General features: G+C 40.5%; 2 protein-coding genes across 2 annotated transcripts; one reads left to right on the plus strand and one right to left on the minus strand.

Annotated features, from left to right (window-relative positions):
* Positions 1-1,022: 1,022 nt before the first annotated feature.
* On the plus strand, positions 1,023-25,448 carry WDR63 (WD repeat domain 63). Its single transcript, XM_009884882.1, is given in 22 exon segments — positions 1,023-1,077; positions 2,366-2,497; positions 3,868-3,906; positions 8,168-8,349; positions 8,918-9,022; positions 9,892-10,056; positions 11,510-11,709; positions 11,990-12,106; positions 12,779-12,969; positions 13,883-14,007; positions 14,110-14,199; positions 14,645-14,782; positions 15,444-15,572; positions 17,259-17,332; positions 18,727-18,874; positions 19,640-19,727; positions 20,718-20,848; positions 21,675-21,734; positions 22,177-22,290; positions 22,950-23,154; positions 23,864-23,955; positions 25,269-25,448. Coding segments are annotated over 22 exon segments (2,760 nt in total).
* A 7,680-nt stretch (positions 25,449-33,128) lies between these two features.
* Positions 33,129-59,754, minus strand: SYDE2 (synapse defective 1, Rho GTPase, homolog 2 (C. elegans)). The gene is made up of 8 exons (XM_009884883.1): positions 59,691-59,754; positions 58,184-58,933; positions 49,409-49,498; positions 48,011-49,110; positions 45,410-45,536; positions 39,476-39,657; positions 38,333-38,564; positions 33,129-33,631 (listed from the first exon to the last, which is right to left on the minus strand). The coding sequence occupies exons 1-8, from the start codon at positions 59,752-59,754 to the stop codon at positions 33,129-33,131; spliced, it is 3,048 nt and encodes a 1,015-aa protein (XP_009883185.1).
* Between the last annotated feature and the right edge of the window lie 2,997 nt (positions 59,755-62,751).

Genomic DNA, 62,751 nt, shown 5'->3' on the forward strand with positions numbered 1-62,751 from the left:
TGAAATTGCTACAATTCTTCAGATGGAATAATGAATGGGCCTGTATTTGCCATAATGATCAAACAACAGAGAAATGCACTAAAAAGCCATGGATGTAGCTTGTCCCCTGTGATCTGCAAGATCCAGTATGATACAGAAAAGAACCTAAGGATTTATAGAGTATATTTTTCTATTTTGACTGGTGGGAAAAAGAAAAATGCAACACTGTAACAGGAGAGTGTCAGACTATACTCCTTAATAGGAGCACAGTCTGTACGTGCTGACTGATGAGCAGCGTGGGGTGTGCTGATTGACGAGAAGCTCAGCATGAGCCAGCAATGTGCGATCACAGCCCAGAAGGCCAACCATATCCTGGGCTGCATCAGAAGAATGGTGGCCCATAGGTCAAGGGGGGTGATTCTGCCCTTCTGCTCTGCTCTCGTGAGACCCCATCTGGAGTACTGCATCCAGCTCTGGAGTCCCCAACATGAGGACATAGACCTGTTGGAGCATGTCCAGAGGAAGGCCATGAGGATGATCTGAAGGGCTGAAGCACCTCTCCTATGAGGAAAGGCTGAGAGAGTTGGAGTGGTGCAGCCTGGAGAAGAGAAGGCTCTGGGGAGATCTTATTGCGGCCTTCCAGTACCTAAAGGGGGCCTACAGGAGAGCTGGGGAAGGACTTTTTGCGAGGGCATGTAGTGACAGGACGAGGGGGAATGGCTTTAAACTGGAAGAAGGCAGGTTTAGATTAAACATTAGGAAGAAATTTTTCACTTTAAGGGTGGTGAGACACTGGAACAGGTTGCCCAGAGAGGTTGTTGAGACCCCATCCCTGGAGGTGTTTAAAGCGAGGCTGGACGTGGCCTTGGGCAACCTGGTCTACTGCTCTGTCTATGGCAGGGGGGGTGGAACTCGATGATCTTCAGGGTCCTTTCCAACCTAAACCATTCTATGATTATATGATTCAACAGCAAAATTTACCTTGAATTCATGGGAAGTCAACATAGATCCCAAACCCAGGCTATACCACCAGGCTATAATCCATGACCTATATCTTGCCATCAGTGGCCATCTCCAAACTAAAATTCATATTGGAAGGTAAAACGATATTGCTTGCTTCTGGAGTATTTGAGAACTGTGTTACAAAACAGAAAAACAGTGTTTCTCACTCTGGGAATGAAAGACCATCCCAAAGCCAGGATGCCCACTGAAATTGCAAATGCACAGGCCACGGCGTGTTTGTTTTAATGCTCCCACTATTTTAGGCCTTTCATTGGGCAAGTCTCAAGATAGAATATTTATTTTATAAACTCACCTTTTCACCTTGAGCATCTTGACAGTAAATGGGCCATTCACATGTGCAGGGAGACAGGCTCCTGTAAGAGTTCATCAGAAATAGTTATGTCATGACACAGTTCTTGAAGGTGTCATCTCTTTCTGTCCTATAAGTGCATCTGCTTTCCTCTTATTAGTGTTAAAATTGTAATATCACCCAAATACTGTAGGTTCTTTGTAGACATTTAAAAAATGGTCCCTCTCCCAGTCAGTTTACAGTCTTAAAAAGAAGTGGGAACATGCAAGAGGGAGAACACAAACAAACTGAGAGTCCCACTGTCCTTATCCCAGTTGAATGCCTCTGGCTGTTCAATAATAACATCAAACAATTTTCAATACTTCTAACAGAGTTTGGACCATCCCCATTTAGTTGTCCTGTCGGCTGCTATGTGTGCACCTTCCACATGATGGTGCTGGCCGGTCTGTATCGTGGGTAGGCTGTATTGCATTTCCTTCTTTGCAATGCAACTGAGCCTTTTCTATGCTGCTGTTCTCATCCTTACTCTAGATATTGGGAAGAAGGAGAGTATATGAAAAAAGAGTAGCTTGCTATACAGTATCACCTCCAGCTGTGTCATTGCTACATGTAATTATGCATACAACTTCTTTCCAATTTTGTCCTCCACAGAGCTACACTGAAAAATTAACTGGAAATAGAAAAGCACAAAAATGCCTTCTGCAGCTGAGTCATGATTTAAACTTAAGGACATTGGGACAAATATTCACAACTGGAGGATTTTTACCTGCGCTCTTCCCACTGTAGCTCAGGGCCTTAGCTTTCTGTAAGGGAAACCCCTATCCTAATTTAACCTTTCACTGTTTTGGATAATCAGTTTCCATACTTACTCACCCTAGACAGAAGAAGTATTTCCAGCTATTACATATATCAAAATACAGTTTATGATTTAAAATTATGGAATATAACTTTGGCTGTGTATGAAAATACTACTGTAATGATAAACTGCATAAAGTCATGGACCAAATTTTCACTCATACATGGTGCATTCTGTTGTTTGTTTAAAGTTTATTAATGGTATGTGTCTTTCTCTAGAGAAATCTGAAAAAATGTCAGAAAATCTAATCTCCAGCAAGACTTCCTTGAAAGGTCCAAAAACCTCAGCAAAGAAACAGAAAGGTGAAAACAAAGCTAAGAAATCTTCAAAAGGAAAACAAACACAGCTTGGTATGTAAGGTACAGCAGCAATGAAACAAGCAGTTATCTGATCTCACATGACAGCTACCTTAATTATTTTGGGCCCATGGTTTTAATTAAACATGAGATAAGTTAGACTATGCTATTTTACATATATAAATGAGAGATCTACAATTACTGATTATGGGTTTGTAACCAATATATAGAACATAACAAAGCTACATCTCAATATTTACGCTTCGTCCTGCTAGTTTAGATTTAATAGTTTTTTGTGCCATAATAACAGTATTGAATGGGAAAGTGGGAGGTTTAACATATATAAAGTGGGGAGATTCACAAAAGCTAACAGGCCAGGGAGAGAGCATCAGGCAGAGAGTGGTGCCCCCAGAAGCAGGAGTTAAGGTGCTCAGGATCACACCATAAAGGTACAATAATACAGCTTGAAAATACACCAGTCTCACAATTTAATTTTGCAGTGCATTTTATTGTGGGCTTTTTTTCCTGAGATGCACCAAGATACTATTCTCACTTGTCTCATTTATAAAGTGTATAGATCATGAAGTGTAATGCTAATGAGCCTTTGCTATATACTAATATTTTTTCCCAGTGATTCATGCACATTTGCAGAAAAGGTGGGAATGTATTCTTGTCCGAGTTTAATTTGGTTTGTTTCATGAATTTTTTTTTCTGCCATGACCACCACCTTCCTGAAGCGCTTTCACCTTTTAATCACCTTTTCCCTCCCAGCTGATTAATAGCTGTTGTGCTGCAGAGAACATTCTGCACATCAGTGCTAATCTCGTCCTGTCCTACCTTGCTGCGAAGCTTGCAGACCCTCTTCTCAGGAGCTGAAGAAAGACTGGCTCCTGCAGCACCCAGAGCACACTTGCCCACCTCACCACTGTCAGAGGGGACTAATGTCTGCTCCTACCTGCACACCTGCCAGTTCTGCTACTGTCTGCTGTTAGCCAGCCTTGCCCATTTATCTCCTCTTCACATGACACTATTTACGTGCTAATTGCCCCAGGCAGGTGCTATCAGGTAGCAGGCAATGCAGTTTTCAACCATGGAAACTGCACTGTGTACCATAAGATGACAGATTTCTTAGGGCTTCTCTCTTATGCAGACCACCTGCTCAAAATAAAAAATGAATTTTAAATCTCCATGGTTTCAAAATATGCTAACATCACCTTAAGATACAGACCTCTTTTAAAAGGCTTCACTCATTTCCTGTGTTAAATTTGAACTGAATAGAAATTATTCTTTGTTTCCTCTTCACGGTTTAATTTTAAATACATAGAGAAATTTTAATTATTGCCCTAGCAAGGAAAGGACTAACTATTTATAGTTACTTTCTTAGGAAGAAAATTTACAGGTAAGATCATGTTGTTATATTTCAGGTGAAAAGGATGAAGTTGATCTTTCTATGGCTGGTATAGGTAAGTGCTCTGATGACTGGGCTTTAAAGAAGTAGTTTTGGAATACTGCAAGCATTGTGAAGCTTCAGTGTTACTAATTCCAGGGAATGAAAATGAAAGATTTTTTATGAATGATAAAAATTCGAAACTATTAAGAAATGCAGTTATTACAGTGGTGATTACTGTACCACTGTCTGAGTAACAGGCAGTGCAGCATGGAATGCTGGAACAGGTATGGGTTTGTAGAAGATGTTTTTTATCTTGGGTTGAGAGGAGTTGGGATGAGGGGAAATAAAAAGCATCACAACAGCATTATAGGGTACAAATTGTTTGCATTTAGTAATATGTAAGCAATTGAAAGAAAAACTTGAAATATTTTTATCATTTTTTAATCTTTGATCTTTGTCAAATCATTATTAAATCTGGTGAAAAGATGATTTTTAGCATATCACTTGTGGTTTTCAATCATAGATATCAATAGGCATTGATTAACATCTTTTGCTTGGTAGCGGAAAAAAATCTGCTGTTTAAAAGTCAAAAGATACCAAGTATTTCTTTTGGCTTATGTGCACGAAAAGTGCAGTTTTAAGGACGGCCATAGTTAAGAGCTAAAATATGGAATTTTTTTAATTGAAATACATTCTTTTTTCTTAAACACCAAATAATTTTTAAATGTTTTTTCACATTTCTGGCTGGATTTTTCTTCTGACCTGATTTGTGCAATTCTTCCTCAGATATAGCTTAAATTGATGTCAATGTAAAATTTATCTACGATTTACAGGAACAGCCCAAAGAGTTATCTTTTTCATTGGCTTTTATCAGTATAGCTTTTATTGCTAAAAACTAAAACAATGTGGCAAACTAGGAATATACAAACTAGGTAATTTTTAAAGAAATCATAAATAATTTGTCTTCCTACACAATCCTATGAGCACACGAGTGGAAGTGAAAATTGCACTCTGATTAGCATCACCAAAATGACTAAGCTGCAGTTAACGAAAATGAACAATAAGTGGTCCCTCAAATGATGAAAGTGTTGCTTTAAAAAAAAAAAAATATGTATTTTTGGTGTTCCTGGAGAGACTTAAGTTTTGTCAGTAAGAGACAATTTTACCTCCACCTAGTGGCAAATAAGGTTAGAGCCGTAGTGTCTAAACTATTGCTAGAAACCTGTTGCTAAAAGCAGGAAAATAATACTACTATATGCCGATACTGTCTGTCCAGGATTTAAACTGTATGTATGGTATCTCCCAAGCATAAGACCTGCAAGTGTTGTTTACTTCTCTTAGAGCTTCTTGGTCCTTTGTGAAATTGTCATTGCACTAACAGCTGTTGACTGTTAACAAATGACGTGAACACAGTTTACTATTAGAAAACAATGTGAAGCCTCTGATTAGATGCTACATACTTCTTACTGGAAAAGAGCACTCAATAAAAATTTTCGTAATAGTAAAAATTCCAATATCGGCTCCTTATAGTACAGAATTTGTTATAATACAGAATTCTTTAACATAGAATTTTAGTCCTTTAGACTAAAAGATGTACATATTTTAATTCTGATCATTACTTTGTTTTTAACTTGTACTTACAGCAAGAGAGCATTGAAGAAAATAGACTATCTGTCCTACTCTGGTCCCTCTTGTAGTAATGTCTATTGTATTTTTGCTTGGCTTTAATGCATGCTTTTATTTTTTTCATTTGACATTGATACCTACATCTCTTTGAAAAGATTTTTTTAGCATTAGCATTTGTGGACAAGCTGTATGCATGATTCAGCATTTTAAAAAATAATATCATACAAGCTTCTTGAATAAACAACAGTTAGTCCTGGTTGGAATTTTGGATGTATCAAAAAACCCCAACCCTAACTGTTTGGGTTTACTTTAATTTATTTGAACCATGGGATTAATCTTCTGAAAAAAAAAAAAATCACATAAGAATCAGCAAATTATGTTTATAAATTTTCTGTAGGTTCTAGCCCTCCTAATTGCACTAGCCACATAACCAACTCAGAGGACAGTGATATGTACAAATTTTTTGTTCCTTTGCTTTCCTGTCTATTCTGTGGACATGTGAGCCAGCTGTGCACGGCAGAGGATGGAAATTGCATTCTGTTTTGGTGCACAGCTCTAGGTTTCTATCCTCTTTCTATCCTATGAAATTTAATTTGCAAAAGGAGGCCTCATTTTTTTTTCCTCCAATATATAAAAATGTAAAGTTTATGTGTACTGTTGCAGTTTGTACTAGGGTTTGAGTCTGCTTCCTAATGACATCCTAATGAGGCCTCGTGCCCTTGGCTAGGGTGACCTGGGAGTCCTGCAGATCAACTTTTGCAGTTCCTTAAAAGGATTAAATGTTTCCAGTCACCCTGGAATAAACACTTTTTCTGAGCCTGGTTTCATAGCCAAATTGATAAGCAAAAGAAGAATCTAGGTCTTGGCCTCATTAGCTACAGAGAGTAGATGTCAAAAGGGCAAGCGCAGGGACTCCAGAAGATAAATGAGTCCTGGCTTGGTCTGCTGTTACCAACAGTGAGTTTGCCCCAGGTGACTTTCAGAGGTCTTTCCCAATCAACATCCCTATGATTTTGTATTTTTTTGAAGCATCCACACAGAAATCTCTGAGATATCAAAAAGGAAAGTCATGGAATATTGACTACAACTTGCAAAGAAAGCGAACTAATGGACTGTGCACACCACAAATGGATTGTCTATGCTACAAAACAACTAGTGAACACTAAGTAAATCGTACTTGGTTTTGTGCCTGGTATGCCAGAAGCATCGTACATGTCATTAATTTTAGTGATGACTACAGCAGAGCTGGTGCAGTGGAGGAGCAGCACTGAAAGATTTTAAAGGATAAATGTCAGATTCATCAAACATTATGTATTATGGGATAGGCTTATGCAGAGATTTAGCTTCCCGGATGATAGAGATTAAGAAGGATTTATTGTTTTGTCAGTCCTTGTTGGCTTAGAGATGGCTTCTCAAAACATGCTGAGCCAGCTGGTCAGTATCATCATTTTAGATATATTAACTTCAATTTAAGGCACACACAAGGAGAAAAATATCACAGGTTCTGGGAATTAAGACAAAAGTAACTCGAACTGAGAAAGTAGAGTGAAACAAAGAAGAAGGAAAGTATCAGCTATTACTACAAAAGCCAGCCCATTTCAATACATAAAAATCCCATGTATACATGTCCCTACATCTCTTCCACTTTCCAGTTTATCAATAAGATGAACATTCAAACTGAATCCTTACTAGCCTTCTCAGACAGAAGTATAGTGGCCTTTATGCTCTTACTATGGCAGCTGAGACATACGGCATGAGTCTGCTGCCATGGCAGTATTGCAAAGGAAGAGTCTCTTAGGCAGCAGGATTCAACTAGCTGGGCCTATAGTGATCTTAATCACTGATATCTGTTATGTCAGCCAGAAGGAAGAACATGTAATCTGGGAAGGACCAATGTTACATACATAAAGCTGACACGCACTTAAGAAGAAGCACTGTATATTATCTTCAGGTTGAGTGTTTGCAAAGCACAGTCACTGGGTCCCCTAACGGCACCCAGTCTCACTAAAAACAATGAAGGTAACAGGGCCAGAGCTAGGATAAGAAATAGCTGTCTTGTTCTGAATTAATATGGATGAACCTGACAGAGCACATGTGTGTAGAAACCAATAGCTGTATATTCTCCAGCAAAGCTGAAAATGAAGTCTTGTATCTGGCTTGAATCTTAGTGACCTTGCTTTTGTCTCACCTGTTAGTTGAGAAATAGACTCAATTGCAGTCTGAACTGGATGAGAGGAACATGAAAGTCCAAAATGAGAAAGACATCCTTATTTGGGATGGTATTGAAACCTTGTTTAGATTAAACATTGGCTTAACATGACATTGCTCTCCAGGGAAGGACTAGAGTCTATTTATTCAAGGGCTTTTAAATCAGAGCTATGCCGTTGTGTCCTTAATGTATTAAAAACAGTCCATTAATGCCTCTTCACTAAAGCTCTTAATCACCTGTTGATCAAGACAGGGAAAAAAGCTCATACTAGGAATAACATATTCATTAAGCAGGAAAAATGTTAGGTAGAGTCTTTTCCAATATTAACAAAATGTAATATAATTTGTATTCTGTGCCTCCCAAAACAGAAAAAACTAAGCGCAGAGTTTCAAAGGCATTCTGTTAGGAAACAGTAAAGACCCAGTGTTATTAAGGTATATGTTTATGTTTAAACAATGCTCTGAATTTGTTTATCATGCAATTTTGCTTTCTTTCATAGGCCACCCAGAAATCTTTCCTTTAGTTTTCACTACAAAGACCCAAGAAATTTTTAATTGCCGAGTTGATGAAGATGTCACAGAAGAAAATTGTTTCAAACTTATTAAAAAGGAAGACATCATTCAGGACCTGCAAACAAGAGCTGCAATTTCTGATTTCCATCCTGTTAAAAAAGTTGTCCTAGTATGTAGCTTCTCACTTTAAAACTTAATGTTCTCAGAGTATATATTCTTTTAATGATAAGGTCTGTCCTTTTTTGGATGTGTACCTACACCAATGCTGTCATATCCAAAGGCTATATAAGCCATGGATCACTGTGAACTCAAAATTTCTCATGGCTCACCATGCACATTTGGGGTGGGTTTTTTTTGTTGCTGTTGGGTTTTTTTGCTAACGTGAGATTGAAAATATGCCAGAAATAAATATTACTAGTTCTGTTTCTGTAAACTGGCAAAGCATCACATATTTTGGCTTCCCCTAATTCATGGCCTACTCATTGAGAATCATTAAAACAGTTTCTTTTCTATTTAATTCTCAGTATGAAAAGATTAGCTTTATCCCAGACTTATATTTATTACAAAATAAAATCCATCTGTTCTTTTCAATTAGCACACTAAATTCTCTGTTAAGACCACAATATTAACCAAAGATACTGAATTTACACTAGTGGTGACTTTGCCAGTCACAGGCTTATGTGTGTTTTGGATGTTATTTGCTTACTGTTTTCCACTCATTGTTTTAATTAAAATAGGAATATCCAGGGGAAGAACTTTTGGTAGTTTTTGATGCAAAGTTCCAGTATGGACAGAATTTTTACCTTGTTGCTTCTGAGGAAGCCAAGGAAAACCTTCTGAAGGTAAGAAAATCCAAGTATACCACGGCATTCTTCAGTCTATGAGTGTTTCAGAATCTTGTCTCAAACCTATACTTTAGGAATGGTATTGTATTCGTAAGCATCTGATGTGCTTAGCATGCCAGAATGGTTCTCTAAAAGTTAATCTGATAATGGAAAAATATGCGTATCGCTGTAAAATATCTTTTATACTGAGAGAGACTGAATGCAATTTTTGTATTTTATTTCAGAGGGCCAGTATAAACCCTATTGCTGCATTTTTTATCATAAGCAATTTTATCATTTCCTCTGCCAAGACCCAGGTTTCTAAGTAAGACATAAAAGTAAAAGACTGTAATATATCGGGCATCTTCAAAGAAATATGCTTATTTTTCACAATATATATGTGCAAACTCTTCAAATCATACTTCAAAATGTTTATGACTTCTAAATAAGTCTGGATACAAAGAAGATTTCCCCTTGTGCATTGCATTATAGGAGAAGGTTTATGGGCAGATTACATAATTTTTCCACATGTGTTTGTTACCCAGCATCAGAAGTAACAATTAAAAGAAAAGCAAATTGCAATTTCACACAGTAGGGCCTAATGTAGAAAATCACTATAAATTCTCTTCTATATAACAGTGATTTGCAGTACCTCTTTAGTAGTTTAATATTTAATATGTAACATTTATCAGAAAATTCTAATGCATAAATGAATGAATGGTACCTAATCCAATTGTACCCAGGGGAACTGTATATCCACACTTACTGCATTGAGACAAAAGTAAAGAATGTGCGAATAAAGGCTGAAAAATGGGTTTCTAGTTCATACTTGCATTTCAGTAACAAATTTTTGAAAAAGCACTATTTCGCACTGTTTGATGTCACAGCGTCCAGAAACTACTGAAGAAAAAGAAGAAGAAAAAGAAGAAGAAGAAAATAGAGAGGCAACCCTGGAAGTCCAACTTTATAAGCCTCCTGTCCACAAACCTTGGGTTTCTCTTGGCAGTGAAAAGGAAGTTGAAGAAGAATCTGTTAAAGAGACTGCTACAAAGGTCAGAATCAACTCACATTACTCAATCAAATATCACAAAACCAAATTTATTTTAAGTTCATTTAAAAAAAACCTCAGGGTCTTTGAAGAAAACAAAAAAAGAGAGAGAACTAGGCTCAACTTTTAACAAAAACTGGAAGTGCTGCAAAATTTTTTTTTTTTTTTTATAACTCTGTTCTCTTTAAATCCTGCAAATGAGGCATGTGAAACTGTATTGGACATATCTACTTCTTAAGCAGTAAGTTCAACATCTGGTCATTAGCATCTCTACCACTTTTTGCTCAATTTACTATCTTGCCATATTACAAATTGAGTCATTCTAATTATATTCTAAGGACCTAGTTCTGGTTCCATGGAGCCCAATGAACTCTTTTCATTATATGGATGGTATTTAAGTAGCATGCAAGACTTGGAAAGGCTCTCTACCTCAGACTAAGTGTTACCTGCTACAGGTTATTACAAGCTGATTTTACAGAAAGACCTATTTGATCAACTACACCTACAGCTTGTACTGAGAAAATTATACATCCAAAAAAGGAGACCCACTCACAGCTGTCACCTAACTTGTGACACGTGGGGCATCTTCAAGTATTCAACTGTCCTTCAGTGATTTTTAGTCAATACCTAAATCCCTGTTCAGGGAAGACTGGCTAAGTTTTGATAGTTCTCAGCAACTGGACATCTTGCTTGTACCTAAAAAGATATCTGATCTAAAACTAATTCACAGTTGGCCACTAAATTTAACCTACATTAAGGTCTAAGTATTCTGTATTCTACCTTGCTGGCAAGGTCCACTCAGAAGTATTCTAAGCCTACAATCCTTTCCAGTTCTGTGGGAAGTGCTGGGAAAAAGTACCTGGCTGGGAATTCAAGAAAAACCAATACTTCTCCATTGCCTGAAATCAAGTCCCTACCTCTTTTTGTGGGTAGAAGTCAAACCACATCCCTTCTTCCTTCCTAGGTCTCGCTAGAAGGAAACTCGTCACTCAAATTTTTGTGGATCCTCTTTGGCGTACTTTTGTCTCCGTAGGCACTGCAAGGGAAGCTGAAATACCTCACCCAAAGCTGAGAACTGCACTAAGAGAGAAGGAATGAAAAGTTAGGTCTTGGAATTCCAATGCAGTAGTACATAAGACCTTCTATAAATGAGTCCTTTAATTAAAGGTGTGGTTTTGATACTGCATGAATTAGAAAATGTACTTATCCTAATTATTCTAATCCAAAACATTAGCTAAAGGCAACTTCTTGTTTTAGAAATACAAGCCTGTCTTCTATTACATATGTAGGTTATTTACATGAGCACTTCAGGATTTCAAAATGCAGAAATGTAAGTAAGCTCAGCACAGAAATCACCAATAGAACTAATTCTACAATTATATGAATGCTGCCATTTTACAGAACAATCGTTCCAAATACTTTCTCCTCTGTTAACTACAGAAATATCTCTTTTCCAGATTAAGTATATGATTTCTCGAGTACGCAGGAAGTTTGGTGCACCAATTACATTTACTGATAAGAATGCTTCACACGTGAAAGACAGTTACGTTGAATGCACATCCTATCAAGACAAAACATTCAGTATTAAAATGCTTGAAAAAGATGTTGGTGTACAAATGATTCCAAAAATAAGAGAAGCTAGTACTCAGACAAAATGGTAAGCATGAGAAAATATTTATCAGCTTTATTTCTTAAGCTACAGGCTGTTTCCGATCTCAACTAAAGTTATGTAAATTAACTCAACTCTTCTGGAGTCAGTTACAAATTGATTAAGAGAACAGAATTGGATGCTCTGTTTGCCTCTTTCTTCTTTCACTATTTTCCAAAGAGTTTCTAGAAAAACTGATTATATTTAGCTTTTAATTTTATACATTATGTTGGTTTCTGTCTTTGAAATTGTTTCTGTACTTACATTCAATTTTATTCCAATTGGTTAGGACCTATCCAAAAAATGCAGCCACGCAGTATTTTCCTAGACAGTTGTCAAATGAAGAGAAAGAAGAGAGTCTGTCATCTGAGAAGCTCAAAGAATTTCTTACATCAGTACATTTAAGGTAAAATTACTGCAGTAATACACTTTAAAGACTACCTCAAATAATATAGAATACAAGCAAGAACTCTTGTCTGAGTGGACCATTGTTCTGGTCAAATACTGATTTTTTTGTTTCTATATAATTTTGTTTTGTTTTGTTTTTCTCTCTTGCTTATTATTTTAATATTAAAAATATTAAATTAATATTTCTTTCTATGAAAATTAACATGAAGTCTATACCATATAAATATGCACTTTTGGTTTAAATAGATATTAGAGCTGTGAAAGTTGATAGTTAAGCATCTTTTTGAACAAGCTGCAAAGCTGATCTTTCAAACACTGCTCACTCAAGCAGAGGCTTATGCAGAAGAGCAAAGGTGCTGTCCTTAGTCATGGGCCAAGTCCCACTTACTGACAATTTTTGCACAAGAATTGGACAATTGCACTATATTTGATCAACACAGAACTAGAGTTAAATTCTTGGTACAATTAGTTATTCATATTTAAATGAAGTAGGGTTTCCTCACAGTGATGCATCACTGAGAAATTAGTACTTTTTTTTTTTACTACTGTGGTCACAATTTTGTGTGGAAAAAAAAAAAAAGCTGCCTCTGTACAGAAATATTTGTGATTCTACTACTGAGTAGTCACACCTGGATTACTGAAAGTGTTAACTGTTCTTTTCACAAAACAGAATGGAAATTGCATTGCAGCAAAATGAAATTATGAACGCTTTTTTTGATGACTGGAAGGCCCTAGCAGAAGATGAAAGCAGTTCTGGTGGCAAGCCAGATGTTTATCTTAAAGCATACCAATCATTCACAGATCTGCGCTATCTCAAGGACAGAACTATTAGCTGTGTTTGCTGGCATCCAACCATTTATGGTAATGCAGTTCAAATAATGATTTGAGACTTAAATTACATGTATTATATGACAGCTATAAAATATGCATCTTTCATAAAATTATCAGCTTTTACATTAAAAAAAAATCAAAGCTGATTTAGAATGTCTGAATTGCTGATTTGAGATGAAGTGAAAAATGAACTTTGTAGAGTTCAGATAGGCCATAAAAAGTCCCTCACACTAACATATAAGTGGTGATCGTAGGAAAGGGAAGCATCTCCCTTCTGAGGCTCATTTAAGTGCGGCTGCAACTGTGCCAGGTCCTTCTGGTGGCTCTGCATACCACTGTTGTTCTCCCCATGGCTGGTTCTTGTAGCACGCCTAATACTTGTGAGGAATGCTAGAACCACGATGGGACATGGCTCTGCTGTGTGCCAGAGAGCATCACGAGGCATACTAAATGTCTCCTCCTGCTCCCTGACATGGATTATTGCTCTACAAAGCCAGGTTTAAAGGCACAATTAAGTTTTATTTAAATGTCCCAACTGCACAGCATACTAATAACCAACCCTACAGCCTGTGTAGGAAATTAATTGTGCTACAAAAGATTTGATTTCATGATGGGTGGTCAGGACTACATGCCTGTCACATCATTTCAGGTGCAGTATTACACCATTAAGCAGTAGTAGCACAAAAGTTGAATTGTATCCTGATCCTGAGGTTCTGCAACTCATTGTTAAATAACTTAATCTTGAGTAACAAAAATAATTTCCTCAAGTTGATCTGTAAAAAGAAAAATATAAATACATGGTTGTTTTTTTGTTTTGTTTTTCTTGTTTGTTTGTTTTTTTTCACTGTATTCAGAATGTATAAATGTAAGTCACAGAATAATTAATAGCATGTTGAAACTTGAGTTGTTTCTTCTTAGAAAATTTGTTTTCTCTCTCAATCAGGGATTATAGCAGTGTCAGCAAGAAAGCAGCTTTCTTATGAGGAGCAAGTTAACCTTTCTGAGAAATCATTGCTGCAGCAATCAGTCATACTTTTTTGGAGTATTTTTGACCCTATCCACCCTCAGGTATTTAATCAGGACTTTAAATATGCCAAGTGTTTAAATAACAAGAGAGCAAACGATCAGTGTGACTGTATTTCTCAACTATTTTTTTGTTCTTCTTTCTAGTTAATGTTGGAGTGTCCTGAAGATGTTTACTGCTTTCAGTTCAGTCCAAGTGATCCAAATATCATTGTTGGCGGCTGCATCAATGGACAGGTTTTAATTCTCTGTTTAAGAATAAAATTGGATATTTCTGTATTTTCTTACAGTATAAAAAATAAGGATGAAGAGATGTACTCAACATCCATAATAACACATAGTGTCACAAGACAGATATCAGAGTCTTGGAAATTCTCTGATCCTGTATTGAAGTTATGCCTGGTTATTTCACAGCTGAGCCATTACTGTATGATGCCTCTTTGCAGTACCGATAAATAGGTCAAGCTGTAAAGGCTCTCTTTTTTTGTTGTTGTTGAGACAAGAATAGTCTTTCAACTGATTGCATCAGACCGAAGAGGAAATACTTCAAAGACTTCATAAGTTCTAGTGCAGAGAGTGAATTTCTTTTTTTTTCCCCAAATCCCCATAAATCATATATGAAAAAATGTGTATTAATATAAAGGATGAAATAATTCGTAGTATACTCAATTTTTTATTGTAGGTTGCGCTGTGGGATATTTCTCAACATGAAGAAAAGCTGCAAAATGCTAAACCTGCTGCTGACGGAATCAAGATGACAGCTGTTAATACGGTGAATGCTTCTGTTCTACATATATTGTAGTACAACTATATGTCTGGGGTGAAGACACGCAAAGTTAGAACACAAGTTAGTGGAGAAAAATGAGCGAAGGTATCCCAACTCAAAACAGAGGAGTAGATAATCTTTACAATGAAAGACTAGGAAGAATAAAAAACTTAATCAGTTCATGAAATAAACCCATTATCACAATAGCTGATTAGTCCAGCTTAATAGCTCTACTGCATTTTGTGCAGACTTGGACTTCAATAAGGCTGTTCTTTAATGGGCACCATCAACTCTTGCCTAATGAAACCTATCAAATACACATAGCATTTGTCACTGAATATAATACTGGAAATGATTCTGGAAGCTTATTAGTAGAAAAAAGGTAGCTTGGAAGATGAGAAGCAGATTTCAGTGGAAGGTGACTAAAAAGGGGATAAGCAGAAGAGAGACCAACGAGCAGAAGAGGAACTAAAACCATAAGTGGATGTGCGTGTGCCTGTGGAGGCATGTTGGAATTCTTTTCTGAGCTTCATATCCAAAGGCCTGTTTTGATGCTTTCCAAAAGGGAGGTATTAGATGCCTAGAAAGGTCTATAAAGTGATCTGAAATATGTGAAGAAGAATTAACAGTATGTAAAGTAACCTTTTTTTCTTTGACAGGTCTACTATTGTATTTTGGAAATACACTAAGATATCTCTTTTTAAAACTTTTCTAGCCATCACTTATGCAAGTCCAGCAGACTAGCACAGAGTCACCTCTAGTGAGATACTGCACGGTCTCTTCCATGCAGTATAGTCATAAAAAACCAGTAACAGATATACATTGGCTGCCAGGTTATTCTGAGGTGAGTTTAAAAATTCATTTTTCTTCTTTTTATAGTTTTCCTAATCTACTACCCCAGAAATCAGTGTAAATTCAAGATAAAATATTAATGATCCAATGATTTCTAATACCCTTTATTATTTCTCACTGCATTCTAAATATTAAAAAATCAGGTGCTACTTGTCCTGTTCATTGGGCTTTGCAACAGTGCTGTGTTCTCAACCTGATATGAATCTTCTCATACTGGAAAAAAATTCTGTAGCTTTATTGAAAATTATATTTCAAAATTATAATAAGCCTTCCGTATATAAAATATGTTGAATTTCTACTATGAGCAACCCTGTCTGCCATGTAGAATTCAGAGAAATAATTTCAATTACCTAAATATCCAGGCACCCAAGAATAGCGTTACTTTAGTTACCTTAATTCTTTGAGGTGCTGCCTGTGTACGTAAAACTTATATTTTCTGTGATGGTTTTAAAGCTCCACAGTACATAGGGTCTATGTAGTTAAAGGGTCCAACACTATTGCAAGAGTATAGGATACTCATTTACTATCAAAGTACTGCACGTTGTTGCCCAAATTAATTTGAAATGCAAGTGTAGTCAAATGCAAAATAAAATAGCAGGTCAATAGGAAGAAAACTGAGATCTTTAAAAGGTTTATGCAAATTAATATATCAATAATTTTTAAAACAAATTTTTAAGACATCATAGATACTACAGTCCTTAGCAACATTACCAGAAAAGTAAGGAAAAGGGTGCACACATAGTATAAAAAGAAAGCTGATACAACTGTTCATTATTAAACTATGCTACAGTAGTACCCATGGATACCAATTGGTACCAGATGTAAAACATGAAGAAAGGGATTGGATAGCAGAGCGCTGTTGTGGTTTTTGTTGTTTGGGTGGTTTTGTTTTGGTTTTGTTTTTGCCAAGGTTTAGGGTCAGGAAACTGTGCTCTTGTTCATCTGGGATAATAGATACAGGAAAGCTGTGCTTGATAAATAACACTGATAGAGGAATCAGTCAATATTTAGCAATGTGTACTCGGACATACATTTTGTTATGTAAACATGGAATATGTGTCAGCCTTTGCACAGCATTACAGTTTTTATGGCACAATTGCTAAAATCAGCAGTTTATTTTTACATATCAATGAAAAAGTATTCAAAGTTATATCCAGAAACTAATCCAGTTTTACACAATCCAGTTGTGAGACTACCATTTTGACTCCAGGTAAGCAACTCATGAATGAAAATAAAAGTAGGATTTGGCCCTGAAAAAAAGGTGTAGCTGAAACTTTGCCGCATGGTTCATAAGTATAATTTTAGCCAAAAACATACATTTTGCATATACCGGAAATTATATTTGATCAGTGCAAAAAAAAAATTATATTTGATCAGTGTAAAAGTTACAAGCATGGCAAGGTAAGGAGGGCCTGACTTGCAGTGGTACCAGCAAGCATTTATCCTGCTGACTTCGTTTAGCATTTTAAGTGTCTAGATATCAGTTCACTTGAAGTACATTTGTAAAATGTCTTGACTTTGTAAACTACAGTTTAATAAGTCCTGATTCTCAAACCTTACCCAAGCAGAAACAGACTTAATTTATAGAAGCTCATTTAGGTGTTGAAGTACTTAGAAAAGTGAAATTGTTGTCTCTCATCATCTTCTCCCCCTGTAATTATTATTCCTGTTTTTTTAGGAAAACCAAATGGGTGCTACGTTTGAAAACAGAGCTGAAGTTCGCGTGCAGCTTGTAACCTGCTCCCCTGATTGGTATATACAATACATGCTCTACAAGACATCTTCCAGTTTCCTTTGGAAAGCTTTATGGAGCATACTCCATGATTTAACTAGCACATTTCTGGATTCCTATCAGCCTATCCTGAACAGCTGAAATTCTGTATGCAGAAAACAAGCACATCAAGTGCTTGGCCAGTTAAACCCTTTACAGTAATGGCATTAAGGGTTCATTAACTGACAAACATCACATGTATACATTTATATTCTGTGTATACCTTAAGGAGTGGCTTGGTCTCACATGCATTGGCCTAAAGAGCCATACCACCACACTTACATTGATTATGTGACTCTTGCACAAAAAGCTACTAATGATGTTTGAAGCCAAAGAAATACTGTAAACTATATTTAAACTTGGAGACTTAGCTGGCAAAATCATTCCATGTGAATCTCCTCTTTTGTTGACTACATAGTCATGATGGTTATAAGTAAATATTATCCTGTGTGAAAGACTGGCAAGGGGGCAGAATGCAAAAAGTGCAAAGAAATGTTTAGCTTTCATGACAGCAAAAGGCTTAATGCTCCAAGGCTGCATGGCTGGGTTCAATCATATATTTGCTAGTTACATGAAAAGGAGGGTCAGAGGCAGCAAAATTTGGTAATGATACAAAGTTATTTTTCCTAATCAAAACCAGAGGAGACTTGAAAGAATTGTTAGAAGAAAGATTGCAAATACAATTGTTAGTAAGTTTGCAGTGTAATGCAAGTAATGCACATGGAAGTACTCACACACCAGGGCTCCAAATGAAAAATATTCACCTAAAATAAGAGCAGGGGAATCTCTGTAATGTCATCCATGAAGAGCACAGGCCCTGAGCAACTCCTGTTAGAAAAGGGGAAGAGATGTCAGCAATGAGGAAAATTATTGTTGTCTATATCAAATCTGTGAATGAATGTCCAGACTAGAGCAACAGGAACAGAGGGCAGAAAATTCCAGTGAGATGACAGATCCAAGGGAGTGGGGCCATTTGCCTTGAATGTCAGCAAATAAATTGGTGCACACAAGAACTGGGAATGAGGTTTGATTCGGATTACTAGATTACCTACTACAGAGTTCTGTCCAGTTCTCTGAACCTCTAGGAATTTCACCAGTGCCAGTAACTTCACCCACTAACTTTCCATAAGCAAACTGTATGAATATTATCTGGCTGCTTTGGTTTAGTTAACAACTGATGAAATGATGATAAAGGAATATACGCCATCATTTACAAAAGACACAATTAAGTATCCAGAATTTGTCTGCTTTTCAGAGTCCCTGTTGCTATGCAAAGTTTGAAGATGAAAGGCTAAAACAACAAAAAAAATGTGTAAAAAACTGCACCTGACTTTGAAACAAAACCAGCAAATAATATTATGCAATCATTTTGCAGCTCGATATTATTTTGGGATATTCCAGCCACCAAACTTCCTGAACAACCTTCATCTGAGAAAATAGAAGAAGAGGGAATTTTTAATATTCCCCCTGATGTTCCAGATACTCTTAAGCACCTAGATCTCTGCTGGAAACCTCTCATCAAGGTACTGTACACAAATATAGAACAGAAGGATCAAGTAGATATGGCCAGAATGCCATAGGAATGTATTCTTTCGCTTTTCAACTCTAATTTTTCCAGCAAATCGTGACTTCCTTGGGAATTTCCTTCTGATTATGAAATGAAAGACTTCAACATTCCTCTCAAACATCAGTAAAACACATTTTGAAAAGCTAACACAAGAAACAGCATAACTGCCTCTTAAAAACTGCAGTAGGAGCAAAAGTAGCTGTATTAATTGTCTTAAGTTCCTCCCAGCTCTTTCAACTGTTCTGCTGTCTATCCCAGTGGGTCAAACTGTTGAAACGTGGTCATGGTCAACAGACCCATAATTACTAGCAATACAACAATCACTCTGATGAAAGTGGTCATAGCAGTTTGTGATAAAAGTGAGGCTGAAAATAATCTGTTAGGTTGAAAACAAAATCATTTTGGACCTGCTGATCTGTGCTGCTCAGAATATCTGCAACTGGTACAGTTGTTGAATGCAAGCATGACCACCACAGGTGTTTTGGGTTTTTTTGCTACAAACATGGCAAAATTCTTACAGGGAAAGGATAACAAGAGAAACAAGAGAAACCACAGGTTTGCATTTGCATTGCTTGCACGTGAGGCAGCAAATACTGTTTGTGGAGTATTACAAACACACTACAAATTGAAAAGACCTGTTGCATTACAGCAGAAAGTAATTTAGTCTTGTACCTCAAAGATTTGACAAAATGAGTTAGCAAATGCATTTTTTCCTGAACAGATAAACCTGTACGAAAGTGATATCAACACAGAGCACGGTCCCGTCAGAATTAGTTTAAGGGAACTGCATTATCATTACAAAACCTCAGGTAATATTTTTAATACACCTTATTGGGGAACATATTTTTAATAAGCTGATATTTCAGTATATACCTAATGAAAGCTGAGCAACAAAATGTTGTATAACTAAATGCATCTGCAGAAAAAGGTTTCTTAAATATACTGGAATTCAAAGTGTGACATACAGGTATTGACTACAAAGATACGTACATGTATTGAGTACAAAAAGAGCAGTTCTGCATCCACAGTAACTCTGTCAGGTTTCACTAATAGCCCCTGCAAGTCCCCCATCCAGGCTCTTTATCTCTGAAACAGTATATCCTTTTCAGCCCTCATAGAATACTACTTTTAGAAACATAATCCTGGAGTAACAGTATATATTGTAGGTATTTCTGTAGTGCTTTGGATAGAGGTGTCACTCTTCACTACAGAATGTGAAATTAGCACTTCGTATTCCGTAGAGATCAGTTCTTGTTATGGTCCTTTGTGGTAGGGACATGCTACTAATCCCTCTGTAAAGTTGGCAAGCTGACACACGGGTAGCCCAAGAGTTGGACTAGCTGAGAAAGTGACTGCAAACCATGCCAGAAAATGCCTTTCTGGCAGTTGAGCTGCTGTGGCATAGTGGTTCCAGTGCATGCTGTCACACCCCAGACTGCAGGAGGCAAGTTGTGCCGTTCCTTGGAGCAGAAATGTTAGCTCCCGGTTGCAGCAGCTAAAGGAGATGTGTAAGGGCACTTTCCACGGAGCCACTGATGCTGTGTAAAGCTGACAAAGAACAGAAAACATGGTGCTACCCTAAGTAGTTGTGTGGGTATGGGAAGCACCAACTTCAGAGCAGATGCAGCAACAGGGAGATTCCACCAGGAAATAGTTAATCTGCAAAACTGCTGTTTTACTTAGCAGTCTTTCTTCACGTCTCCCTTGAAATTCCCCTTCCACCTTTATAAGACAAAGTATTTGCTTGCTCTGAGAAACTCCAGTGTATAATAAATAGATCTATCCATACTGTTTCCCAGAGAAGGTGCCATCTCTGAACACACTAGAAGTCCCTGTCAAAGACAGCCCACATACAGACATGAGTGCTCCTTCAAGCAAAAATCTGAAAGCGCTAGAGAATATCTCCACCGGCTTTTTTGTTGGAACTGAAGTAAGTGAAAATAATAGACTACTAATGAAATGTTAATCCCAAATATCTGAAAGACTGAACAATTAAATACCAGAGTTTTCACAAATGTATGGGCTTGCAAGTTTTCTTCAGCTGTTAACTAAAAAGATCTTTCTGGATGTGCCACATTTTCATGCATTTAGCTACTTGCTTAAAATACTAATTAAATGCCAATATCTAGTAGACTATGAAACTTTACTTCACGGGCAGAATTAGAAGGCATTTCCAAAATACATTGAACTAAACTACCTGCTACCAGGAACCAAACAATATTTCCTTATTCCAGAACCCGTAAGATTAGTCATACTTTTTTAGTGTTTCCCCAAACGTCAGTGAAAACATTCATATTACAGTTTCCCCAACAACTTATTTCCACTTTAGGAAGTCCCAGCTATTCGTACCCCTCTACCTACTCTACGTATCTAAAATTCCAGAATGTTTCCCAGTTTCGAGTTTACATAGAAATTAAAATTTGGCTTCTAGCTATCTTTTTGCTTCTGGTTACCTTTTCCCCAAACACTGGAGCAAAGTATGACCTGTAAAAACCGAGCACCTAATTCTGCAGGAACGACTGCTACTGCCTACGTACATCACGGTAAGTAAAGCTGTTTTGGCGATACATAACTGAAAAATGGTGATCCAAAACTTTAGGGTTTTTTTCAGTCATTGGCTGCAAATTTAGGTTTTAATTTACTCAGAACATATTCAATGATGAAATTAAGTAAAGTCACAGCTTAAAAACAAGTCACTTTGATATAAGCCACCAAGCTGTAACATTAGCATTTACTTGATTTTTCTGGCATCGCAGGATGGAGAAATTGTTTATTCTGACTGGAAAATGGAAATTGATAGTGACTCGGCAAAACCAGTTGGTAAGTTCAAGTTTCTCAATACCTGTTTAAACCTTGATATGTTGCTAACTTTAAAATATTTGCACCTGCACTCTGTCTTTTTAACGTTCTTGCTCATCTGCTATAATACTCTATCTCACTGATGACACCATGATTTAGCAGTACATCTTCAAAAGTGCAAGCAGTTTACCTGTCATGGCAGAACAGCAAAAACCCTCTCCAGTATCACAGGTGCGTCACTATCTATCTATTGGCACAAATCATGGAAGTAACTAGATTTGCGGCAATTCCAATTCCTAGACCTTGTGAGCAAAAAAAATGAGGCTAGTATCTTTGAAGCCGATGCTGGATCCTGCACTCTTGTTTCCCCTCATGTAACTCCCATTGTGAAGATGATCACTAAAGCAGTAGTTACAAGCAACTGCCTTTTTCATTCCATTAGGTCAGAAGCACACTCAGAAATACACCATCCACACTGAAACTATCAACACTCTCCAGAGATCTCCATTTTTTAAAGACATCATTCTAAGCATCGGTGGCCGGAATTTTGCCATTTGGAAAGAAGGGGTTACAGTAAGTTACTTTAACACAGCTGTAACATAATTGATAGATATACAAGACTATAGCAGAATCAAAGCCTGTATTTTCAGAAATGTTTGTAAGTCACAAAGCTTCATAGTTCAGAAGTAAATTTGGTATAAGAAGAGCTTTTCCTTGTTCTTCAGATCAGAAAATTATTTTAGAAACAGCTTTGTAAACTTGTAAAGTTTACTTGTAAACTTTGTAAGCTTGTAAAAACTGTAGCTTCTCAACAAATTATTTCTGCTGCTTGGGAAACCAAAGAATAAAGGCAAAGTGTGCTAAACAGGTCTGAAGAACTCATATTTAGGATGCAGTCTTTGCATCATGTGAAGAAAAAGAAATGGGGGGGGGATACAGTTGTTCTCATGTAGGAATCCAGATTAGCTGCACCTGGCAAAATCTCAAGACCAGAGATTTTAACAGCAGATAGACAGATTACTTTAATAGACTGGAAATGAGATATCAGGTTTTCTACTTCCCCACAATTCTCTTTATCGGCAGAAGGTGATACCAATTTTGCCATTGATGTAATTTTTGTAATAGGATCATTTATATTGTGAATGTTCTCAAATTATAGGAGATTTGTAGTGAATGGATAGTACTGTTTGATTGTTGGATCTATCTTTTATTTGTTTTTAAAAAAAATTAAGAACGGACCAATGCTTCAGTCAAGCTGCTCTGCAGGAAGATACACTGCAGGACAATGGTCCTTAACAAGACCAGGAGTTTTCTTCGTTGGCAGAGATGATGGAAATATAGATATTTGGGACTTGCTGAAGAAAACTTATGAGCCATCTCATTTCCAGAACATCTCCGAATCAATGATCACTTTCATCAGCCCCTGTATTGCCTCACGTATGTTGACAGGACAAGAGGAAATGGGTTGAAGTTATGCCAGGCGAGGTTTAGATTGGATATTAGGAAAAAATTTTTCACTGAATGGGTTATCAAACATTGGAATAGGCTGCCCAGGGAGGTGGTGGATTCGTCATCCCTGGAGGTGTTTAAAAAAAGGATGGATGTGGTCCCTGGGGACATGATTTAGAAGCGGTTTTGTCAGCGTAGGTTAATGGTTGGACTTGATGATCTTAAAGGTCCCTTCCAACCTCAACAATTCTACGATTCTGTGATTCTATGGTGACTGCACTTTACTGTGCCACCCTGTTTGCACAATGGCTCATGACTCCAAGGCACGCTAGTCTTGTTACAGACAATCTTATATAATAGATAAGGACTTATTTCCACTACTTTAACACTGCACTGTAAATACAAAAATGCATACATCAGTTCTAACTGTACTACCACAGCATAAAGCAACAGAAAATGTTTAATTAAAAAAAAAAAAGAAAAAGAAAAAAAAGAGTTTGAAGAAGTATAAACTTTAAAGGGAATTTTATTTGTTAAGAAAATAAGAGGGCAATAAGGCTGCTTTTTTGCTGCAGTGCACAATAAACCAAAAAGACCACAACAAAAATGAAACCTCTGTAGCTCATGTTTGGGTGGAGGTATGTGTTACTGTTGGAATTTAGATTGTTTATATGTTTTTTTGTCAAATATCTTTCAGCAAAGCAGCATTTTTTAGCTGTTTCTGATGATCTTGGAGTACTGCATGTTTTGGAAATCTGTCAGGCTCTAAGTCATGCTTCGAGGAATGAGGTTGGTAAGAACTTTTATTAATCTCTGTGACACTTTACCCTGAAAACTCCAACACAGAAACAAGCCTGCCTGGAAAAACTTGCCTTCAAATGGATGGCAATTAATTTGAGATCAGTATGGCCATACTCTCCAAAGATCACCTGCAGCAAGGCTGGCTTTTCACAGAGCTCAGATAGGAAGAACCTAAAGAAAACCTGGGTGACAACCTGGCTACATGAAAACACAGTAAAGGGTTCAGCATTTTTTGACACATGCATAAAATGACACCTGGTTTCATGTATTAAAACAATGCTATATAGTACATAGTAATGTAAACATACCAACTTTCTCTTTCTTTACACCTTCTCATCCACATTTGCATCCATTTTTTTTCCTCTAAATTTGCTACTTCAATTTACACATCTTAGTATCTGATTCTAGCTTAATTAAAGCACAGTTCGCAAACTGTTGCCAACATTACCACTCATTCATTCTCTTTTGAAATAAGGACTATCTGTACCAAAGAGCCATGGGAACAACATAAACAGTTTTAATTTCTCTTTATTTCCGCACCATTTTCAATTGTTGTCTGTTGTTTTTACATCACTAAATCTTCTTCTCCTCATCCTATCCCAGTTTTAAGTTAAGTTTATGTATGCACTTAAACAGTTTGTAAACATCCCATAAAGGTTTGCCGTGTGCAGTTACAATATATAGCAATATAACACTGGGTCAACAGCCTCGTTTTAGTAAAAGTAACTTCTCCAAAGCAAGGTAGGAGCTAAGTGCTATAACATGAGGAAACACATGCTGCCCAAATTATGTGTGTTTTGGAACTACACTATTTAGCACACAGAATTATCAACCTGGGACCGGTGATTAATATTTAGATTATGGTCATTCTAACTGAAATATTCACTGAAAAATACTACATTGTTGAAGTGACTAATGAAAACTAAAACACAGAATCCCAGATAAATGCATAGTGTAACAGTGAAGTATGGTATTTTATGGTTTCTTTGTGCCTGAAGTTGGGTGAAGATTTGGACTGATTTAGTGAAATCACTAACCTAAACCTGGTTTAGTTATTTCAGTGCAGATTCCTGAAGGATGATCTACTCTGGATCAGTGTATTTAAAATTATTTAACCCCGTGCATATTTGTATCCAAAATGAATTGGTTTCAATCCACATCTTTATATCATTTTGCGGCAAATTATTTGGATAGAGGTATCTATATTCCCAATATCAATAAATTAATAATACCATTCAGATGATCAGCAATAAGTTGGTGTCTTTGCGCGTGTAATGACCCATTTGTCATTGTGTTAATAGCATGCCAACGTACTTGATTATTTTGAAAGAGAAGTCAAATATCTGAAGTACTGCGAACAAGAGTTTCAAGAGTATCAAGAGTTTCAAGCCAAAACAGAATTGAAATGGAGGCACAGAGGGAGAAAACAGTATGTTATACTTGGAATTAAGAAACCTTTCTTTGTTTCTTTGTGTCTTTAAAAGGAACCTGTTTTGCTAGGCAGGATTTCCCATAGTATTTTCAAAAGCCAGGATGGACATAATCAGAATAGCTTAGCAGCTCCTTATTTCATATTTACAGTTCATAGGAGTGGAATAGATGCTCCCAGTTCATGTGAGTTCAGCTCTTGGCCAATTGAAACTTCTGCAAAAGCATTAGAGCCTATGGACATTTAACAACTATGAATTTGCTTTTTTTACATCAATTGCTCTTTCAAAAAGTTACATTTTGGCAACTTCCCTATAAACATTGCTCCTTCAAGCAAGAAGTGACTCCAGCCTTCAATTCTTTATTCACATAAGGATTTTGCCTATCCATTCTTTGGTAAATGCTTTAATAATACCAACAAATCAACCAAGAAATGACAATACAATTAATGTTGCCCTAGGTGATGTCTATTTTCATTAATTTGTGATAGCACTGATACTATCCACTGGAAAGCAATGGGGTTGCATAGAGGTTTCAGAGCTTAACAGTGCATTACTGCCTGGTATGTGTTTTTCCTTCAGAGTATGACTGCTATACAGAAAACGAAGATATGGAGGAGGAAGAAAATGCAGGCTCTACTATGTTTCTGGACCTGGAGAAGCAGATACTAGCAGATTTAGGACCAATAAAGGGACAAGAAATACTTTCGTCATCAGATGCTTATAGCCCATTACCACCTTTAGACCCAGCGAGCTTTTTATTTCAAGACCTTTTCATTTTGGCAGAACATGTTTAGCTTCAGAAATAAAGCGTCTTGCAGTTAGAGGCTGTTGTTTCATTAACTTTATCCATTTGTTTACTCACAATGTGGTTAGAGAACAACTGTCTTGGGCACACTTCCCCGCTATCTTTCATTAATACAGTTATCATGAATATTCTATCTGTTTAAATAATAGTTTTCAAAGTTCTGTATCTGTCAGGACTCTATAAGCTGTAAAAATCTTAAATACAACTCAGCCAATCAAATCACTGTGCCAGTATTCACCCCTCCAATCTACACCCCCCTGCTCCCAACCGAGTGGAAGTCATTCTACTCCAGTAGTTAGATTCACATAGGCCACCCAAATTCTGATACTCAGCTCTAGCAAGCACCTCCTGCCTCAGGCCCAAAGTATTCACTCCTCTTGAAAACCTAGGGACAAGCAGAAGGTTTTGGGGGATTTTGAGATGTCCAAGACATTTCCTGCTCTGGAGATATGGTGACAGAAAGTACTCCAGAGCAAAGAACGCTCACCTGAGATGTGTGCAGCCCCGTGTCCCCAAGCTGCCGTGGAAGGGAGAAGGGGAGGCATGCAGGCACACCGGTACCTCAGATGACCACAACAATCACAGTAACACGGGAGACGGAACAATTCCTCAGGAAAAGGCTCCACTCTCACCTAAGGGATTTAAAGATCAAAACCATACCCTGAATTGCTCTAATAAATCAATGAGCCATTGCGGCTCATGAAGCATAGGAACAAAGATATTTTTTTTCCACTAGAGATGATTTCTGTCATGAGCTAGCTTTACTCTACCCACGACAACTTCCACAAGCAATTGTTTCCCCAAATGGCACGTGCAGTCACCTGGATTACAACAGGGAAGAGGTGGCCATCACTGCTACAAGAGGATCTATCCCAAGAAGATTGTCACAACGCTCAAAAGGCATCATATAATGCTACTGCTTACACACTCAACATCAATGCTCCCTCAACAACAGCAACCTGGCTCTGTTCCCTTAAATGCAGCCACAACAAACATTCACCATGCTATAAAGTCTTCTGTTTATTACTTAGTACACTTAAATGATAGGGGAACCCCTTGCACCTCTACTGAATCCATACATTGATACACCAAGGGGCCATATAAATTAGTACACAAGTTTCAGCGGCTGCTTAACCTAAAGCATAGATCTGACCACGCTACTCATAAACCTTTCAAACTTCCCAGGCTGAACCACCTTTACTTGCCATGATCAGATTAGAAAATGATTGTTACCTAAGCCTGGCAAATGCTTATGAACAGAAAACCAAAGCCATTAAAATATATTATTCACTGTAAGAAATCAGTAGCGTTTAGAACAAACAGCTTTTACTGAGCACACTGTGGCTGTTAAGTGTGTGCATTTCTGTCAAAAGACAACTGTTCTTGAGAGATCGAATGGTGTTATACAGAAGTTTTAATATTTACCAGTGTAAATGAGTAACAGCTCATGAATATTAATGTTCATCCTCCATCCACAGAGACGACTCTTTCATAAGCGGTGTTCTGCTCGTTGCTCGTTTCAATAGCCAGGTCAGACACCACGTAACTGAGCAGAGCCTGTCAAGCAGAAATTAAATCTATCAGAGGACAGATTAAACTCTATACGGGTGAGTTCACTCTTTCCATGACTCACCAAACTGTTTGAGGGTCACGGACTCCTGTCAAACAAATGTCCATACGGTCAGAGTAGACACTAAAGCACAAAAGACAACTGACACACGGGGGATTTGCAGAGAGGATCTTTGGCTGACAAGCGATAGCCAGCGCCAGTGCTCTGCTTCGTCAGAGCAAAGCGTAGCCAAATACGAAACAGGAGCAGTGTGAGCTGCCTATGTCCCAAAATAAACATTGCAAAGTGGTTTTAGGTAGTGTTAAAAACAAGCCCCTTCAATTTTCTAGGGCCAGGATCTCCCCATCACGTACTTTTACTTTATCTGACCTTTGGTCAGATTTAAGGTAGGTTTGGTGCCACTGGATAGAACTTGGTTTGAAAAATGGTCTTTTGTTTGTTAGTTTGAAGTTTAAATATCAGAGTAATATTCCTTGATCCTCCTATTAAACTACATTTAAATTAAAACCAAGGAAAACACAACAAAAATGTCCCCACCACCTGCAGCACCATGTTTGCAGTCAGAGCTCAAACAGGAAGAGAACACAGCTCTGCTGTTAAATCAATATTTAACTAACAACCCGCTCCATACGGATATGTAAATATTCCACAACCGACTAATTATAAAGCTCAGCGCTCTGTTATCAGGCCTGGTCTTTGTTAGAACAACACCTCAGATCATCTTCCACAGATTTTTGATTAACAGGGCTGCAAAGTACATATACATTCAAGTCAACCATACAGTCATGACTTACCTGGAAAGCCCAACGGTCTCCCCTTCACTGTATCTCTGGAACTACAACCCAGAGGCGGCAGCAGCCTCGGCGTGAGCCTTGTGCCCCACCACAGAGGCACTCTGGAGAGTTTTTGATCACGAAAGTATTCCAGAAGACAGCCGGATCTCAGCTGGGTTTTTCTACCAGTGAGGACAAGGAGGCAGTGGCTCAGGGCTCTGCCCATCAGCCCCGCTCCGTCCCCAGAGCGAAGCAGTCTGGGGAGCTGCAGCAATCCCTCAATGGAGGTGGAGAAGCCTTCCCAAGAGCCATGTTCCTCCTCATCTCTGTTCCCAAATAAAGCCAGGAACATGAGATTATACAATCCATCGTGGTCCTTTATCCTCTCTAATGCAACCCTGGATGTTCAAATAGCTGTAGGGTCAGATTTGCATTATCTCATGGCAGACTGTTCCACAAGTTAATTTTGCCTAGCAAATTATAGGGTTTCCTGCGTGGCTCTGAAAAAGTCAAACAGAATGAAACCAGTTAACTCATTGTATAGGATGACATTTTAAAATGAATGCATCATAGTGACATTAAAATGTAACACCAGTGTCGTCGTCCCCCAAATAACCATCTTTCAGCTGTTGCTAGTTCCATAATTCAAGTTAAAGACTAATTTCAAAAGACATTTTTACTGTTAAGAAAACCCTGTACCTTGCGATGGGGAGGAAAGTGAAGGGCTTAAGATCTGGCAGCAGAAATATCAGATGTGTATCTGGCTTATCAGATTTATAGATTTATTCTGTAAAAACCCTGGATACCTACTTCTGCTGGGGATGTTTCCCTCTATTTTTAGAACACATCTAAATAGCTGCAGCTACGTTTTTTGCCCGGTGCATTAATAAACATCCACATATGCTATGTATTTGGAAAAGACATATCTAAAGATCTGAAGTTTCTGAGGATGTAGGACCCCAGTGGCTTGAGCCAGCCCAAGGTCATGCTGCCACCCCCTCTACTCCACATCCCACACAATCCCTACCCATCTCTTGCACACTCCTGTAATAAGCCAGTTTGGGAAGCTGAAAAGGGGGGAGAAGCGATTCAGTATCAGCTGGATCAGCCACACAGCCCAAGCAGCATCCGGACAACCCTGTTTGAACAAACAGCAATGCATTAAAACCCTACTGATGGGCCTAGTCCATTCCTGAACTTGCCTTAAGTGCATTATATCTTTAACAATTGGCTGCGAAGAGTTGCACAGACCTACGGATGCATTTCTGCTTCTCCCTGGGGACTACAAACTACGATTCTTGGTTGCTACCCACCCCGGCACATGGCCATCACTGGCCTCAGAACACCAAAAAAGCCCATAGTTTGGTATAACAATTTGCACGCGGTTTTGGCGCAAGGCTTGGAACTGTTTCTGCAAGAGCAGCTGCATCCATTTTCTTTACCTGGGAGGCGGAGGTCACACCTGAAGGAAGTCCACACACTCCAAGGACATCAACTCTCTGAACTCAACTGCAGGCTCTGCCCACTGCCTTGAACCTCTTCCAGCAGCGGGAGGAAAGAGCCCCTGCAGGACAGGACCTGCCCCTGATGTCAAACCGAGGTACACCAAGCAAACACCAAAGGTTAGTACGGTAAATCAAGCCCCTGGCTGTGCCCACAAGGTTCGATAGCAGCTCTGCCCCGCAAAGCTCACACAAGCCCAAGGATGCTCTTCTGTATACAAAATGTTCATTACTATTTTGGTAGGTTATTTTAAATCTCCCAATTTAGTGTTTCTAGATTAGGGTAATTCCCACAACTAATCCTCTTCTTTAAGGATCAGTAACAATCCTAAGAAGGATGAAACTTGACCAGATTATATAAATAATTATACAAAATGTAATAATATCTATACGAATATGTATAAGGGACAACATATAACAAAAACACCATTTGGGAAATGTCGCACTAAAAGACGATTTCTAAGACACAAAACGTTCTACAAGTTTAACTAGATTAACAGCAAAATGTTTCATTTTAATAATAGCAATACTTTACTACATTTTAATTCACTGATTAGATTAACATTAATAAAGTTTATCAAGTCATTAGTTTTCCCTGTTGTAAGGTTAAAACATTAGAGCTGAGAGCAGCGCACCGCTGCACTGAGTTACAGAACCTTCCTGTAGAAAAAGCCTGCACGTATTCAAAAGGTGCTCATTTACATCATCTACGTTATTATAAACAATGAAAACTTAATATACCACTTATCAAATAACTTTAATAGCAAACACCTTTCAACTAGTGCTAGTACATCTACAGAGCCAGTGCAGAAGCCAAGCTATGTTCAAAAGCATCAGCATCCTGCAATAAAAGAAGAAATGCTGCCAACACTCATTTGGCAACTTCCTTAGGATATTACTCCTTTTGGATTTAAGGTGAGTACTGTTTGTTTTGGGGTTTTTTTTTTAATTATGTAACTGAAATGCTGGGTCAATCTAGAAAAGACAACAGAACAAAACATCTTCTGAAAAGCTCAATGTCTTCATGGAATTAATTCAGATGTGCAGCCAGTACAGCTGTACGGCACCAGCTTAGACAAGTTTAAATAATCACTAACTAGGCTTAGTCAAATTTTGTTCTTAATTCAAATTTTATTTAGAATTTAAATTTATAGTTTAAAAAGTATGCACATTCTGTAGGTATAAAAGTTTAAAAAAATACATCGATTTATTGATAAATGCTTCAGGTTAAATTTACATTTTCATACATTATCATTATATTGCAATAATTGTTTTGCATCTGTTAACACTTATAAAAAATAAATTAATGAGATTGAATAAACCATTTGAAACCATGCTAAAAAAATTCCTTGGAAAACAGGGGTGAAGTTTGCCATAGCAATTCTTAATTCCTTGCTATTGTAAATAAATAACTCTTCAATTAAGCAATATAAGGAAGTACGGGTTAGCAGAAAAGCACTTCCCCACAGGGCGAGGGAAAGCCATGGCGGGATGCCCACATTGTACCAAAAAGATGAAGAGAATTAAGTTCTACCCTGCTAGGGACTCAGTGTTCGACCTCTCAAAACACATAACCCTCTCGCCCCCACCCGCCCATATCTCTGCTCCTTTTGGTTAGAGGGACCATACAAATATCTGTATGTGATTTGGTACCTATTTTTAACTAACCAAGAGTGTGTTTCCTTAACACGAAATGCTGAATTGCTCACCATAAATGACTAAAGATAAAAGACAATCTGAGAAGATGGCGATAGCTGAATCTAACAAGGTCACAGTGAGCTGCAATCCCACCCAAACTCCCCAGGAGTAACATCACTCAACCCATTCAACCTCATGTAATAACTCAGGTTTCCATTTTTGGGAGATTAATTTTAAAAATAAAAAAAAAAAAAAAAAGACTCAGAGAAAAGAGCAACTGCCTCTGTGCAGAATCTGAGTCTTACATCTCCAGAGCCACATACATCTCCAGAGCCACAGCCCTTCAGAGAGGGCTCAAACACATCTACCTAACAGCAGCCAGACAAAGATACCTCAACAAAAATACATGAAACTCTGGAGAGGGGAAAAAAAAAAAAAGTATCGAAATGTCAAGAATGAAGTAAAGGGTTACAAGGACAAACCAGAAGTATTTTTTGAAAAGTAAATACATTCCAGACCTTCTTTATATATTAAAAATACATGGAGGAAAAAACAAACAAAAAAAAGAAGAAAAAAAAAAAACCAACAGAGAAAGTGTGGTGGGTGTGTGAGAGAGACAGTTAATAGTCAACACCTGCGAACCGATGCGACACACAAGGTCATTTATATTAATCATTCACCCTGCCTTCTCTCTGGCCATGTTTCTGTGCATAAATCAACGCTGCGTTACCCAAGGGGTAACTTCACCCTGGCATCACACACCACCTCTTCTTAGAAACAGTCACATTTCCTAATTCCTCCTTTCCAAAGGTGGCTACAGACACATGCACATTTATACATAGATATATACAAACAAGGTTAGAAAAATATTTAATTTTTGCTTGTTTAAATAATTATTGAAAAGTGTTAATACAGGAATACATTATTATTTGTACAATTAAAACTTTATATATAAATATTATATATATATAAAGCATTTTTCATAGCAGCCATTGCATATATAGTAAAACAAGTCTATCTGAAGCCCATGCTGCAAACCTCAGGCCAAGCAGCGTTCGTCCTCTTCCAAGAGGAACATCCGTACCGGAGCTAGGGTTTCAGGAATGAGGACTTCTGCTGCCATCGACAGCAGAGATGTTGCTTTATCTTCTGCCAGGTATTGCCCAAACCGCCTAAGTGCATAGTATTTTTAGGGAGAAATGCCACTATGTGGAATCACCTCACAGTCTCTCTAAGGTTGTCTCCAACACCAGAATCAGGCCAACACCTTCTTCTCTAACAAAAAAGCAGAAATGTCACGGAATGGCTTAAAATTCGTTAATGCAAGGTGGGCTGTGGCCTTACCACACGGTGTTCAAGGCCACCATCACTCCTCACACAGGTGTTTGGAAGCCTGGTGAGGGGCACAGAGGCACTAGGAGGAGGCGTCATGCAGGACAGGATTTAATAACTCATATTTAGCTTGTTCTTGTTGAGTTCCCTTTCCAGGTTTCCTATCAGAGTATCAATACTTTCCTGCAGGTCTTTGAGGTTCGCCCTGTGATCCACCGCGGAGTCTATTGCTTGCATGGTCAAATAGCTCTGAAAGGTGTGCTCCACGGGGACGGGCTGCGGCCCTCTCAGCGAGGCATCCGACTCCTCAGCTTTGCTGCTGTCATCCCCGCTCTCCGTGTCTTCCGAAGGGACGTCATCGTAGTCTGCTTCACTCAGGCAGTCTTTTGGGTTTAGGAAGTAGTTCTCCCCACAACTACTCCAGTCTCCAGCGTAGCGGTTGCTGGAGGGGCTGTCTAGACCTGCTGGCCTTGGTCTGAGCACCCCAGACATCTCGGTACCGCTCAGATTCAGCATCTGAGGTCTCTGCCTCTTGGGTCTGAGGTAATTCAAGGAAGATGGGTGCTCGGGAAATGCATTCAGATGTGCTGGTTCTTTGGCAGGCGAGTGATGCACTAGAAGAGAGGAGAAGTTAAACCAGAGTGAGGGCTGAATCCGTACTGCAAAACGAAAAGTCCACGACAGATGCCCACTCTCCTCCCTCGACGTCACACGCTAACAGCATGCATGAACGCATGCAAGCTTACAGCCAACACATTCCGCTACGATGTTTTCCGCTGCTGTTTGGTATAAAATAATTAGAAAAACTACTGTAAAAGCTCAGTTTTTACAATTCATGCCAGATTCAAACTGCAATGGAGAGAAGCCTATCTAAAAGTAGAAACTCCCAGAGCACAGATTAAATTCACTGGGTGAGTTAATCACCATTCGGCTCTGGGTCAAAGAAAAGCAAACAGCTCAGCTCACACGCTTCATCCAGGCTATAAGCGTAACAGAAAGCAGGCACAGCAAAAGAGGTTAAAACACAACAAAAATACCACCACAGAGAAACACCTAGAGAAGCTCAAGACGCACCAAGAGTTGAACTCCTGTGTTTCTCTTTTGCCCTAGTGTTCTGCGCCATTAAAAGCAGCTCGTTTGCATTATGCATTATTTTTCTAAGCAGCCACAACCCCACGTCAGACGTACACTCAAACAGGTCGGACGGTCATGTTACCTGAGCTCACGATTATACAGCACAAGTTACTAACAGTCTCCTCCGCTGTTACCGGCTTCCTATGGCAAACAGCACAAATATGTTCACTGACCTGTGCCTACTGAATGTCCTAGCTGCAAAACTTCTTTTTGTTTTAAACAGACCGCTACCTCTCGTAACTGGAAGCAGAGGCTTTCTATTCCCATTCGCCGTTGAAAGCCTGGCGCACGCAAACACGTGTGGTTCAGTGTCTCACCCACTCCTCGTTAGACTCCTCACACCCCAGCGCAAAGGCTCAGTCCTGAGATGTGCTCTATGCTTCTCTTTCTGGGCCTGCATTACAGGTCTCTCCAGGGGATTTTAGTCTTACTTTACATCTTGCACAGTAACATGCAATAACCATCACTACTTCCCCCCCACACCCCTTACTATAACAAAAGCCCTTCTGTTGGACTACGCTCCATTAAGACGAAGGGCCATGGGTTAACAATAACTTGCCAGTATTACACGGTCTAACTGAACAAGGACTATTTGTTTTCGGTTGGAAAAATACGGAAATTGAAGTATTGCACAACATGTTGATTATCGAGCTGTTTCAATCTACAGGAGATTAAATGTAAGGGACCGGACTGCGATCCTTCCGTTGGGTCCAACTGCTCTGTTTACACTGTATGCCGTACACCTGCTCACCTCTCTGCCTTCGTGTTTTACCTCCCTTTGAGCACAATGCCCTGCACAGTTCTTGCAAGCCAAGGGACAGCGTTCAGCGATCCCTTCAAGGTGATGGAAAACTCTACTACTTACTCTCCTCTTGCCCCCTTTACAGCGATGCACAATCCTACGGGCAGAGATACATCCACCGCCTTTTGCTTCCCCCAGCAGCCACGCCATCAGCTATCCCCAGGGATCCATGATTACGTCCTGCGCAGTATTCACTGCCCAAACAGCTCTTGGTCTCCCTCTTCCTCCACCCACGCCTCCCGTCTCTCCTGTGCTGGCTCACTGACCTGACTGAAAGCTTCTCGACATTTTTGGTGGTCAGCAGCTTTGGGGCTGCCCAGCTGCAGCTAACAAGGGAGCAGAAATGTCCTCAATCGCCTCAAGCCCATCACGAAGCTGCACCATATGTCAAACTAACTCTCCTCTTGCTCTTATTTTCAGGCAGAGGAGGTTTCCCTGAGGCTGCAGCAAGCAGAGCCAGCAGTTTCCCAGCGGTGCTGACCCAGAGCGTGGTCAGCGTGTACTCGTTACAGCCACAGGGTCACCTGTCACAGGAGGTGACTCCAGGGCACGGCCACTATCAGGTCAGCAGAGTATGGAAAAAAACCAAAACCAAAACAAACACCAAAAAAATGTAAAAAGCGCTGCCATTTTCATCGTCCACAAGCAGCAATTCAAGCTTCCCAGATGGTGACATCCTTTGGAAAGCAACTCGCCCACTCAGCTGAAAATCCGAGCAGTGTGGCTAGCAATGTCTCCTGCAAGCAAACTATGATAAATTAGACTTCGGTGGTGGGGGAAAATTAGACAACACAACTGAGACTACACTTGTTGGGGTTTTCTTTTCCTCCAGTACATTAGCTGCCTGCACTGACTTTTTTCCCAAACTCTTTTCCCATTGCTAAGCGATAAGGCAGGTGCAGGTGCTCGCAGCAGCACACACAGCAGCAACACGCTCCAATTCACAGCCGCTCTGGCAGTAGGAAGGAGCCCAGCGATACTCCCCAGGTGGAAACTGTTGTAAGAGGAACGAAGAAGAAATAGCCCAGCCTGGCTGAAATCACTGCCTCACTCAGAATATTCTTTATACTAACCAGTATCTGATATATCACAAGAAACATTCGAGCACTTGAAAGACCTCAGTGGGCTATTCACAAACCTGGCAATTAGGCTGTGCGGGTCAAGTGAACTTATAGTCATCTCTCTTCTTTAGCATTTGCTTCACTTGTCCTGATACTTCATAGTTTTACCCCATAGAGGATTAAACCTTCCCTGAAAATTCTTTCTCTCGTAATTAAAATAAAACCCAAACAAAACAGACCCCCCCAAAAAAAACCCACCTTACAAATTTAAAATAAATCTCTAGAAAAAAACTTAACAAGTATTACTAAGTAGAGCAGAGACTGTTTAAGATGACCTGCGTTAAGAACAATACAGTGTAGACTCCTATACTACTTTGCAATCCTAAAACCCCCTTTAATTAACAAGATCATACATCTTACATCATTCGATTATGAACTACTAAGACAAAGACTACACATTCATGTGCCTATCCTGCACATTCATTTATACCTCATGTCTAGGAATAGACAAAAAAAACAGACACTTTTTTTCCGTTTTTAATCATTGTATAGAATCTGCCAGTTACAGGTCTTTGCCAACCCAAGCTTACACGTCAGGAGACCTTACTGGGCCCTCCAGAATAAAATGCTTTGAGAACCCCCTAGCTGGCAGTGGCAATTTCTCTTTAGAATGTTTGCAATGGGGAAAGGTGATGGGGGGGAGGAGAGCTTTCCCCAAACGCTTTTTAAATGAGTTGAGAAATATTTTGTATCCTGAACACAGAGCAGCAGAGTCCACCCGGCTCGCTCAAATTCAGCCACAGCATCTGTAATTCAGTATTGCCGTGTTCGTGACCCTCCAACGTTTGCCAGGTGACCCCAAGTCTCCCATAAAAAGAAGCTCTCCTCCTCATCAAGTAAAAATAAAATAAATTTAGAAACAAACCCAATCAGGAATATTATTCATTTAAATTAACTGTAATTCCATTTCATGTTCAATTGGTGCAGAAATTCAGCAGTTTCCCAAGAGCAATTACTGTGTTCTATAAGCGAAGAATTAAGAAGCTGTTTTAGATGAGCTGAATCTTCTCTTAGCCTTGAGAATTACAGGGTTTACACTGCTCAAATCTGAGAAGTGGATATTAAATTATTCGTGTTACGAACAGACCAGTTCTCCACACCGTTAGCCAGAGCACTGTGAAAAAGGAAGATACTACAGCACAGCACAACCATCTCCTGCATGGTTGGGCAGCTCTCAACAGCTGCTTGCCCAACGACTATTGGAAAACAAAACTAAACCCATCAGATCCAATGTTAAGTTGTTTCACAGTATTACCCTCAAACTCTCCCTGTTTAAATGAAAACCTGCAATACCTTCGTCTGCTCCTGACCTCGGGCAGTGCCTGCGCAGCAGCAGCACCGCTCAGGAATTCACCACGGGATGAAGCCCAGGGCTCCGGATGCCATCCTGCTATTTCCACTGGCTTATGCCTCTCTGAATACCAGGGGAAACACGAACACTCTGCGATCATTTCCCATTTGAAAGGCAGATCTTAGCAGAAACAGTTACCTGCACTTCTACTTTGGTAGTTTATTAGGAAGATTAGAATCACCTCCCTTCTTATTGGCAATTGACCCCAAATTGTGTGAAAGCACATGACCTCTTAAGTAAGTTTGGAAGTGGAAGCTAAAAGGTACTAAGGGCGTTTTGGTTTGGGTTTTGTTGCTTGCTTGGTTTGGGTTTTTTGTTGTGTTTTGTTTTAAAAACATTTCTCCTTAGGCAAAGCCCTGCAAAAACAGCTAGAAGTTGCACAGCTCTTGCTGTAAGGATGCTCCCAACTCTGCCCAATTACAAGGGCAGAATTAAAATACTGTTTCAGGTATCTCGGAGACCAAACGACTAATGAATTCCATACACAGACAATCCTGAATGGTCAAAGCAGGAGAGCAGAAAGAAAAAAAAAAGTACCAGAAACAAAACACTCCCCAACCCCCCTAATTCAGATGTGGAAACCTTACTGTCACTGCGTTTGTTTTTTCTACTGTCTTTACTCAAATAGAACACTCTTCACCACTTCTTACATTCTACTCAAACTCTCCCATCTGGTAAAAATGCAATTAAAACAACAAACTTCCCATTAAACAAAGTGACCTAATACAAAGAGTAGATAATAAAATTGTCGTGATTTCTTTAGATTAATAAGTGACACCGTAGTACCTCGTGTTTTAAGAATTCTGATGCTGCTCAGTCATCCTGTGAATTAATGTACACTGTGGCACAGTACAAACATACAGTAATGGTCTGACATTTTCCCTTGCTCAGACTCATGAAACAGTACCTGGCCACAGCTGGAGTAAATAGTGAAGAACCTCTATGTGTTTTTTGAAGTCCAGGGCACTGGCAAGCTCTTCTGAGTCTGTGAAGACTCTGTTGTTATGGTTGGTGGTCTCCTGCCTCTGGCTCAGTAACACAGGCCCAAAACACACAGCTAAATTCTGGCATGTCATCTTATTTACTTCGTGGTATGAAGCCACCAGTTTCAGGTGATCCAACAGCATCTTCAGAGTAGCCTAAAAGAACAAAATACTGCTCAGGAAACAAAACACTAGACGAAGGTGGTGTTGACATCCTAATGTTGCTGCCCAAAAGGAATAAGATCAAGGCTGATAGCTATGGTTTTTCTACCAACACCCGTCAATGGAACATCTAAGTGATGAATTAGAAAAGCTGTATTAGACTACCACAGAGCAGACTAGTTCAGACAGACTATCTGGTAAAATTCAGCTTGTTTCTTACCTGATTTCAGATTTACATGGATGAGTTTTCTCACAGTGGAAAGGGGACATCAGGGAGGGGAGAGAAGCTGCAGAAGCAGTACAGACGATCCAGGTAGATTAGAAAATAAAGAAACCCTCAATATGACCTCAGCATCAAAACAAGCTTCCAGGTAACTTCCAGGTACGGTGCAGGCCACTCGCTCACTCTCTCCCATGGCCTAATTGTGGTGTTCTACACAGGTGAATGGCGCACCCCACTACTACACTGCACAGTACGGGAAGCGAAGGCTTCATCGCACATGTTTAGGGCAGAGGAATGCATTTGCCCATGTAATTATGACATACAGATCAGAGAGCTCCACAGAAATGTTGTATAACTAAGTGACACCGTAGTACACAGAAATGGAGCAGGACACCACACGGGAATAATCTTTGATCTAACAACATAAAAGTAGTGATCACAGCTTTTCATTCAGTTTTATGGAGACAATATGAAATGCAAACCGGAATAAATCCAGCAATGCAGACCCTCCAATTAATCACAGCATAGAAGTATTTTCAAAGACGTGGAGCATCAAAAATCCAAGCAGACTGTTAAGTCAGGAAACAGGTGTAGGCATTTTGACACATTTTATATCCAGTGTGAAAATGTTCCTTTATTTTCTGAAGCACGCAATTTACTTGAACCTGCTAACACCGCTCACCTTCTCAACATCTGGCAGGCAATCCAGAAGGGCTGCTGTGTGCTCAGAGTCACTCGGGTCATTCTCGCAACCGCTTGCTGTCATTTTCAAGGGATTTTTCACCATGGCATCCAACACTGCTTCATAGAGCTGCTTGGTTATCAGGGGAGAGGGTAGCTCTCGCAGATAGTCCTTTAGGACGCCTTCACAAGAGACACAAGAACAGTGGCCTTTAACAAGCTGCAGATTCACTTTCCAGTGATTTTTGGGAGCACTAAGGCACATCAGCTTCACCTGTCCCATGAGAAAATCCTCTGTGGCAGTGACAAACCTCACACCAGGGAGCGATGGATGGGAGGATGACAGCAAAAGGGCACAGTGGACCATGGGTACGTGAGGGATCCCCACAGGCTCAGCTACGAGGCAGGAGGTATCTCTGCAACATCCCCATGAGGCCAGGGGGCACCAGCACCCTTGCCGGAGCAGGTACACCAGGCGCAGGGTGAGCATCTCTCCAGGTCCCCCTCCTGATCGGGGCGAGGGACAGGCAAGGAAAGGCCTCTTAGCAGTCCCCTCCTGTCCAAAGAAAGGAGCTCCTACAAACACCAAAGTCTTCAGCCTGATGACACCTGCTCCTTTATATGCAACCGGCAATTCATTTTTCTGTTCCGTTTATTTTCAGCTATAAAACTATAAGCAAACATCCCAGTACCAGCGGCACATTTGGTGAAGCACGCAGTGTTTTCTCACCTACCAAAGCACCAACCAAACAGATGTCCTCAAGAGGGAAAGACCAACTCCTCCGTGCCTCTGGGGACTCTGCGTCCCCCAGCACACCGCTCGCTTCTGCTGTGACAAATGTAATTCACAGCCACGGGAGACAGTGGCTGAAACAGCCACGCACTGAGCCCTCCCAGTTGCAGAGCCATACTGCACCATTTCAGGTGGTGACGTGCTGGGGATGTGCTGGAGGAGAGGCTGTTTCTAGGGGATGCAGCCACCAGGTTCATTAAACGTCTATTCCATCTATTCCTGCCACAGAGGCAAACAAACAAGAAGGAACTGAGCCTTTGCATTCTTGTAAGCTAGCTTTAAAGGCTGGCCAATACTTCAGTTTGAATGGGGTTTCAGTGACTGTAAGAATAATAATTAAAAAACCCCAAACATTAAGACTCCTAACAGCACCCCCCTGGGAAGGACACAAGCAGAATGCTACCCAGCAGCAACGCATCCAGCACAACTGACACAGAAAACAGAACAAGACGAGCCTGCCTTCCAGCAGCTTTTACTTTCCTTAAAAAATGCATTCGGTGCCACAAATATCTACCCGTTTGACCTACATCACAACTGAATTTAAATATTTTGTTAAGAAGAAATGGTGAATTAAAAAAAAAAAAAAAAGCTTTTTGAAAGCGGGTACTGTAATAAATGCAGACTGTCCTCCAAAAAGGCAAAGTTGGAAAGGTAGAAGATGTTTTTAGTCTGCACTCCTCATAGCTTTGTAAAATCCCAAATCACAGCAAATACCATCACACTGTGCTATTTAACAAAGCAACAGTTTTTATAAACTTAATCTTTATAACCTAACTGCAAACTGAACTGTATAGCAGTGGGCTTTGCTATGAGGTTGTTTCTAAAAAAATACAGGGAATGAAAGGTAACATTTTTCCCATCACAGCCATGTTTACATGCAGAAGGCAAGTAAAAGCTGGTTTCTACCTGTATAAACATTTTTTTTTAAAAAAAAAAAGTACTGCACCTAGCAGTAACGCAGCTGTTCAAGCCATGTTGTACGAGCAGCGTTAAATGAAGCAGCATCAGCCCCAGGAGCTGCCAGACCATCCCTCTGTGCAGCATCAGGCATGGGGCAGCCAGACAAAATTTCTCCCTCTGCAGAGTACCACACAGCACCTGACAGCCTGCCCTGTGCTTAAAATGGGAACCTCCCATCAGGAATATAAAAAAAGAGAACAACCACCCACATATTATCCTGAAAACATATTCCCTCTGGTGGTTTGGGGTTTTTTGTTTGTTTGTTTTAAAAAGAATATGCCACTTCTGTTACAGCTCCACTTAAGTGGCTAGATTTTTGTTTAATAACTTACTCATATTCCCTCCTCCCCACCAAATTTTATTTCTTCCCCTCATTTTAGAGGACGGAATCCATGCATGGATTAGCTAGTTAAAATATTTATGGGACAAACATGGCAGAAGCTGCTGTAGTACAACATGGTTTGGGATGTTTTCCTTTTCCCATAAGCAAAACACTAGCAAGAGATGTTGACTTTTACCGCGGTCTTTTTTTTTTTTTTTTTTTTTTTTTTTTTTGAGTGGGAGGCTGAAACCAGAATCAGCTTACAGTAGGAAACGGTGTGTCATGATCAAATGAGCTTATACTGTTGAAACACTCACAACCACCTATTAATAATCATTTAGTAGGAATTCCTGTAATAGCATCCACAGTCATAGGACCACCACCTGCCAAAGGACTTTCTCCTGCTTAGCCCTGAATAACAGGATAGTTCGGGAGCCATGAATGCCCCTTGACCTTTCTAAATCCTTTTGCTATTCACTCAGCTAAATTAGCCCTGTAAGAGGCTGCTGTTATTTTTTTCCACGAGTCTACGCTTCCCGCTGCTGCCAGCCCCCTGGCACATTCCCCTTGACACAACCACACACAACAAATTAAGACAGCGAGCAGAAATTGCCATCCACCTCATTAATTCCTCATTTTTCTGACCCACTGAACTGTTAACAGTACTGCATGCTTTATGCAGAGATATGAATTCACGTGGATGCAAACAGACATGAGGCAACAACATGACTACTGGTCAGTTCTGAAGACTGGCTGCACGCTTCAGTTTGAGCCACAAGCACACTTAATTGTGTGTACGCCTGCGCCAATCCCCAGAGCATTTCTCAGTCAAGATTTAATCATTAAACGTTCATTCTTTAGTCTTTGGAGAGCTGTCAAAAAAAAAAAAATATCTTTTTCATCTTTTGGAAAAGCAGTGCGACTCAAATTTCAAAAAGGACAGAAGGCGGCACTTCAGCCAAGATTTATGCTGAAGATTCATATTTTATGGAACACATGCTTTGGCTTATAAAACTATGAATCATGTGCATCGGCCTCAGCATTGCAAACACAGCAGTAACACATCAGGGGAAACATTCCCTCCCAACTCCGCTCCCTAAATGTATACAAGAGAGGTTTTGCAGGCTGTTTTGTTCCTTGTACTAAGCACGGTGGGTACTTCGAGTCTGTTCAGCAAAAATTGCAGATTCCCCTTTGAGTCCAGACCACGGTGTTTAAAATTAATTAGAGAGTGGGCTGCATTTTGGTCAGCAGCAGTTTTGGGTGCAGATACCCCTTCCCTCCCCACTCCCCCCAGCTGGCGCAGGACCCCTGCTCTCAGTCCTTTCAACACAACACTAACACGGGCACTAATGGCAATCACACAGCACAGCTGCAGGGGAACCTGGGGAAAGAATTCAAACTTTTTTAAAGTAATTTCTTAAAACTATTTTTTCCTTGTAAGGAAAGCAGCATGCAAGTAAACTGCTGCATTATGAAATGTTACAGGTTCTTTTGTATATGGATGAAAACTAAGTTCCTACACCCTTTCCCATGATATTCCTGAACCGTTCCTGCAAATACTGTTTTATTGTAATGATTACTTGTAGCGTGGGAGTGCAATGCCATTTTTATCATTCCAAAATTAAAAAAAAAAAAACCCCACAAAGTTTTCCATTAGCCAAAAGTTTACACTAACCAAATAGCAGTCTGCCATTTGCCTGCTTACAAGTCAGTATCAGACAGTTTCTGCTGTTTGAAAGAAAGCAGCAGAGGGTTCCCCCCCGCTTCTGAGTTATAATAGAATTGTCTAGGTTGGAAGGGGCCTTTAAGATCATAGAGTCCAACCATCAACATAACACTGCCAAAACCACCACTAAACCATGTCCCTAAGCACCACATCTACCTAGAAATGTTTCCCAATATCCATCCTAAACCACCCCAGCACAACTTGAGGCCATTTCCTCTTGTCCTATTACTTGTTACTTGGGAGAAGAGACCGACCCCCACCTTGATACAACTTCCTTTCAGGTAGATGTGGAGAGCGATAAGGTCTCCCCTCAGCCTCCTTTTCCACAGGCTAAACAACCCCAGCTCCCTCAGCCACTCTTCATAAGATTTGCTCTCCAGCTTCTTTGCTCTTCTTTGGACGTGCTCCAGCACCTCTATGTCTTTCTTGTAGTGAGATTCCCGAAACTGAACACAGTACTTGAGGTGGGGCCTCACCAGCGCTGAGTACAGTGGGACAATCACGTCCCTAGCCCTGATGGCCACTCTATTCCTGATACAGGCCAGGATGCTGTTGGCCTTCTGGGCCACCTGTGCACACTGCCGGCTCATATTCAGCTGGCTGTCGACCAACATCCCCAGGTCCTTCTCTGCTGGACAGCTTTCCAGCCACTCTTCCCCAAGCCTGTAGTGCTGCATGGGGTTATGACCTAAATGCAGGACCCGGCACTTGGCCTCGTTGAATCTTTTGGTTGATGTTGAGTTGGTTTACAAAAATCGGGAAGAAAACAGGACTTCAGTAATTTCATGGTACAAGCTGATCTTAGAAATTATCACTACTTTTTGTCATTAATTTATTTGTAAAAAGAAGAAAATTATCCAGTTTAACAGATCTTTGATACTATTTACTTTACTGTACACCTCCTCCTTATAAAGGGTGCACACCATCAGAGTGAACCCAAGTTTCTGCTGCTGGGAACCCTGGTACTGGTGAACTGAACTGGTGCACTGAACTCAACAGCGAAACCAGCCAAGGCAAGTAAGGCGAACTGACTAGCTGGACCAAAAGGTTTATTTAACCCAGTAAATTTCATCAAGTAATATCTTCTGACACCAATTTGTATAATTATAAAGTAAAATAAAAAAAATTCATTCCCAATACACTGAAATGAAATAAGCCACCAAACAGGTGCTGTCTTGTCCACCTGCATGTTGGATGTTACAGACAGGGCTTTGCCACAGAAAATTTATACCCTGACTACTGCTGTTACATTTTCCATCCCTGGATACGTAGGAAACGAATGCTCCTGCCTAATTTCCCAGAGCAATTGGTTTACTCAGTGATGCCTGAAATTAGATCAACTTCGGTTTACATAACAAGTATTAATAGTTATAAAACTGTTCCACTTTGAAGCAAACAAAAAAAACCCAAAACCCTCAACAACTTACTTTAGTTGTGCAGTGCAAGTCATGTGAAAACACTCACGTAAAGAGCTGATGCAGATGCAGAAAGGCTTCCTAAGGACTCCTGGACCTGTACTCCCACCAGTCCTTCCCACCTTTGCCAGGAGCTTGCTGCGTGACAGGGCCACTCCCGTGAGCAGGAGAAAGCTGCTATTTAATAATGTTTTAAAAGAAGCAGATGACCAAATGAAGGCACGTTCCTGTAGCTCTAACTAGACTGCACAAGATGATGGGAAATCTGTTTCCAAAAATCCTGCAATCTCCAACATAAAGGGAGGACAATGGGTTGATCCGAGATGGCCCTTGGATCACATGTTGTAGAGCAACCAGCACAGCGGATGTGTCTGATCAGAACCCAGTTTTCCCAAGATTCACTCCAACACGAACCACCAGCAAAGGTTCAACCTGTGCCGGGGACCTCGGCTCCTTTCAGACTTCCACCTCCCTCTGTCACTAGTAAAGTGGCTCCTTCTGTACCCTCCTCCCTCCAAATCACTGCCGCTTCACATTTACACATCCCCAAGGTTACTGCGCTCATTCTCACCTAACCTTCAGCAATACAAAGCAGCAGTTAACAGGCTGTTAAATGACAACAGAAAACTAGTTCAGAGCACAATTTCACCTTTTAAAAGGTACATTATGAACACGGCACAATTCTACATTAAAAGAGAAGCTAGAAATTGTATTACCTGTTATGACATTAATATCCGGGTACTGACTTTCACAGAGAGTCACAGCTTTGCTGTCCCTCTCAAACGCCTCTCGGAGCTCTTTCTTCACCGCTGCTGAGCCACATAACCGATAGAGGCCTACCACCTAGGAGCAAAAACAACAGACACACGCCAGTTATTTTCCTGCGCAGGGGACTCGGGGTTGACACTGTGATTCGTCTCATCTGGGAAACGCAATAAAAAGAACTGTTTGGAAACGTATGTTAAGGAAACTCAAACAGTGCAAGCAGTTAACATCAAATGATAATGTACGTTATCAAACATTACACAACAGACACAGTTCAGACTGTTAAGTGGTAAGTGAATAATGCTCATGTTTTTCTGTAACAGTGAACATGCTGAGCAGTATTTTATTGACAGAACATGTTTTAAATTCGAATCATTTAGTGATTCCAATTTAGTGATTCTTATGCAAACTTAGGAAACAAAATACAGCATAAGCCAGACAGTAAACAAAATTTAAATTATATTTGATACCAGTAACCAAGGTTTCAAGAGAATTATGACTACTCCATCATTACATCTATAAAATGCTGTTTTAAAGATGACAAGATGATGACTTGCACGTGTTTCAAATTGTATGAAAAGTTTTATGCAAAGCAGGGGTTATTTGTCATGCTCAAGGTGACAGGAACGAAACACACAACACTCCTGGACTGGATTACTAATTCAATCATGTGCTTTCATGTGCTTAAATTTTGCATTTTATCATTATTTACTTTTCATTTTTATCCATACCATTTATACAAAGTACTCCTATGACATTAAGGAACTACATCTTAAATATTTTAATTTTTTTTTATTTTAACAAACTTCATAGGCAGGTGTACTGAGCAGTAAATAGCTAGTCAAAAACTACACTGACTCAAAAGACACAAAAACCAAAAAAGCACCCTGACTTAGACTGTACTGACTTACACCATGCAAATCTAGGTTTGCAAACAAGAGTCTTTGTCTGGACATCTATTAATTCCTGTTTAAATAAATGGAAAGTTACTCAAAGGAATCTGTACTCCCGCTTTCCCAAGACTGAGTATGGTCTAGTATGGCCTAAGACAATTTCTTTTCACTCTAAAGTTGTCTAATGCCACATCTGAAATTCAGGTGGAGATGCCATACCATGCCAGTAGTCTGCAATCTATAGGAAAGTCAAATGTCAGACAAGCAGATGGTTAGAACAAAAAGTTAACTGTATATTTTGCATTTTTGGTTCTCCCTGTGCAAATACACAAATTAGATTTCATGCTCAAAAGCACCAGGTACATTCAGACAATTGAGATCCCAATCGCTTCATTACCAGTGTTGCCTTGATTACCCAATATCATTTGCATGACTAGGTGCTAATAAGCCCAAAATAAAATGCTGCAACCATAGGACACACACACATTGGAAAAAATAAAACTTCTCTTTTCCACTGATTTACGTAATATTAGGAGAGCATTCACAAGAAGAATCACGCGGTTGTTATCAGTAGTGACTTCCAGCAAACTAATTACACAGAAATGCCATTTCTGTCTGTGTTTTATGACCGACGTTATAAATAGCAGAGTTAATCTCTTAACACCTGGACTACATGTCAGCAATTAAAAATAGTAACAGTGGTAGGTGTGATTACTACCCAATTTCACCTGAGTAAGAACAGGTGTAAAAGAAACCGAGAGCTCACATATGCTGTGGAACAGCATGCAAGAGTCCTCCCACCCGCTTCAAATTAATTGCCAAGGGGAACATCCCACCTTAGCACTGTGCATTTTTCTTCCTAACAGACGTCTTGTCTGGCATCCGTAACTGGGAGTTTGTTTCCATACCTCATTTCTCAAACCTATTTTTGTCCATTAGGTTACATCAACCAATAAACTGTATTAGGATGACAACTGATAAACTGTATTAGGATGAAGACACTGGGCACTGCTGCTTTACAGCACTCACCTCCTGCCCTAATTTTGGAAACAACCTGAAGAAAGGCAAAGAGCAGTGGCGCTGGGAAACAATTCAGCCCCTCAGTTCCTCCTCCTCTTAATGCTGTGCACAATCAAAGTCATGGCAGAGACAAGTTTTCGGCATGTTGGCTTGAGACTGCACACAGCGAGTACAATTTTGTCACAAGATCTGTCCTCATCACTTTGTGTCACTGCACACGATGCCTCGGTTTTGGGTAGGAGGGAACATTATATGTTTATTTTTGCGGGTAGATACACTATGTCCTGACAGAGTGATCTGTGTCTCAGGAATCAGGCATTTTCATGTTCTCACCTCAGCTCTGCCTTTTAAGGGTGACTGCATGGTGGGGGCTGCAGGTTCATTTCACTGTCCCTAGTCCTAAAGCACGACTGCGAGCAAGTGTCTATCTCCTTCACAAAGGGTGAGTTGGAAGCATCAATTTCACACTGTCCTGTTATTCTTCACACATCACAATGTTCACCAAACAACAGCAAAGCAAAAAAAGTGACATGTGAAGGTGTTTTTAATTCCCCTTTCCCCCCCCACTGCTCATGCTCTGCAACAATCGCTATCCCAACACAGAAACATTAACAAAACAGATTAAAATACGCACAGTACCTGACATCCTCTCTTTTCAATCTCTACAATGCATTTCTGCATCAAAAGTGGCACCATCAAGCCGGCGTTTTCCTTCTCTACGACTTTTCGAGCATCCACCCCAAACATCACAGGCTCCCGATCTGCATCAAGCCCATCAAGAGAGTTCTCCCACTGCTCCATGAGCGACAGCTTGACGTAAATAAGCCCCCTCGGTTCCAGTTTGACAGCCAGCTGATGCGTCTTTGTCACTCGGAAAAGAGTGGGAAGAGCCACTGTGCCATGACAACACACCCGATTTTTCCGCGGGGTGGGTTCCCAGCTGAACACCACCAGCTTTAAGTGCTGAGCGTTTTCAATTTCTATGTTGAATGTGTGATCCATATCTAGAAATGTTGTCCTACATGTAAGCAGGGCTGTTCTTGCTTTGTTTACTGAGTCAACCTGTATCGCGCAGAAGACATCTTTTGAGTCTATTCTTGGCGGCTTTAAGTCCTCAGCACCATAAAAGTGAATGCTCATGAGTCCAGAGATGTACTGAGAGCACTTGGGTTGATCAGAAAAGTTGTAGTGTCTGAAAGCATCGATATCTATTTCAGTTTTACCACTGTTGCTTGGAAGGCTCTCCTTTCCTTTCCCACACTTGGTTTCATGCCCATGTTTACCTGATTTTGTTATAAGTTCGGGAGAGTCGCCATCACTGAGGTAACCACCTTTGTTGTAGGACTTGGAGCTCCTTGAGCTTTTCTTTTTGTAGGTGTGTTGCGACGACACACTGCTGTCGAGATGGTAACGACTTATCACATTCCTGCTGGCAGTGGTGGTTGAGTTTCCAGAAGATGGCAAAGACACTGTATGGCTTGTATCCCGGCAGCTGCCTTTCAGCAGGGAAGGAGGGTTATCTGAACTAGTATGGCTTGAAGTTCCCTTGACACTCAGTTTCCTGCTCAGCTCTGGCAGCTTTTTCATTTTCATGGAAAGCTTCCTCACAGTCCTGGGAGATTTAATTCTATCGGGGAAAGGCCAGTTGATTGATCCGCTTTTTTTCAGAGGACTGGGACTTGGAGGAGAAACCTCTGTTGAGGGTATATCAGCCTTGTGTGCAAGTACAACTCCAGACCCTTTGGAAGAAGAGAAAGAATAATAATTTTCAAACCGCTCAGTATCTGCAGTTCGCAGCAATGAAAAAATAGATCTTGAACTAGGGGAAAACATGTTGATTTGTCATAACTTGATAAACACAATTCATTCAGACAACCATCATTCATTCATCAGTCAGATGTTCACGAGCACTCAGAAAGCTGTGCTCTGCTGACTCGGACAGCCAACTTTGGTAGTTCATAGTCAGAAGCCAGATTTGTTCTGCTTTATGGAGATGAAAGGGCCAGAAACTACATATAAACAAACGGGCTATCTCACCCGCTGCATTCAGCTCGATCCATTTGAGCTGCATCCCCTGTACAAGCAGACATGGCTGCATTCGCAGGGCACACGTGCAACAAAACCAGTCTGAAATGGGAAAACACTGGAACATGGCAAATGCACCCTTGTCTACGAAGCAGTTAGCTACTTAGCCAACACATCAGCATTGCCCACTCCTCTTAAGTCTAGAGAACAGACACCCGTCTCTAGTGAAGAATACTGCTATGCTCCTGTGCATGTCCCTCTGCTACCCAAAAGAGCCCTAAATCCCTCCTATGCAGACGCAGGCAGTGTCTATACCTCTTCTTCCATTTCTGTCAGCTCCTCCTTTCCGCTGCAGGATGAGGATCACAACAAAGATTTATTCCTTCCAAAAGCTGCATCCTGCACTGCCTCATTCCTGCCAGCAACTTTCCATCTTTCCTGGCACAACCACCCCATGGCAGGGCTTAAAGTTATACAGTTCCCAAGTGACACTGTCATGGGAAATCACCCACCCTTCAAGGTACCAAAAAAAAAAAAAATCCACCTAAAAAAAATCATAACAGCATGCTGAAGAGGGCAAGAGAAAAAAAGACTCCTTCAATTCAGCAGTAAAAGACAACCAATTAAGGAACACGATCAGACATAAGCCAGTACTGCCCAGCCAGGAACCTGCGGTTCACCTCATGCTCCAATACTCGAGGAAATCCAAACATCAAGTTATAGCTCGAGCTTTTCTCACTTTCACCAGCATGAGGCAGTAATGACTGTAGGAAAGGCAACGAATTTACATGAGTTAATGAAGCATGCAAGAGGGGAACTGAGGCCAGAATGATAGATACCAATAAAATTACATGAGTGCTTTCACTTAAGAGTCCCTTCTCTATCCCTTGAAGGCTTTTCAATAGTGGTCCTTGCCAGCAATAACCACCCCATTCACTCATCACTTTGCAAATTTTAGCAGCGTAGCCTTGCCTCTGCAGGCTCGGGTACCACGGGGCCCCCAAGGACGTTAATCCTGTGCCATTCACCCGAGCAGCTCACAGAGACTCCAACACCTATATCCATCTGTCACCCTCCCCTTGCTAGCCAGGGAAAGGGAAAGTCTATTTACAGCATATAAAAAGAAAGAAAACAGCACCGCTTTCTCAAGATACTCAGTAAATCGTACTTTACACAGGTTGCTCTTACAGGTCTCTCAAAGGCTTACTGCTTTAATTCTAAACTAACCACTTCAAGTCCATATCACCATACAGCTAGTGATTTTTACAAGTCCCCTTTTCATACAAATAATTTTTACCATTTAACTATAACTAACTTTTTATACTTCACTTAAACAGCTAAATCAGGCAATCTGGTCTTTGACCAAAGTGATTCGTTGTGTTTTTGGTGTGTCCTCCCCCCAAAAAAACCCTAAAGACTAGTTGACTAGTTCTAGTCCCAACAATATATAGGCTTTAACAACTTTTGCAGAGAGTTGCTTAAAAGAGTATCATTATAAGAGAAAGTTTCATTTATGACAAATAATGCATAGAATCTGTTTTCCAGAGCGACAGAGGAAAATTCATTTAGCCCTGCATCCCATGGAAGTAGTCCCCTTGCAGGGGAAGGGCTATTTCTAGCACGCCTGCTGTGCTTTTCTGGCAGGCAGCTAGTTAGAAATATGGTGTTTGATAAAAGCGGACAAAGCCTTCCCTTGTACTGCAAATCACAGCGCGGTCCCACTGGTGGGCTGGTCTGGAGCGCTCTGCAGCAATCAGTGCCATGCTTCAGCCCGCTAACATTAATCTTCCCTTTCTGTCAAAAGTCTCTGGCACAGGCTTGGAAAAGCAGGCCAGCAAATTAAATTTCCCCCCCAGCTCATTAAAACTGAAGAGTCAATCTAACACTCTGACTTTTATGTGTCCAACTTCTGCTGCGTTCAGCACCAAACAGTTAAAATAAAATATGCGGCTGGAAGGAACTTAACAGTCGAGTATTATGCAGGATGGTATTCCCATCAGCATTGAGCCACATGTTGTTCCACTAAAGCCAGCAATGTGCTGAGGTATGCATGCAATTTTAAAGAGTGTACATGAGACAGCTCTGAACAAGCTGCAAAAGGAGCTGTAGCACAGTCCGGTAACACTTCTCTTCCCAGCCCACCCATCTGATACAGGTTTCTCACAAGGCTGCCAGAGGAACCGAGCTGCGCCTCGTTCCTTTTCCCAAGTTACAAGGCTTTGCCGCAAACAGGCTCCTTGCTGTCCCTGTCCCCACTCGCTCTGCCACCGCACACCCTATCCCAGCAGTTAAACTTTAAAAATACCCTTACAGAAGGATGGCAGGGAGAGAAGAAACACAAGAGGCACCTGTTGCATAAACGACTACCAAAGCGGCAAAGGTATGGTCAGCTTTATGTGATGCAGCTGACTATATATATATATATATTTGTGTATATATATATATATTTTTTTTTTTTACAGTGAAAGCAATCAATCACTGGAACAACGTCCCCAGGGACATGGTAGAGTCTCCATCACTGGAGGTTCTCAAGATGTGACTGGACAAGGTGCTAGGTAATCTCATCTAGGCACCTTTTTGCACCGAAGAATGGACCAGATAATCTTCTGAACAACCTGGGCTGTTCTATGACATACTTACACAGTATGAGTAAGAAAGAAAAATAGCTTTTCAAGGACAACGCAACCGAAGTCCAAGTGACTTGACATCTTCAGTGGCTGCATCCATCAGCTATTTGTTCAGCTTGACCAGTAAAGCCACCTTTTACTTTGCTCAGCTCACAGCTGCATGAAAGGATAAAGCCTTTTCATGACCAAAGACATACAACTGGGGAGACACGAACAGCCCGGGGGAATACAGTCCTGCACGAACACAGACCCCCCCTTCTCCCAGCCCACCTGGCCAGCTGCCCACAGGGCAATCACTACTGTTCCCTTGGTGGCCCAGGGCACCGACAGACTGTACCCCTACACAACGCTGCCCCAAGGCAAGACAGGACTCAAACTATCATCAGCACTTACAACACACCCCCTGCCAGACGTAGGCAATGATTCAGCACAGCAAGAACGTTTGTCTGACCCTGCTTAACACTGTTTACATGTGCTTGGGCACATACATCACTGCCATAACGACTGCCAGCCACGCACGCCGTTTTACAGGCGTATTTCATTACATATTTATTCTACACGTAACTTTCCTCATTGCTTAAGGTAGGGTTTCTGAGTTATTTTAAAGTTCCTCAGAAAACCTGTAACTTATTTTTGGGACGATGAATTGAGGTCAGTGAGTATGTCAGAACACTATCAGTTCCTTACTGCAGCAAGCTGCTGAAGTACCACATGGCCACTCTCATAGCTAATGGAAATGCTGAGATCGACCAAACTGGTTGACAAATTGCTGGTATGCAATTTAATTTTTCCTACTATTCTCCAGACATACTTAATAAGTACACTACATCTAACACTGAAAGAATCTCTCTAAAATAATGGGGTTAGTGTTGAAGTTCTAAGCCGTTTCATTTTAAAATGAGAAAAAAAAATACAGCTTACACTGAGGGTTTATAACTTTCAAAACCGAGGTCTCTCTCCTGCCTAGATTCTTCATGCTTTTTAATATTTTTAAATCAACCCAATGCTTTATTGAGAAAATGTGTTAAAAATGAAAAAGCGGCAAATCAAAACAGAAAAGCCCAAATATGTCAAAATTGCTCTTGCAGCAAACGGCAGGTGAGTGAAAAAGGGCTACTGTTGTTCTGCACTAGATGACACAAGAAATACTGATCTGGATCCTCAACTGACAGTAACAGCACACCTCTCCTGACACCAGAGGCTGTGAATTTACTGAGGCACAGGTCCATTACACCTTCTCATCCTCAGGTAGTTCCAGACCTGTTCTGATAGAAAACTTCAGAATAGAACTGTAAATGCCATCAAGAGAAGAATTCATACTGTATCAAACTCAAGCAATTTCAATTAAGATATGAGGAAAGCATCACCTCAATCCACACCAGCAACTGGGGGAAAAAGTCCTAAAAAAAAAACCAAAACTAAAGAGAACGTTTAAAACAGGGATAGAATGGACTTGTTTCTATGTAACATTTATATGTAACATCTTAATTATAATAAATGGAAGAATCTCCTCTTTTCACCTGTAAAAAAAAAGTCTTTTATACCCTATAAAAAATTACTATTTTGACCAATGCAGTGTCTGAGTCCCATTCCACATAATGCTTCAGAGTCAAGGAATGGAGAAATTATTAAGAGGGTAAAAAAAAATTTCTAAGAACTCTGCAACGGTAGTTTGTTTTCTTCAGACACTGTGCACACTGACATTAATTAAGCTGTGACAAACCCATCGACCCAGGGATCACTTTCACAGGAGCAAAAGATATAAAATAAATTGCTTTAAATAACCCATTAATTAAAACAGCAGGTGATTACAGAGTAGCCTCACGAGGCTCATTCACACCAAGAGGTGAAGGGGCTGACTGCTGCCTGCTCTTCATCCTAGCGGTGATCCTCAGAGCATCTTCAACAGCGGTACCTCACTAGAGAGGGAAACGTGTGTGTAACAGCACTTCAGATCTCTGACCAGACTTAGAGAGTTCAGTATCTACAAACAAGCAGGAGTTTGTTGCAGGTATTTTAAACATTAATGATTCTGCGATGCACATAAGCCACAGTTGGCTCTAATCAGACGCTGGCGTCGCACCAAGACGGAAGCGTCAGCGCTGCAGCTGATGCCAAGCTCTGCACATTTGGGCTGCTCTCACAAAGATTTCCTCCCCTCACTGTGTCTTTCGTGGCACGAAAAGCAGCTTTGCCCCTATTTCCCCAGTCAGCGGATATAAACAGTTACTTGGTATAAATCAGCAACTGAAAAAGGCAACAACTATTTTAAACAAACTGCTCCTACTCCACGGCAGCCACATCCTTTTGCCTCTTCCACCAGCAGGTCTTTACACTATCATCACCCCATGGATCAAAGACATACACGAATAAGCCTTTGACCTTCAAAGCATGTGCAAAAGCTCCCCAAAATCTCACTGACAAACAGGCTTCAGCTCCACAGGAGAAGGAAAGAGCAGAGGGACCTTTCTACCACATACCAAACCTTTTTGGTATCTCAAACATTACGCAAATACTTTGCATGACTGCTTTTCTGCCTCATGAAACCCAGGCTCCTTGCACTTGAAAAAACAGTTAAATCACAAAGCATCTTCCGTCTGGAAAAAAAAAATAAAAATTAAGCAAACAGTATTTGAAATTGTGGAAGGAAATTGGTAAATAGGATCTGCTGCCCAGTACACTCTATGTATACTGCTGGAAACTCACTTGCAACATCTGAGCGTGCAAAATCTTTGCCAGCATTGGCCCCAAAAGATGTATTTGAAAACTGGGATAGCGGTCATGGTCAAAGTGGAGAAAGGGCATTGTAGTTTCAATTATGACGCCCATCAAGCTCCAGTTGGCATCTATTGGGGTGAAGTGGGAATATGGTATCAACCTTCACTTCCTACAACATTGAAAAGAAATCTGTTTATGCTGATTCCTACCAGGATTTTCCATGCAGACAGGTAACACACGTACATTTTCAGTAGCAAAAGCACAGTCCAGATCCTGGCAAACTGCAATGCAGAAGTCCTACCAGGATGTCTCTGAGATACAGACACATGCAAGATGATTCATTCCACTGATTAGGCGGAGACTATTAGTAATCCTCAAACAGTAATCCTCCCCGAAAGCAAAAATATTACAAATTCTTCAGAAGGCACTATTCAGAGTTCTACGATGTAAATCTATTGCAGGAGCTGACATTATAAAGGGGTGTTTTTCTGCCAACATTTTGCAGGTGACACACACGTCTATAAAAACATACAGTTAGAGTTCATTCCTAAACAGTTGTAAAGAAAATTTACTTTAACATTTTATATATGCAAAAAACTATACCTGCAATATGAAAAATTCAATACATAACAAAAATATTCCTATTTTCCAATCATAACCATTTTACCTGTGCAAGGAGACATCAAATTAAAACTAGCCTCCAGGGTCCTTTCCGTTTAAATTCTTCTCCCACAGACCTAAGAGCATGACCTGGCACTATGTTTCTACATTACTAACTCAGAACCAAATTACCTTCTTACTCTTACCTTTTGTGTACTTTTCATAAACAAAACACATTATTTTCCCAAGCTCTGCTATAGGGGAGCCTTATTTTTAATCAGTTCCTTTTTAGCAGCCAGCATGGCTAGAATTATTCACTAAGGAAATTACCTGACAAATCCTATTAACATAAATGGCATTTACTGTAGAAAGTAACCAGATTAACACCAGGAACTAGCAACGTAAATTAAGACTATGGGGCAAATTAGCACCTCTACAACTATGATCCATTTAGTTGATAACATTTACAGGAAGTATCTATTTTCTGCTGTGTTTGGAAAGACTCCCAATAACCAAATTCTATCCTTTATGTTTTTTCTTAATCTTGTGTCTAATAAAGACTCTCTCACAAAAAATAACAAAAAGAAAAAAATCCATGACCATTTTCTTTCTACAAAGTTGGAAATCCAAATAAGGCAGCAATGTTTTAAGTTTTAAAAGTTAAATTGATTCCATTATCCAAAGAAGAAAACAGCAAATGACAAAATGAACAACTATATGTTTTGTTGGCTTTTACAGTGCCCCACTATTTTCTGTCTATGCTTCTCAAAATCTAGTATTTTAGACTCTAACACTAACCAATATTGACATATATAAAATCATATCAAGAAAGATAAGCAGACTTCTCCCCAAAGCAGTAATTGCACATTTATCAGGAGTTACTGCTTGATGTACACAGCTCTCCGAGAATATAGACATCGATTTCATTGCAGTTGCGTAATTCAAACAAGGTCTTAACACAAATAAAGTTAAATTGGCCATGTTGCTCTTCACGCAGTAATCTTGTACGGATGAGCTGTCATTTTAAATTTGACTGAAAATAACTGTAGACACCTTAACTGGATTAGAAAGAAGAACTAAGCCACTTCTCCATAATAAAGCCAATTACTGAGCAGCAGGGATCCACTTCATCATCAATTAATCTATTCAATGTAATCACCATTCAATACATGCAAAAGGAGAGCTGCATTTAAAGTAGCTTAATTAACTCCACGCATAACAAACCAATCAGGGGAAATCCGTAACACTTTTCTCCTGGTTTCACGAGACCCTTGAAATGCACAATTTTGCTTTCAGAAATAAATGTTTCTTCAGTGCGAAAACAATTATGACTTTCTTCTTCTTACACAAAGGGATTCATTTTTATTAAAAAACAGTCACCTATACATTGAGAGACCTACCACCTAAATGGGGGTGAAACAGTTTGCAGGACACACATGTAGCTTTCCAAAACAACTATGCTTACTGACCTCTCCGAAGCCCCTAGGGCTCCAGTGATGGGCGAAAAAAAAAACCCTACCTAAGAACATGATATTTCATCTATCTTGCAAGCAAATATAATTGGACTAACTGCTTACTGCAGCTATAAAGTGAGCTATTTCTAAATAAGCACCCAATAATTTGAACATACTTTGCAACTAAAAATACACCCATATCTACGGCATTTCCACCAAAAGAACTAAATGTGAGCTCCCACAAGAGAAGACCGACTGTTTTTCCTTCCGCTGTTTACCACAGTTGCTTTGGTGCCTTTGCAAACAAGCCCCGTTCCCAGCAGCAATCTCCGCACTGGGAATCCGGGCACAGCAGCTCCTGGCACACCGGGACACGGGACCAGAAGCCCACCAGGACGGTGAGCCTGGACGGGGGCAACCCAGAGGGGGCTCCTCTGGAGGGCAATCCCCAGACGGGTCCCCTCTGCTGAGCTGGGCAGAAACACGGGCTCTTAAATGGCAGCGCAAAGAAAGCGTGAACTTTCTCCAAAGAGGGGAACCTGGAATGTCTCCTGAACTTTACACTAAGTTTCTAGCTCTCAACAGGACACCAGAGTTAAGGTCAAGATAATGTAAGACACGTCAGAAATTAAAAATAATACTTTTTTGGAAAGGTTTGTGTTGGGGGTTTTTTCCTGCTTATTTTTGTTTGGTGTGGTTTTATTTTTGTGTGGCTTTTTTTAATAGACCGGGAAAAATCTTTAATAAGATGCTGAATTCACACACTTAATGTAATTATGGAAATGAGACTATTGGACACTCAGCCAAAGATAACAAGGAACAAAGGGACTGGCTTCTGAAAGTGAAAACCACTCCTCTCCAGTCTATTAGATTAGCCCGAGACAGTCAACAAGACAGCAATTACAGAAAGCGATGTGATGAATAGCGTTTACACGGTCTTCCAAAAAGTCTTTATTAAAAAGTCCCAGGCAGCAAGTTAAAGAAACTTCCGCAGACATTAAGTAGGTTCGAGGCTGGAATCCAAGGCCGGGGTTAGACACCAGCTAACAAAGGAAACCCGGTGTGCCCTCACGCTGCCAGGCTCCAGCAGGCTCGCTTTGCAAAACCCTGGTCTTCTGCGAGGTGGGGGCCAAAGAGCAGAGAGGACATTCACACCTGGACATGCCATGAACAAACTGGCTGAGAATCTACCGCAGAGCTCTACATTTAGTAGGTATTAGCCTCACAATTTGAATCACTTTTTATGAACGTGAGATGAGTTCCCATTGAAAATTTGTTCGATATAGACAAGAGGAGGGGAAAGAAAAAAGAGAGACACCAGAACAGTTTAATATTTCTCTAAAAGAAAACAGAAGACATCACACTTTTATGTTCCTGAACCCTCTTACCTGTTGAAGGGCACTTCAAGACAGGATTGTCCTCTGCTGCTGGCACGCCGGCTGCCTTGCAGCCAAACCTCTGCCGGTGCTGCTGCGCGTGCTCCCCAGGATGCACGGCATCGGCCTGGCTCCCTTCACTGGGCTGAGCCGTCCGACCGTCCCCCATGCTCTCCGTGGAGCGCGGGGGACCCTCGTGGGAACCTGTGGCTGTCCCTAAGTCACCCCCAAGCAAGGTTTTGTACCAAACCGCCGGGGAACCCACAGCCACAGGGCTATTCACAGCAGACAGGCGGACCCTCGGCAAGTCGGGCTCATCATCTTCAGGGATCGGGTTGTACCATATTTCTCCTTCATCGTCTGCATCGTTATCCTCACCGAAGTCCAAAGCAACGCTCCTCGGCGCAGCAGGGCTGGGGGTGCTCGGCAGGGTACCGACGGGAGCGCAGCTTCGCGCAGGGTGCTCCCGTCCCACCGCTGACGCAGAAGGAGCCCACGGCACTGCGGGTTCAGGCAGCGGGATGGGAGATTTGGGTACCGGGATAACAGCCCCATGTGTTTCCTTATAGAGGTTTTCTTCTTCCGAAGGAGGAGGAGGAGGAGGAGGAGGAAGAGGTCGGTGCGTGCTCTGCTGCAGCCAGCTGCGTTTCTTAGAAACGGTAATGCTGTTCATCTGCGGCCGCTGCTCGGGGACCTCGCTGGCCTGGGGGGGCTTGGGCTCCTTCCTGCTTCTCGAAGCTATGTAAACATTTTCTATTAAATCTGTTCTCAGAAAGAAAGGCAAAAAGAGAGGGAAAGACAATTGTTTAGAATACTGTTTTGCTTTTGACTGATGAACGCGTATGCTGTTGCATGACATTCACGTTAGACCTCATCTGAAAGGACAAAAGATAAGTCGATGCGATCATAAAATTAGATTTCAGGCTGCCAAAGTAGAATGTGCACATAATTAATAAGAGTCAGGCTTGTTTGGCTGTATTTTTAACACCATGTAATTTAGATAAATGGCAGTGAGATAGCTCTGCTGAAAGGTCATGCATACTTACATAGAAATGGCTGCTTTTTTTCTGCCAAGTTCAGGTACAATTAGTTTGAAAAGTTGCTACACAGTATTTTTCCAGTTTACTTATGCCAATGAAGAAATAGCCCCTGCTTTTGGTGTAACGTACTACTTAAATGGCTACAAAAAGCCCACATAGATTCACTTCTACACTTATATATAAATAAAGGTGAGGATATCTCTTGCACAAAAACCTCCAGAAAGGACTGTCCTGATCAGCTTTATCCTATAATTAAGACAGAAGCATCCCCTGATTTGTGGGGAATAAAACAAAACACACCGTCACGAAAGGAAGGGAGGAGGGAGAAGAAACATAGAAACATTTTAAAATATCTCATTACACAACAAAAGCTTCATGCGACACCTAATCAAATTCCACCAATGGCTCCCAAAACTTGGCACAACTTCTTTAAAGCAATGGTCAAATGTTTAACTCTGCATCAAAAACACCACTCGCACTTGAGCCCCTTGTCATCACACCTCCACGCAGCGCACTCCGCAGCAGTGCCATGTCCCCTGCCATCCCGTCCGGGGAGGTGGGACCACGCGAGGAGTGAGCACCTCACCCCCGAGCAAGCACTGGCCCCTTCACTAGAGCTGGAAGGAAAGCTGCAAATACATCCCAAATAAAAAGAGGGAACGGAGGTCAGATAACCCTTACGCTCCTCTGCAGAGGAGGACAACCCAGACAGGGTTTGCTCCGCCAGTAAGACTGAATGGGGATAACCGCGTTCTCATAAAACAACTTGTTTCCATGTAAAACCCCCTGCAATGGGAAATTCTGGATGGAAGCAGCTATTTGACACTGTTTGAACATTATTCTCAGCAAAAAGTTATTTACACACCAATGACAGATGTTAAAATACAGACACCTCTCTGGAGGACTCAAAGAGCAGCTCTGTAAATCCAGGTAAGTTCACTGGAGACAGGAAAGACTGTTACTTGAACACCTTCCCTTCGACCCTCTTTTCAGGTTTGTACATTAATGACAGGAGAGATCCTTGACAAGATCCGAAACACCACCATTTCATTTGACGAAAGATTCATCATTTGGTGATATTTTTTTTTTTAAAAAGTGAGGTTTACTCGTTTAGCTAAATTGCAATATGAACACTGTTTGTGATTTGAAGAATTAACTTGGTTCAAAGAATGAACAGAATTAACGGTGCCCACTTTGAAGCCTGTGCACACCTCTGTTGAAGCGCTTTGCTGCACTGGGGCCTAAGTCGGTTAATTATCAGAATCCAAGGCAAACGTGAAAGCGGGGCTGAGGAGGCAGATCTCTGGCAAAGTTTCAGTGATTTGGCAGCAATCGTATTCCTTCCCCCACCCATAGCCTGGAAATGTAAGCGTGCCATTGTAAAGGTTCCCCTTTACACAATTTCACCACTATTTCAAGTAAGAACTAACCAAGAGGACGGGTAACTAAGCTGCAGTGGGCACAGGGCTATGCCTACACTTCCAAGAAGTCAGTTTGGATCGGGGACTTCTTGGGCGGGCATCCTCCTGCTGGTGACGACCACCTCAATGCCCTCCACTTCTGCATGGACAGCCCAGGGAGCAGTCCCTGCTCCGGTAACATGAATAGATGGAGCATCCGATAGCTGTATTTCCACAAACAAAAATATCTGTGCCTTCCTGCTTCGCCGTAGAAATGCAGACACTTCCACGCTGGTTCAGAGAGTCTACAATTCCCAAAACAGCAGGCTCCTAAGAAAGGAGTGGCTGTCAACGGGCTCTCTCAACAGGCTGAGAGAGTTGGGGTTGTTCAGCCTGGAGAAGAGAAGGCTCCGGAGAGACCTTATAGTGGCCTTCCAGTATCTGAAGGGTGCCTACAAGAAAGCTGGAGAGGGACTTCTTGCAAGGGCAGGTAGTGATAGGGTGAGGAGTAATGGCTTCAAACTAGAAGAGGGGACATTTAGATTCGATATCAGGAAAAAAAAATCCACTCTGAGGGTGGTAAGGCACTGGAACAGGTTGCCCAGAGAAGCTGTGGAGGCCCCATCCCTCGAGATGTTCAAGGCCAGGCTGGATGGGGCTTTGAGCAACCTGATCTAGTGGGAGGTGTCCCTGCCCATGGCAGAGGGGTTGGAACTAGACAATCTTCAAGGTCCCCTCCAACCTAAACCATTCTGTGATTCTATGAAATACAGTGAGCCTAAATATGCACCCAGCCACACATCTGGCATCAGCCTCTGGCTGCCTTTGGGTCCCAGCAGCAGCAAATGCGCAGAGCAAACTCAGCTTTGTTTTCAACATCCATCCGGGTATCTCAATAACAAACCATCTGCAAAAGCTTACCGCAGAAACATTAATAATCAAGTAGCTCCAGCGTACTCCAATAACCCTACTGCTTGCAGAGACACGCCGCCTACCACACGTATTCCAAACTACCCCGTCTCCAAATTAGCCAACGTGCTGCCCGCAGTCATTGATTGTAAATGTTCACTGAATCTCATCCAGACGATACACTTCCATGCAAATCTTCCAACTGCAGTTTTTGCAACGGATAGCAGTATTTGCAAGCACTGCCTCCCCTTTATTCGAACTTGGCCCTGATCCTAAAAGCCCTTATGCCTGTGTTTATTTTAGTAACAAACTGTTTCACATGCAAGTATCTGCACAACCAGTGGTTCAATATCACAGAGCAAGTTTTCAATGTTGTTAGCTGTTATAGTAACAAGTCAATTTTAAATAAATACAAAGCTTTAACATATACACAGGTCAGGCACATTCTTTTGGTTCCAGAGCAAAGTTTCATTCAGAAGAATGTCATCTACTCTCAATTAGCACCCTAATGTATTTCATATATTCTAAAAATATATATTAAGCCTCTACATATTAGGCCTCCACAAAAATACAGCACAAGACAACTGCTCCTTCCCGAAAGGCTTCAATACAGTGTTGAATAAAGAAAAAAAGTCAAGGATTTCCTTCACCTTCCACTCCATCTAAAAAAAATTTAAATAAATTACTATTTAAATGTTAAGTGTTATGGTAACAACACATGTATGCTCAGAAACCAGGTCCTCAATGTTTCAGCTCAACTGAGGTCAAAATTGATATTCAGCCTATTACGTAGGCGTATAAAATATTTCAATATGATACTGTGCACTGCTTTTCAGATAGGAATGAGGAGGGGAACGGTGTTTCCCAGTCTCGCCATATATGGATCAAAACAATTCATGGTTCTTCTGGATGTAATAGCAGCTACTTAAACACATTTTGAGCTTTCAACTGCACCGTTAAAAATAAAAAAGGCAGCAAACTAAAGCCAAAGAATAACAGTCATATGATAAGAAAATGTGTGGGGATTCAACCAAAGCAGTGGTCTAAATTCAAGAACCTCTTATTTTAATGCTGAATTTTTATCACCGAGAAGAAGAGTAATTACGGATGCGAGGATGTTACCGCTGCGGATTGATCCAAGACCTAAATTTAGATTTGCTGAAGTGCCCGATCTCTGTTCACAACAAATTTGAAGGCTACACAAGATTGGGGGGACGGGGACGGGGACGGG

Source organism: Charadrius vociferus, unplaced genomic scaffold, assembly GCF_000708025.1.
Source record: "Charadrius vociferus isolate BGI_N301 unplaced genomic scaffold, ASM70802v2 scaffold163, whole genome shotgun sequence".
NCBI lineage: Eukaryota > Metazoa > Chordata > Aves > Charadriiformes > Charadriidae > Charadrius > Charadrius vociferus.

Bases quoted from the DNA above. Each gene is read 5' to 3' on its own strand.
- SYDE2 (XM_009884883.1), bottom strand. From the start codon at position 59,754: ATGGCAGGGGACATGGCACTGCTGCGGAGTGCGCTGCGTGGAGGTGTG. The intron at 49,111-49,408 runs GTGAGATAGCCC...CTTCTTCCAAAG, and splicing joins GATCGAGCTGAATGCAGCGG to GGTCTGGAGTTGTACTTGCA. The intron at 39,658-45,409 runs GTAATACAATTT...TCTCTTGTGAAG, and splicing joins GGATATTAATGTCATAACAG to GCGTCCTAAAGGACTATCTG.